Source organism: Python bivittatus, unplaced genomic scaffold (assembly GCF_059951505.1).
Source record: "Python bivittatus isolate LINGU-HERP-01145 unplaced genomic scaffold, Pbiv_v1 ctg000080_np1212, whole genome shotgun sequence".
Lineage (NCBI taxonomy): Eukaryota > Metazoa > Chordata > Lepidosauria > Squamata > Pythonidae > Python > Python bivittatus.
The window spans coordinates 64,895,056-64,967,144 of NW_028277035.1; the positions used below are offsets into that span (position 1 = coordinate 64,895,056).

The 72,089-nt window shown below is 39.7% G+C and overlaps 1 protein-coding gene across 2 annotated transcripts; it reads right to left on the reverse strand.

Moving 5' to 3' along the window:
* Nucleotides 1–1,538: 1,538 nt before the first annotated feature.
* SLC41A3 (solute carrier family 41 member 3) lies at nt 1,539–43,557 on the reverse strand. 2 transcript variants are annotated; one of them, XM_007425183.4, is made up of 11 exons: nt 43,101–43,557; nt 41,219–41,532; nt 24,882–24,989; nt 23,082–23,153; nt 21,518–21,662; nt 14,937–15,083; nt 9,806–9,950; nt 8,175–8,254; nt 5,482–5,616; nt 3,812–3,960; nt 1,539–3,060 (listed from the first exon to the last, which is right to left on the reverse strand). In XM_007425183.4, the coding sequence occupies exons 2-11, from the start codon at nt 41,522–41,524 to the stop codon at nt 2,875–2,877; spliced, it is 1,473 nt and encodes a 490-aa protein (XP_007425245.1). In that variant the 5' UTR covers nt 41,525–41,532; nt 43,101–43,557; the 3' UTR covers nt 1,539–2,874. The 2 variants fall into 2 exon arrangements, with proteins under 2 accessions (XP_007425245.1, XP_007425246.1); XM_007425184.4 differs by lacking the exons at nt 41,219–41,532; nt 43,101–43,557 and adding an exon at nt 34,235–34,997.
* Between the last annotated feature and the right edge of the window lie 28,532 nt (nt 43,558–72,089).

Sequence of the window (72,089 nt, forward strand, 5' to 3'; positions counted from 1 at the left end):
CTCTCCACGCCCTCCCCCCCTTGCAAAAAAGAAATATATAACACTGAAACCTTTTGGAGATATTTTCATTCAGATATTCTGTTATGGAGGTAATTTGGAGAAATTTAATTAAATGTTGACAAAAAGGAGTTATGGTAGGCATAAATGATGGTTAAGGTTCCCTAGAGTTCGGTAGCTTTCTCTTCCCCACCTGCCCATATGAATCCATAATCCAGTGCTATTGAGATCTATGGGTGCATGGTTCAGAATTCTGGGAACTGTAGTCCCAAAACTTCTGGAGAGCTCCAGGTAGGAAAGAGTCTCAAGTATGAGCAGAGCAGTTCAGATGTCTTCCAATTGTTTTGCTGTTCCTCTGCTGTCTTCCTAGAGCTACAACCCCATTCTAAATGTATTCTGTTTTAATGGCCACTTTCTTTTTTTACCAACCAGAGAACTGGTCCTACAGGGAGCTTATGAAGACACATCTTGGTTCTGGCTTCTCAGACTACAAGAACTCTTGTTTGGAAAAGGAAATGATGTTACTTAAACTGAAATAAAGTCAATGCACGCTTGAGATATAGATACCTGTTTACAGATTCTTCGATTATTCTCTCCCCCTGCCCCCACTTCACAATGCATTTTCATTCAGATCCTACAATATCCATTTTACAAATGTTTCAGTTCAGTAATTGCAAATTGAAGGTATCTCTTACATTTTGGAGACATCCATTAGAATCATAAAGCAAGCAAGCATTTATGAGGGTTGGCTGGTGTGGGTCTTCTGGGCTGTGAGGCCGTGTTCTGGAAGTTCTGTTTCCTAACGTTTCGCCAGCACCTGTGACCGGCATCTTCAGAGTGCAGGAGCATAGACAGGAGCAGTTCTCTCTGTGCCCCCGCCCCTCAGATCTCTATAAATACCCACAAAAGGGTCATATCACCCTGGGCACAGAGAGAACTGCTCCTGTCTGTGCTCCTGCACTCTGAAGATGCCGGTCACAGGTGCTGGCGAAACGTTAGGAAACAAAACTTCCAGAACACGGCCACACAGCCCGGAAGACTCACACCAGCCATCGTATCCCGGCCGTGAAAGCCTTCGACAATACATTTATGAGGGTTTCTTAGATATATTTTAGAGTGCCACTTGCATGTTTTCTTGCCCTCCTATTCCTACTTTCCTTTGTGAGTCAATGTGATGTAGTGATCCAGCTGCTAGGGAGACTGAGGTCCAAGTTCATCCTCAGCCATGGAAGATGTCCAAGTGACTTTGGACCACTCCCCCTCTCTCTCTCCACACAATCTATTTCTCAGGGTAGTTGGGACAAAACATGAGAGGCAGGAGAGGTATGGGCGTTATCTTGAGTTGCAAGAGGATGTTGGCCCTTTTTTTGGGGGGGGGGAAGGATCCGCTTTCTCAATTGCATTCAGTGCAGTTGTCTGCACCAGACTGGTTTTTATAATTCTTCTAACTTATAAAGGTGATAAATTGACCCACATCTTGCCTGCTGGATCTTAGAAGTTATTAGCCCTGGGCCACATAATGAAGCCATCCAAGCACTAAATATAATTATTTATATTTTATTTTGTATGTATACATTTCTATGACCCATAAAAACAATAATCTGACTTGAACATGTAAAATAAAACAAAAAAGGGGGAGAAAAAAAAAGAGGGAAATTTGATCAAGCCTGACACTAGTGCTGGAGGCACAGGGAAATTCAACCCTCATTTTTCTCTTGTAAAAGTTCCTTTGAGTAAAAGCTCAGTTGTCATTGAGCTCTATACCAGAGCTAAATGAGTTGACTTCCCTGCCTTTGAAACAGCTAAGAGATCACAGAAAGGTTTGTCCCTTACACAGGACTCATTAAGGCCTCTTCTTCCCAGCACACAGCTACTACGGACGCCAAACTTCATCCAGCAACTTCGTCTGCCTACCTCTAGGGGAGTCTTCAAAATTCGGCTTTTAAATTTAACCTGGTTATTATTTTCAGATCTTCCTGTACTAGCGTGCATACTTTGCAAGAAGCTTTGGCCGGAATGGTAGCATAGTGGGATGGGAAAGAACAGAAGCTTGTTGCCCTTCCATCACTGACTCTTGCTTTCCTCTACAACTTTTCTGTCCAAAACACATTTTTTGATTTCATACCTACATATAATCAGGTCATGAACAGTTTCAGTATTTAGTTTTTCCCCCAATTATATTCCTCTGTCAAAATATAAGCTCAATTCTGCAAAGAAAATCCACACGTGTACATGTGTACTCACACACACACACAGGTACCCCATCCCCAAACTGAATATTAGCATACAGACTAAAAAAATGTAATGCAAAGCAATAGTTCACTGAGTTGGTTACCGTTATGTATGAGGTGTTATGAAGCAGAATTTGAGCTATTTGACTGTAAGGCTTTGTTTCCCTCTTTATGTTTAGGGGTCGAGTGGGAACAGTCCTGGACATAATTCTCTCTCATTTTCTTCCTCTCTTTCTCTGTGGGAACATATAGCAGACAGAAAGCAAAATGCCTTCTTTGAAGCCTAGTGGAGGCAATGTGGCATCTCATCAGGGACACAAGCTCAGTCCCACTGAGAGCAGGGTTTAGCTTCCTGGTAGCATCAACAGACTGTTCAAACCAGGTGGTTGTAATAACACTCCTTTACCAACTGAAAAACTGATCAGAGAGCTTCACAGTTCTTTCCTTGCTGACACTTCAAAAGCTGTGACACATGATTATGCTACGTCATTGGTGGCTCTTTCCAACTTCCAGCTATGCAATGCTGAGATCAAAAGGGAGGAGATAGCCAACCCATTCCAGCTTAGGGACCTGGATGCCTTCTTTTCAGTACCCTGTTGAACCATTGTGAGACTGGCAGGCAGGTTGACACTACAGCAAAAAGACTTTAGTTCCCTAGTTTTGGCTTCAACCCATTGAGCAACCAAAGCAAGTAGAAGCAAAGAGCCAGGAAGCCAGTGCCCAGGAGATCTCCCATAGCAGTGAGGTAGGGGATGGAATAATTGTCAGGATCCAGACCCTTTCTCCACATTAGTCGCACCATGATGTCAGCCATGTAGAGCAGAATTCCCACCTGCAAGTGGGAAACAAAACAAGTACAGTAGTCACCAGCATGCAATGGTGTCATGGTATCTTAATACTGCCATCTATTCCAGCAGCTGCAGTAGCTGAAAGTGCATACATTCCCACAGCTGAGACAAATTCTCCCCTCTTCCCAGTTTCTTTCCCCAATTTACAAGGGTTAGTGTGTGTCTATCTCATTTTGTCAATTGGGATACATAGGCGAAAGTGGACAGTGAAAGCTACATCTTGGCTGCACCTCTTTTGTACACACCCATACTGTCCCCCAAGTTCTTGCTGCACCAGCAAGCAGAGCAGCAAGCAGACTAAGACTGGAGTCATGGCCTTCTGCCAGGGCATCAATAGTGTTGCCCTGAAGCCAAAGGAAGAGCAATCCTCATACAGTTTACAGGTCTGCTTGCTGAGTAATGGGAGGCGAGAACAGGGCCATCAGGCCAAAAGACACTGGAAGACAGTAGCTACTGTCAGGACTGCAAAGCACAGCCAGGATAAAATAACAAGAGAGTTGGGAAAATTTGGCAACCATGTTTTTCATTTTAAGGGAAAAGTCACTACAAAATTTAGGCACTGTTTTCCTTTGGGTGGGCATGGGTGTAAAATATACCCTCTGTGGATGAAATGTAGACAAAGTGTTTCATGTGGAAAAGTGGGACTTTGGGCTGATGTTAATTGGTAAAAACAAATATATGTTATGGCCATCTCCAAAGCCAAATCCCAAATTCTAAAGGTCAGTATCTGGTTACCTGCAGGAGAGCAGCTATCAGATAAAATGCCACAAAAGTGAAAGTGAGTGCCATGTGGCCTCCCTGAAGGAGATGAATAGTATAGAGGAACACCAGGTGTCCTGGGATCACTAGCAAGATCAGGACACGAGCTGATTTGGAGTTAATGCCTGTAAGAAAGAAGAGTAAAGACAGTAATTAAGGTCACACAGAAAATAAGACCTGAGTTCTTTGAAAGAACATGGTAGGTACTAGTACCCATTATATTTTAGTAGCCTAGGCAAAGGCTCAGAAGGATCCAAGATAATAATAATTGTGTGACCAACAATAATGTATATTTATTATATAAATTTATTATATAAATATAATAAACAGTGCTACAAGACAAACATAATAATAATATGGTTAATAACAACAACAATAAATAAATAAACAGAAGACTGTGATGGAACGGAATAGAATTAGAAACTGTGAAGGTGAAAAATGTATCTGAGAAATGGGACAAAGGGATGGAGAGAGCAGAATCAGAAGAGAATAATAGGTGAGAGTGAGAGGATGGGAGAACAGGGTGATGGTTAGGAGAGCTGTTAGAGAGAGATGAGTTAGGGGTTCTACCCTTACAATTTCCAGCCTCCTAGGGAAGGAAGATTTATTTTCAAAAATTCAAATGATCCCACATATATAATCTTACGTTCAAGTCATTCTATTTCAGTATCAGTTTGAAACTTGTTTAAGACTGATGGCTCTCTGTATGTTTTCCCAAATTATATTTGCTAATGTGCCTTATTATACAGCCTATTCAGCTTTAGACATTGTTGTATATACTTTCCCCTCATATGTACATACTGTATACATATGTAAATACATATGTATACAAACATATACATACACACATTCTTATATACAGTTTTTGACTGCAGCACTGCAAAGCAAAACTTAGAGAAGTCCAAGTGAACATTATTGTGAAATTTAAATTTGATGATAAATCTTCTAGATGCCACAGCATAATTAGCACGTGACCATAGCATAATACCGAACAATGGGCTCAACTACTGTAGAAATGACAGTGAGATATCCTAATACTTTTTATACATTTTAAAGCCCCCTAAATCTGACTAGGTTTGTAGCACTGTTCAAAGAGACAGTTAAGCTTTCTTCCTATGTCATTTTCTCAAAGAAAATTTATTTGCCCTAATTGGCAAAATATTAAATATTATCATATAGATCTCTCATTGTCACTTTTCCATTAGCCTTACTGTTATCCTTATTCCTCTAAACAATGCTGTGGGAAATTCAATCTGCAAATTCCATTCCAATGGCAAGGGTACTGATACAGGTATGTACTGGATTAGTTTGGTTTGGAAATACAAAATAGTTTCTCAGAGTAAAGTGAGGCTCCTCCATGGTGGAACATATCTAAATTGGCATCCTGATGAAATCTTGTGAGGGATTATGCAAGATACAGGAATATACAGTAGGCAAAGCAATTCACTGTGGCTTAAATGGAGAGCAACCTTTCAGAGGCTTCTGACCAGTCTGTGGGAAACAGAGTTGGGTTTTTTGGATCACTGAATGGGGGCCCAAGCACTTCATGTGGTTAATGGGTACATATTCCCACTACAGTGTTATCTGAGATTCTGGAGTCCAGTTATGAAAATAACATGGGACCTGTGGCTAAAATAGCTTCCTACCTGAAGTGAAGAAGGTGGTACATGGATTAGGCCAATGCTGCCTCATTTTGTGTGGCAGGACTCCAGGCATGCTCCAGAAGTGCAGAAATGTGGAGATGCGACTGGCTTGGATAGCCACCAAATTGCCACCAACACCTGCAGAGCCAACAGACAGAACACGACCGTTAACCCTCCACAAGAGAAAGAGAGAAGCCATGCCCAGAGTTCATGGAAAGTATGGGTGTGAGTCACTGTGGGAGCTCCTACAACAGGGGTGGGCAACCTTTTGATCTCCACGGCCCACAATTAACATTCTGTAGCCAAGGATTGGCTAGGGTGGGGAGTTGCTGAGGATATAAATCTGACAGAGAGAGAATTTTTTTCCACCTTGGGTTTTTGGAGGATTCAGAGGCTGTTCTTTGTTTTAGAGGCTCACACTGTATTTTCTCTGTGTCTCCTACCACACCATGGCAGGAAATCAAGCTACTAATTTTTGGTAACTAAAGGTAGAAATAGCTCAGGGGGGCCACTCAGTTCACTCTGAGTTCGGGTTCTGGAAGGAAGCTTCTAGTGAAACCATTTAAATACCATCATACTGTTATGTTGTCTTTTTCCCCTTAATGGATTTTGATAAGAATACACACACATGCACACATACATGCAACAGAGAAAGCAGAAGGCAATGTCATCTAAGCCCCACTTTAAAATGCCATTAATAAGGCAGGGGGGTTGTCCAATAAAAGCCTCGCCTGGAAGTGTCCTCAGTACAACTCAGTTGATATGGAAAAGGAGATGCATATTGGTATTATATATATAGTATATATAATATTGGTACTAGTCTATATTTGGCACTAGTCAATATGTTTTCAATGTCAGACTAAATTGGGAATTCAGTAGGCTCAGAGGTTTTTACTCCTTTTGAAATGGACAGGCTTTTTTCCCTGCCTCTTTCAAAGAGGTTAGAACAACTTTGCAAGGAATTTGGGGAGAGGATGTCAACTTCTTCCTTCTGTTGGGAAATGCAGGTGAGATAAAGATCTGTACCACTGAAAAACACTGACACCAGGGCCTCTTCTCTGCCTTCCACTATTTTCCAGAGAGAAAGATCTCAGAGCTCGGCTGTTTTCCTGCAAACATTTCGTTACCCGGCTAGGTAACATCTTCAGTGCTCACCTTCCCCATCCCAAATTCCATATGGAATTCTGCTCTTCCTGCATTCAGTCATTAATTCCCTGGCCTTCACAAACACTTTAAATCTGAAGCAAATATTGGCTCAGCACTAATAGTTTTACATCAGCATTCTGCAGCAATGAAGCTTCTGAATAGTTATCAAGAACAAGAACTAATTATTGTGTGAACTTACATCCCCATTATCTGCCCGTGCTTTCTCTCCCTCACGCAGAAACTGAAAGAAAGGTTTCTCTTCTTTTTTTTAGCCTGTACGGGTATAGCACGCTTCGTATCTCCTTTCTCCCTACACTATGTCTTGCAGCACACTGTATAACAGCCCTAATCCAAAATCGCAATTCAGAAGCAGAGGCCATTTTCATAATGTGACTTAAATGAGGAAGCCCCCGCCCCCAGCAAGATCTTCAGCATTTTAGAGGAGCACTCTGTTTCCTTCCACTGATGATGTGAAGAGTTGCCACATAACTTTGGCAATAGTAGGCCTCTCCTCCAGGAAGTATCTGGCACAGACCGTTTGCCGCAGTTCCAACACCTGCTTTCAATTCCATTTCTCAGAAATGAACTCAGCCAGAAGGCTCTTTCATTTTAACCAATTTCAAAGATAAACATAGGACACCGTAATCACATTGTTCTTCTGAAGTCACTGAACACAGCAGAGAGAAAATTGACTCCATCCATGCCAGGCAAATTTAGAAGACAAACTTATTATTTCCAAAGTAATTCAGGATGGCAAAATGGAGAAGCCACTTCCTTCATTCAGCTGATCAACAGGTTCCATGGAAACCTTACATTTATACATGTGGGATCTCCCATTCATTTTTATGACTCCTTAAAATGATCCTGCTCTGAGTTTAGATCACGCTTCTACCTCATTCTTTTATTTTCTTGTTATACACGGCCTTCTGTATGGAGATTGCAATGCAGCTTAAAATGGTGTCTAAATCTCAGCATGAAATGTGGCACAGCTTAACCATTACAAACTCCATACCCCATTATATGAATAAGTCCATTTCTTGGACCCATACATAAGTGTTATGAATGTACATAGCATTTGAAGAATGCAATATTCCAGTAAAAATCAATGTATTTGGGGCATAGGAGTTAGGCCAATGGTCTGTTTAGAGCAGTGTTTCTTCACCTTGGCAAGTTTAAGATGTGTGGATATCAACTCCCAGAATTCCCCAGCCAACACGCATGGTTCAGAGCAATGCAATTCTCCTATCCAGCAGAGTTTTATCATCTGTTGAATTTCGAATTATTTGAATAAAATGGAGATGTTCTAGTACAGAATTGCAACTCTTTTCCTCTTAAGCAGATAAGTTAAATTACTAAATTGAGAAGAATTTTAATTACTGAATGTACTAATATATCCCCAGACTGAAAACTGATAAATAATATGATGTATCTTTGTGAGAGAATCAGGGCTTATTTATCTTTCCTATCAAAATTTGGCACCCCAGTCTTACAGCAATAAAACAGAATCATTTCATTTTCAACCCTTTATTTATTTTTAAAAATCAGCTTACCATTAATCACTGGAGTGAAAACAGCAATCCCTTCAAAGTTTGGGTTTGTTATAGTTTTGTCCAAAATTAGTCCGCCAAGACTGTTTCAAAACACACACCCATTCATTAGTTTAGTTTACTAACAGTCTAAGTATGAATCACTATCATCTGCTCAAGCACATATATGATTACAGGTCATTATCATTAACTAGTAACATAGTCTCAAGTAGGAATTCAAACCTTACTGAAGTCAGGGAGATAAGAAATTTTAGTAACAGAACAAGAGTTTCAAACGTGCCCACAGAAAAGAAAGCGTTAAAGGAAAAGGAATACCAAATGAAGAGATTTAATGTTAAGACTAAGTATAGATAGGTTTGATTAGATCTAAATTCTCTCTGTTTCAATAGATACAGTAATCAATCACATGCCAATGGAAAGCCAGTGTAGGACATGAACACAGGAGCACCTCCCATTCAGGTTTCTCAGCAACTGACAGTGGGAAATGTTCTCCCCCCAATTATTATTATAGCCCCAAATAAAAACATTGCAGGATGAAAGCCTCTTTATTGAAGATTATGAATTATAATCTACCATGCTGGTCCAATGTGGGTTGGTAGATAGATTTTTTTTAAAAAAATTAAATTTTATTTTCCAGTCTAGGGATGAAAGTGAGTGACCAGCCCAAAGTTACCCAGCTGGCTATTCATATGTTTTACTTATTTGGGGGATCATCACCACTCAGAGTTTCAAAATTATTTTCTAGAAACTAAACCATGTTATGAAGCTGATGTTTTTAAATAATATGTTAGTTGAACAAACTGAAGGAAATTAAAAGCTTGAACATTTTTTACTACACCAATTTCAAGATGATAAGAACTGTAACCTTCTAAACGTAAACCTTCCTTTTTTATTTCAAATACCACAGAAAAACCACCTACAGTGGTACCTCGTTTCACGAACGCTTCTGTTCACGAACAATTCGCTTCACAAACAGCTCCGGTCACAAAATTTTGCCTCCGTTTGCAAACGCTGGATCGGCTGACAAACAGGATCCGCGGCCATTTTCCCTCCCATGACACGTGGTCGCGGCTTCCTGTAGGGAGGGGGACTCTCCCTCCAAGCAGTAACCACCTCTCCACCTGCCTTCCTGTCCTCCACGCCAGAAGTCGCATCGAGCAAGGTTAGCGTTCTCTCTCGTCGTACTGTACTTTGTGTCATATTTTTGCGGTTTAAAAAAAACAACAACATATGGTTCAGAATGGATTAACCGTAATTACATTGAACCTTATGGGGAAATTTGATTCGGGACGCGATCAAAAATCGGGTCGCGACCAAATTCGGAGGGGTCAGAACGGATTAACTGTATTTACATTGAACCTTATGGGAAAATTTGATTCGGTTCACGACCAATTCGGTTCGCGACCAGAGTCGCGGAATGAATTAAGTTTGTGAACCGAGGTACCACTGTACTTTGGCTTCTCAAGGATTCAAATCCAGATGTTTATTAGTAAAGAAGATGTCACTAATATATCCCAGATACACAGAAAGAGACTATACCTGACAAAAGTCTAGAAATTAGCAAAACAGATTATACTGGTTTTTCCAGTTAGCACACAGCAATGGAGCAAAGCTACTTCTCTAATGATGATTACCTGCTGATGGCCATAGCAATTATGACTGGCTGCCATCCAGCCTTCAATACTTCAGCAATGGGTGGACTCTGCCGAGCAATAGCAATCCACAAAGGAATCAAAACAATGAAAATTGCACAGATCATGGGTGATAGGTATCTTACATCTGTCAAGAAAAAGAAGATCCCAGATTTACATCTGCATTTTCAATTCTGAGGCATTAAATTTTATTGTAGGAAAAAAAACATTCAATGGTTTTCAAGTGAAAACACAGTTGCAGTGACAGACACCCAAGTCCTGTTGCTCTCGGAATTATATTTGATGGGTATCCTTTTTCAATCACCTGTTATAATAAACCAACAGAACTAGCTAATATGGGAAATAACTAGAAAATAACTGGACACGAGAATGAAAAATGTTAAACATCAGTAATAAGAATGCCCATCTACCAGGAGAGAAGTGCCTGAAAGAATGTAAAATAATAGTTTAAATATTTATGCCTTAACTTTTCATCCAAAGAACCTACAAGGTGAACTAAAATTCAGTAATATAAAAGATACCATAACTGTAATATACTGTAACTGTATATTGCAGCACCAGCTGCAATAAACAGTGGCATCAAACAAGGTCATAATGGCAAAAATTCATCAACAGCCATTCAAAATCCATAGGTTCATGTGGAAGGTGGCTCCTTAGGTCTATTTCACTGGGAGTTTAGCATGAATACCTTTACTTGAATTAAGGTTAAAATGTTACATTTTTATGTAAACATCACCCCAAAGTGTCATTCATCTTTGAATCGGAGCTGGGAAAATTGAGTTTGTGAACACAGAATTTAATTACCTAAAGGTGGGAAATTAGAAAATCTTAATCAAATGGTATATGTTTTTGTGGGATAATTTAGCAAGCTCATTATTGTTTCTAAGCAGCAATTTTGTCATGGAAGGACCTAGCCTCTTAAGAGTGGATGAATAATCTGTAAAGACAAAACTTACTATAATTCCAACCCCACATAAAACCCATAAAATTGAGGGAGAGACACGGAGATCAAAATATTGACAGCAAATAGATCCTGCCACAATATTCTACAGAGCTTAGGTCTGGACTTTGACCTTAATCTTTCAGAGTATTTTGTTCTTCATTCATTCTTTCACAGACTTGGTTTTATGTTTGGGGTAACTGTCCGTTGCAACAACTCATTTGTGAGTTAGTTTATGCTAAACAGTCTCATACTCTCCTGTAGAATTCCCTGTTACAAAGCAGAATTCAGGTTTTCTTCAATGATGACAAGTTGTCCAAGTGCTAAAGCAGCAAAGCTTCAACCCATAATGGCTGGTCTGAGGCTCTTACTGTGGAATGCAGTTTCTGTCACACATAATGACATCCACATAGCCTGAAAAGTCCCACTATTGATCCATCTATCCATACAATATGTCCTCAGATGTCTGAAGAGTCGTCTATCTGCTTTTGAGCAAATTTGGGATAAGCATCCTTAGGGAGCAGTGGCTTGCCCACTGCTGTTCTCCTGGGACTCCCATTTTATCAACTGCTTTTCTGATGGTGGAGTCATGGACAATAATTTTAGCCAAGACAAGAGAGGCTTACAGATTCCCAGATGTGGTTCTCGGGTTCTTTATGACTCCCTGGGCAATGTTATGCTCTACTCTTGGGAACGACTATGACAGAATGGCCACTCTTGAAAAGATTCACTTTTGTCCCCAATTTCAAACATATGTCTCTGACTATTGACCTGTGGGACCCCAGAGTTTTAGAAATGGTTTTGTAGTCTTTTCCAATGGGGATGGGGATTGGTGACTTTTTTTTACAGAGATCTTTGAACATTTCTGTTGAGCAGGGAATGATGTGCTGATGAGAACTTCACTGTTCAAATCAGCCCTGATTCTTTAATGAAGTATTCACAAAACTGGCCTTGGTTGCCTTACTGAACTAGAGGAGCAATTATTTTTTCACACTGGCACATCACATGTTGAATGACTTCGCTTATCAAACAAGTAAAACATGCACCAAAGGTTGGTGTTATTTATTCACTTAGACTTTCTTTACATACCAATAGGATTACATCAAGTTCTGATAACTTTCAATGGGAAAGATATGCAAAAATCCTGAAAACATGAAAGGGTGCAGATACGTTTTTACACATTGCATCAAATACTGTGTCATTCCTATTCTTAATATCTTAATTAATTCCTGTGGATTAATTCAGCAATCTTATTATTTGAATTATAGAGTTAAAAATGGGGCAAGTCCAAGAAGAAGACCTGAAAACCAGCCAACTATTTAAAAATATTATATTTTTATATAATATTTATATTTTTTAATAAAGAGATTTAAATATATGTACAAGCTTTTAAACAGAACAAGGTTTATTGCAATACTATTACTGAATGGCCATGGCCTAGTTTTATGGGGTCCTGATGATCTGCTGGCAACTGTTGCTGGCATCTTTGGAGGCAGAGTGAGTTGCTTTGTAACATAGTTCTCAGCAGTTCACAGGCAACAAAACAGGGACTGAATGGCTCTTGTATTTGTAACTGGCAAGCTCTGATTGGTTCATGTCATGGAAGTCCAAGAAAGATGGTTCCTGATTGGTTCCTTGTCTAGGTAGACTTCACTGCCAGCGAAATGTCAGGACACCATAAAATTAGACCATGGCCATTCAGCCCGAAAATTCATCACTGCTTGATGGATGCTCACCATGAAAGCCTACAGCAGTATACTACTGAGATAATTATCAGAAGAAGGGGATGATTATAAAAAAACTTCTTAAGATTTTTCTTGGTAGGTTTTCCCATTCAATTGGTAACAGAAGTCAACTTCTATTTTAATACGTTCAAAATCTCATGATGGATTTATATAGTATTTACTGTCACAGAATTAGACCATTGGTGCCCTTGAGCTGTTTTGGATTTCAATTGCCATAAAGATTATGAAAACTGAAGTACAACAGCTTTGGAGAGGAAAGGCCATGTGCATCTACCCATCATTATGGCAGCTGAAATCCATTTCTTTTAGAATTTCTACTGGCTACAGACTAATTTGTGAGTTATCAGTTGAGATTTAAGTTGCCATGTTTCTTTTTTCTTTGAAGTGACTTCATTCCATCTAGCCCAGCTTCACATTCTCCCTTCTAAAAAATCTCAGACCAGTATTGAAATTACCTAACTATTCTGCCTAGAATAAGATAATAATAAAAGCATAGAGATGTATTTCAAGTTTCTACTTAATGACTGCCCTGAACTACCTCAAGGCAAAGGATCCTTCCATAATTTGAAACGGAATATTCCATAGCTGAATAACTTTCACCTGCAAGAAGCTATCCCCCACAGTTTTCTTCCATTGGTTAAATTACTGTAGTCTGCCCTCTCATCTAGAGATAGCCAGTTAATCTGAGCGATAAACAGAATAATCATTACAATCTTAGCCTGTTTCCCCATAAATGGGCTGCAAGAAATTAATTTATCAGTTCCCTTTAGTTAGTATCAGTCCCTTTACCATTTTCTCCCTTTCTGAAGTAGTATAGCGTTGGAATTATCTTTAAAAGGGCAGGAGACTTTATAAAAGAGGGACACAAGAATGCTGGGCCAGAAGAAAACAAACATGAGTCAGAAGCAGAAGGAAGGAAGCTTCAGAAACCCCTTCAAGCAATCAGAAGCATGCCAAACTTTTGATATGCTAGTAATCTTTCTTATAAGATTCTCCATCTGCTCTTTGTAATTCGCCCAAAGCAGGGCTCGTTGCAACACAATCTTCAGTTAATGAGTGAGAAGAAGAATTCTTGAAATGTGCTTTCATTTCTCTGCAAAAGATGCTGTTAAAGCCTAAAGCCAGTAGGATGAAATCACAAAATTGCATTAATCACAAAGCAAGGTACCTAGAAAAGAAATATAGTTTCCTCTGGGGAGAGCAGGATATAATTCTATAAGATACAATATCAGGTAACAGAAGCTTGCTGTTTGATACTGAGGAAGCGGGTGGAAGTGCTGGATATCTCTACTTGTTTTATGAGTGGAGGTGGGAAGTGAGAAAATGCTTGAGAAACCCAAACAAACTCTCTGCTTTTGGTAGCAGGATTATTTACATACTTTTCAAATCCCTCTTCTATTATTAGAGATACAGAACACATACATAACACGTTGCATCTTTCAACATTTTAATATTTTGCAGAATATGTATCCCAAGAGCATTTTGGGGTAGGGGACAAGATTGTCTCCAAAAGTAATGTTTAGAACAACTCATGAGGTAGGCCTGGCTAAGAGAAATAACCTGTCCCATGTTATCCAGTGAGTTTTATGGATGTGTTTTCTGGGTCACGTCTTGTTACACATCAGCTCTTTGAGTTCTGAAGTGCATAAGTGTTGTACTAGAGGTGCATCATGGTGTCCCCTCCTTTTACTAAGATATGGCATATTTACTGAAAGAAAGAACAGGATCTAATAGCCACAAGTAACCCACATGATCTGCTCTCATTTTTAAATGATAACTTGGCCTGCTGTTGTTACACTCTTCTAAAGAAAAAAAAATCTTTAACAGACTGAAAATAAAATACAAGCCTACAACTCAGCCAGCCTTCAAAATACTTTCTAGGTCATTCCAAAACTATCTACCTGTGCCTCTACCACTTCATAATAAGAAACTTTCATGTTTCATATAAAGGAAGGATGGCATAGGGCTGATTTATATATAAAGTGCCCTGCCATAAAGATAGAATAAATAAAGGCGAAGAGAAGGCAGAATTTGGACATGTTTTAAGTTCTTTCTCTGACACTTTAAATCTGCCAAAATATTATTTTCTATATAGTTTATACTGGCCCAGAAATGTATTCTTACTAAGACAGGATTAGATAATTTCCAGGATACTTGGAGACCAAGAATTTTGATGCTTTTTATTTGTTATTTCTAACAGTCAAACAACTTTAATTCCTCTGCATTGGTTACTTGCCTTTTAATGCCTTTTAATAAATGAACTAAGGTCTTCAGTGAGTTTTTCACAGACAGAAGGTTGTCCACTATTGCATTCCATAATCAGCCTAGCAAGACATCTCCCACTGATAGGGGTGGCTATTCCGAAATAGACTTTTTTGTAATGTATTGAACTTGCTGCCGAGTTCCTAGGCTTCTCTCATTAACATACCTATGTATCTGAAGAGAGTACTGCTAATTCCAGCCAGCAGTGAAAGAGTAATCAAATCTCCAAGGCTTGCAGCTATGGGGGTGGCAACATTATCTGGGTTTATCCCAACCTTTCTTGCTCCAATGATCACACCAATCATCACCAGACCTAGGAAAGAGATACAACAGAGATTTAGAAAGTTTCCAATAGTTCTACAAAATATCAGACATTCAGAACACCCCAGGACTGCTTCTCTGTGCTCTCCCAGAGCCCACAGAGCTAGAAGCATCAGGCTGATATGCCAGGGTTTTGTAAGCATGGCTAGCGTGGAGAGATGAGAAAATAGTATCAGATTTGTTAGCATTTGGGATACAGTAAAGAGAACCAGAAGGAACTGGAAAGAAATAGATCAAAAAATAAAAAAAGAGCACCAAAAGGTCATTATGATAATTGGAAAGTATCAGCAAGGACTGTAAATAATTCTGCGTAATTTTTAAAATATCCACCCCCATTTTTCACATTGCAAAACTTAAAAGCTGAGCAAAATGAGTACATTAACTACAGGGTTGGGGGGTCAGGGGAAGAGAGTCTCCACAACTGCATAGCCATGCCATGGAAAGAGGATCCTTTGCTGAATTATAGCTTCCAGGAGTCCTCTCCATGAACCATGCTGGCTAGGCCACTGGGAACTGCAATTCAATAACATCTGAAGGGCCACCACTTCCCATCCTTAATAGATCCTGGCTTCTACCACACACATACATTGTTTCATACATTCCCTTTTATTCTCTATACTTCTCAGCTCTTTCTTTTTGACTATCTCATTAACTTCATCAAAGCATGACTGGGTTAGTTTTTGATTTCCTTTAGATCCATTCACTCTTTCTTCAGATATCTGATTCTAATTCATTATCTCTATATGATCAAATGTACTTCATGTGTACCTATCACTCATTTCTGTACTCAATCCGCATTCATTTAGCACCCATTCATTCTTGATCCTTTCTCATTTTACTACACGTACGTCTTTAGTACAACGTGCCTTCCCCTTGCATGCAGCTTACTTTTATGGTACGTTACATCTCCAACTCTCAATTCTGTATTATAAAGCAGGCAGCACACTCACATACTCAGGCATTTTTGGTTCCGCCCCCCCCACCAATGTGCATTCCTAACCACAGACCACTTACTGCCCACTATCTTTCTACCAACATTTGCTTTTTTACAAATTTCTCCATCCATTTCCCCATCTTTAATAAACATTCTACCAATGTACATAAATTCATCTACTTGCACTAAGTTTTTCCATTTATGTACAGTTTGCAATGGTTCATTCTGCTTTCCTTGTCAAACGGAACTACCACGTTCTTTGATAAATTAATTTTCAGATCCGTATTTCTTATTGTATCATTTGCTGCAAAGCATCTGAATTCTAAGTTTACACACAGCATTGTCTCCCTACTAAAGTACAGCTATGTTCATCCCCCAACTGACATACTTCAACCATCATCATTAGCTTTCCTTATACATTAATTTATGTTGATGTTGTCATGGTCCTTCAAGTCAGCCTTGACTCCTGATGACTACATGGACAGGTCCATGCAGTGTTCTTGGCAACATTTTCGAAAGTGGTTTGCCAATATCTTCTTTTTATGATTGAGAGAGAGTGACTGGCCCAAAGTCATCCAACTGGCTTTGTGCCTAAAGGAGGACTAAAACTTAGGTTTCCCCTGCCTTAGTCCAGCACCTTTAACTACAAACTGGCTCTCTTACATTAATCCATAGATACATTAAATAACCAAAGGGGTAGCATACATCCTTGTCATACTCCCTGCTCAATGTTGACTCATTTGCTGATAATTCCATTTATTCTTATTCATGCTTTACTTCATTTGTTGCTCTTACTGCATTCAGCATCCAACATTCACCTTCATGCTTGCTCAAAAATTCCATAATTCAAGCCTAATCACTTTATCATATGCTTTCTCTAAATCAACAAATGCACAATAAACTTTATCTCATTCAAACATTTCTCAGTGACCTGCTGAAGAGCAACAATCTGATCTGTACACATCCCATCTGGCATAAAGCTGTACTGCACTCCCCAAAATTGGTTCCCTGTCACCTCTTTGTCTTGCTAGCACAGAAAGAAGTGGGCCTTCATCTTAAAAGAATGGGCTGTTGCTCCATTCTTTCTTTGGATTTACACATCAGCCTTTCTCATGTGAAATATAGCAGCTTATTCCTCTTCTTTTTAAAAAAGTCTTATGCTGCTCTCTTGTGGAAGACCTGTACACTTCTTGGAGCAACACACTTTTATTATTAAACCATATTTCAGGAATAAGGCCTCATAATCCCGACAGGATAGAAAAATGAAGGTGAAAGAAAAACATCAGTAACAAGAATTGTATAAATCTAAGACTAGGACAGTTTTGTCTAAGCAGAAGAAGTGATCCCAGGAGAAACAGCAGAAGGTAGTATACAAGATTTGAGTAAAGAGTAAATAAATTGAAAGTGAGACTGCTTTCCTAAAAATCCCTTAATGGCACAAAGCCATTAAGCTGAAGCTGCCTGCAAGCACGCAAGGGAGTCATTCTGTGAGAAAATGATTAATTTTGTATGATACTAGTGTTTTCAGAAGATACAGAAGAATGGAAGATGGTAGCTCCTACCTCTATGGAACTGATTCAGAATTTATACCTGTCAGTGATGGTGTTGCTACCATTTGTGTACAACCAAACATGTATCTCAGAAGTGAGTGTCCATTCAGCTGAGGGTTACTTTACTTAAACAATGTCATTTTTTTGGATCCTGGGGGTGTGGCAGCACCTTCCTTATGGAACAGCATCCCTCTGGGGATCAGGATGGCCCCAACCCTCTTTGTCTTTTGTAAGGCATTAAAGACCTAGCTACTTCCCCAGGTTATTTGGGCCCTATGATTAGGCAAGCTCTGCTGGTTAATTCTGCTTAATGTTGTTCTTTCTGAGTTGGATTGTGTTTGTGGCCTTGGCATTATGGTTTTTGTTAAATTGTTATTGCTGTTTTGAACCTTTGTACACTCCCTAGAGTTACTTTGGGGAGATGAGCAGCCTTATAAATGGTTTAAATAAATAATAAAGAATAAAACTCAGATAGATTGCTGGGGAATTTATTTATATATACGTGTCCTGAAGCAAAAGAGGTCAGACTAGTCCCAACTCTATTGGATCTTTACAGGCCTTGAAGATGTGGCAACATCACTGGGCACGAGTTTGGAATGTATGGCAGAGCCCGTGAGATGCTAATGTTGGATTTTGATTTTTTTTATAGTTTTATTCCAGCTGCTGATTATGTATGTGTTATGCTGTTGTTACATTGTATTTTTTTAGGTTGTATTTGTTGTTAGCCACCCAGAGCCACAATATAGCTAGTCCTCGACTTACGGCCATAACTGGGATTTGAATTTCTGTTACTAAGCAATGCGGTCATAAATGTCATGTGACCGCATCATTTAGTGACTGCAATCCCAGCACTCCCTGTTGCAACCGTTACGTGAATTCCACTGGTTGTTAGCCCAATCCAAGCCATTCCAGCCTCAGTAAAGTAAGGGACTGCCTCCAACTCCTCCCCCATCTCCCCCCCATCTCTGCCCTTTGGCCGCTCTCCACCCTGCCTGATGGATGAACTGTACAGCTCTGGGGCTGCTTGCCACACCCTGGGAAGCGCAGCTGCCCCAGTGCAGTCCCAGCCACAGTTGCCCTCGCCACCCTGCACTCTGAGACCCCTGCCTTCCTGTGCTCCGCCGCCCCAGCTGACCTTTGCTGTCTTCTTGCTCCCGCCACTGATGAGGCATGCCTGGCCTGGCTCTTCACGAGGCAGCTGCTGGCCACGTGAAGCCATCTTCCCCAGGTCTCATGAGGAAACCACCCAGCACAACCTGGAGAAGAAAGCCTTATGTGGCCAGCAGCTGCCTCATGAAGGGCCAGGCTGGGCACACCGTGTCAGCAACAGGAGCAAGAAGACAGCAAAGGTGAGCTGGGGTGGTGGAGTGCAGGGCGGCAGTGGGCCAAAAGGGCATAGATGGGCGGGAGATAGGCAGTCAAGGGAAGTTGAAGCGCTCCTGCGGTCATAAGTGTGGGTGGGCTGTCAAGTGAATTTTGATCACGTGACCATGGGGGTATTACAACAGCTGTAACTTTGGGCACTGGTCGTTAAGTCCCTTCATGCAGCACTGTTGTAACTCTGAACGGTCACTGAACAAATGGTTGTATGTCAAGGACTACCTGTAATGAGATGGGCAGCCATATAAACCGAAATAAATAAATAGATGAAAACATGTTATAGGGACCTGTCCCTGTAACTTTCTTGGCAGCTGTACAGAAGTGGTCCACCGTGGTATCCTATTTTTTCACGACGTTTTAACAATATTACATATATTGGAATATGCACATTATCAATTCCAGGAAATGTTCTATCCATGTCCCCCCTATCTGTATATATCAACAAAGCTTTATCAGAAGCAGTGACTTGTTTTTAGCTCTGCTGCTACACCAGCTCCTATCCTACCTTTACAGCATGGCCACTATTTCTGGTAAAAACCATACGAAGTGGTGTACAGTTACAAAGTGAGGATGGCAAGAAAGGCTTTAGCTTTGGGACTGTTTCTGTAGGGTTTTCGGGGGGTTTTTTGTTTGTTTGTTTGCAAATCTCTAGTTCAGTCATGGAAGTGTTGAGAATGGATTTAGACTTTTTGCCTAGCATAGGATATGATTTTACCCATGTGCCAGACTTTTAAATATTATTTATTCATTTATTGCAGAGCTTATAGGCTGTTCCAATCAGAACTGACTCTAAGCAGCACACAATTCCCCTCTCCTTAAGTTGGGCTAAAATCATACAAATATACATCATATAACATAATCAGTCAGATTGCTGAGTGTTTTCTTAAGGAGAAAAAGGCAAAAGGGCCTGCCCTGCTCTACAAACACAGTCCTCAGTCCTGGTTTCTTTGATGTTCAGAATTGTGTTGTAACTGTAAACCACATGAGTGTTGAAGATGAGGGATCTAGCAGAGATGGCAAAATTAAGTTGTTTGCTTAGAGAAAGATCAACTACTACATTTATTAGCAACTGGAAACCCCTTAGGGGCTTTTTCCTGAAAAAAGAAAAAAAAGAACTGATGATTTGATGATTAGAAAGGGTAGATTATGGAAAAAAGGAATCTTTGATGTACTGTAACCTCAGAGAGAGAGGGTAAAATATAAATGTACTTATAACTGCTGTTAAGAAGACCAGAAACCACTTCTTTATTATTCTTTCTTTTTTTCTTTTTCCTTCTTTTCTACTTCTTTTTCTATATTTTTCACTTTTCTATTTCTTTTCTCCATTCCTCTTATCTTTAACTTAACATTTTTATTGTTTTTACTCTGTGGAAAACCTTTAATAAAAAATTATGTGCAAATCGCATGAGTGGTAGCATGATACGCACATTGCAAATAGGTAACAAAAGGGATTGGCAGCCCGACTTGTCCTGCACGGTTGGAGGTGTGAACACTGCCTCCTCCGGTTGACGAGACCTTACTCTGTACGAAAGGCTCAACACCTTTCCAATCAGGCATTCTAATTAACTTTTATTCCTAATGCTTTCCATTCACTTGGCACTTATACTGTACCTCATCATCTCCTCTAAAACCCATTCCTACAATCAAAATATTAGATAGGTGTGATTCTATGTTTCGGAACAGTTAATGATATAAATATTGAAAGATACATTTTCAATGAGTAGCAGATACTGGCCCAAAGATCCTGGAAGACAAGGACCCAAGATTTCGAAAACTATTATACTATTAAATTAAATCCAGCTTTTTGCCCACAGTTGGCTCCCAAAGTAGCTTAAAACTCAGACCACTGAATGGGCTGCAGCTCATGTTTTGCACACAGAGGACTCCAGATTCAGTCACTGGCAATTGGGCTGAGAAAGACTGCTCTCAAACCCTGAAGAACCACAGCCTGAGAAAGCAGATCAGGAAGGTGCAGATTTTCTGAGCCACGGATCGCACTTGGCATTTGAATGGCATACGGAGCCCGCGCTGCTTAAAACTGTAGGGAGGGCTAGGAGAAAAACTAACATTCATTTAAACTTAATCAAAATTAAGTAGCGTTAATATTGAAAATATTTAATTATTTTTCCCTGCTATCACACTGAATATTGAAACTGAGGTCATTTGGAACTGTGCCTATGGCTTTGGGGGGCTGCATCTCAAGAGGTGTACCTGTGAGTATGCCAGCCGGATCAGTGGTCTGGCCCACTAGCAGGGCAACGTCCTGTGTCTTTCTATCACTCAGCCACACGAGGCAGTTTCCTAGAAATAGGTTGCAGGTTAAGGTACATGGCAAGGCACCTCTGCACTCCTGTTTGTTAATGACACAGTCCAGGTGCCTTCCCAAGGGAAGGGTCCAGATTGGCTACAAATAGTTATGGAATGACCAGTTATGGAATGATACAAACTGTTTGTACAAGGAGCAGAAATAAAATTTCAAAAGCAGGGGCAGTTAGAAATAATGGTATTCCAGGAATCAGGAGAGTTTAAAAAAAAACCAACCAACCAAAAACGACAACTCACCAAGGAAGAGGGCAGCTACGAATGCTGTTGTCAGGCTGCTGGCACACAGCACAGCTGCTTGGTTCAGCTCCAAATGCCCCTTAGAGAGTGCGCCTAGAAGGACTGCTGCCACAGCTGCCAGAAGACCTACCACGGTGGCCTGTACCTGTTAAGCAGAAACAATGGAGAACAGAACATCTCAAGAGACTGTAGTGTGAGGCCAGCTCACAAGCGTTCCTGCAGGTCTCTCTTCTAGGTGACGTGGGCATCAACTGCGGGTGACTTGTTAATGTGTGAATTCTCCCCAACAGCATCATCCCAAGCATGATTAAGCTTTTCAAGCAGAGAAAGGCAATATGTGTTTTTGTCCTTCACTTTATCTTTGCCAGTTACTCTTTTCATTGTACAGAGTTACTTTTCAGACAGACTTATGAAAGTAAGTTCATGTGTGAAATAGCCAATCTGTAACACATGAAATGAATTTCACCCTCCACAGGCTTCTCTTGAACAGATACCTTAGGCAGTTATTTTTAGTCAGCTGACAAATGTTTCCTTAAGGAACAAAAAGATTAAAAACTTCATTTAAGAAGGTTGTGTGGAACTAAGTGTCTGGAATGGAACAAGGACTTATTTGCATATAATATAACTGGACCTTTAAACTTATTATAGGTAGCTCAGGTGTCGCTAAACTGTAACTTGTAGCAATTCACTTCCAGGATTCTGGGAGTTGTACTTCAGGAATATTTCGTGGGAAAGCACAGATTTCCCTATCCACGATCTAATCAATTAAATCCTGTAATTTACAAAATAATTAAATACTCACACTAATAAATCAATAAACTTTTTTTGCTAATGTCAATATTTTATACTTCATGACATCTTTTTTGGGCTTGATTAAACGGGCACCGATTTAGAAGAAATGAAATCCAAAATTCTAACTCTGTGTAATCAAAATTTTACTGAATTGCTAGAGGAACCTAGATATCTCTGGTAAAACTGGGGACAATTCACAAATGTATATGCAAACATGAATGTTTCAAACCATACTGAAAAGTAATGGCATATGAGTCATATGACCCATTTTTTAAACTATTAACCTTAATTGGGCTTCCGGGTGACATGAGATAAGTTGCAAAATGATAGGGATTATTATTTTCTTGGATAGTGAAGGGAATCTTCTGTGTAGGCCTGTCCAATGTCTTATAATACCTAACACACCTGTAGTTGTAGGCATCTGGTGCTTCCAGACTGATAGCTCCTAATGCCACCAGTCCAAAGGTAATATGTAATTATTCTGTCTTTCCCTCTCATCTTAATTTCTGTATAAGAAAAAAAGTAGGGGAAAAAAAATACTTGGAAACAGAAATGTTATAAAAGCTGTGATGCCTGGACCTTTCCCCTAAAACGTGTGAATAAATAGTAGCCTCATTAGGAAATGACAATCGTCAAGACTTCGTATAAGAACAGGACTCCCACTTCTGAAATGATACAATTAATAAATAGCTATAATAAATGTACACCAGCTCAGTTATCCAGGGGTTGTAATTGACTAGTAGGTCTCCATCCAAAATTTAGATTTGCTTACCTGAATCAAGGCCAAATTGCAGATAACCATTTTCCATTTTTCCTGTGTATTATCCATCCGGCCAGTATTAGCCTGAAAGACACAGGAGACACAGTTTAAATCTTACCCAGGGGAGGGAAGGCAGAGCACCTGCCACAATAAGACTGCACCCAACCTTTGGCAGGATTCTGCCAGGGCACCACTATCAGTCTCTTTCATTTTCATTTTTATTTATGAAAAACTTCTACAGCTACACCTGCGGGGAATGGATTTCTTTTTCCTTCCAACTGGCAATGGACCAGTATAAAAATAGATTTTCAAGGACTGTGGCCCAGTTTGGAATACACTTGGGTGCACACACTCAGGTGTTACAACTGCAAAGGGTCTGAATTCCATACTCATCTCCAAGGCCGGTGCCTCTGGAGTCTCGCAGCAGCTCGTAGAAGGAGTAACCTGATATAGATAGTAAACCACCACATTCTACCCAAATATATAAATGTTTCAAATCTCTGAAAAAGAGGGAGGAACATTGGCAAAAATAAAGAACTGGGAATGCTGAACATAAAAAAGCCATCTTTTTAGCTGAAGTATAGTAGGCTGGCCCCAATCTTGCTGGCCTTCCAGAAGGGTCTGAAGACCTGGCATCGCCCTCTGGCCTGGGGATCGGAGAATGGTGTGAAGCCCATAAAATGGCTGTACTGTTCTTGAATGGCTGTGCTCTCCCAGGGATTATACTCTATGCCTTTAATGGTTCAATTGTTTTTAACGTTTGTATTGTTTGTATGGCCGTTTTATTTTTTTATTTTTTTGGTTCTGTTTATGTTTTAATTGTAAGCCGCCCAGAGTCACAAATGTGAGATGGGCAGCTATATAAATTGAATAAACAAACAAACAAACAAATAAATAAATAAAGGGAATTACAATCAGACAAAATATGGCAACCCTTCTACATACTTCTAGAGACCAATCTACTAACAAGAAGAATATTTTTAACACTTCGGGTCAGCCTAAATGCTTGGTGAACCAGGGTGTCATAAATTCAAGATGCCAGGCTTAATACAGAGGCACGCATAGCAGCACATGCAATACTAGCTCAACTGTCCTAAGTGAACACAGCACAGGCTATCTTGGGACGGATTGTTAATAACCCTTCCGTCTCACAACCATGGATGGCAAATACTACATCTAGCATTTTGTTACATTATGTAGGGCACATAAAGACTTTACTGCAGAGATCACATTTATAATAGTGAGGAACTTCACTCCTGTCTCTCTGTAGATCCAGATCAAGGGCTTGTGGCTTTACCTCTAAAGTGGCTCCCTCAAGCCACACCAACATTAAGAACTGCAGCAAGAGGTGATAATAATATTATGGCTTTTTTCCACAGAGAAACAAATTTATTAATTAGGTGAAGCATGTGTATTAAAGACCTATTTCCTGCAGCTGAAATCTTGGATGACACTAAGGAGAATGGGGAGAGTGGTGTGGAATATGGGCACATTTATGTTTTGACTGTCCTCTGTCTCTCCCTGGGTGCTTTGCTTAAATATATTGCTGGACCCCCAAAATATAATTCTTTTCAAATAAGTGGTACTGTAGGGAAATAAGAAATACAGATGTAACAGAAATGTTGTGCATGACCACTATGGAAAGTAAAACATACATGTCCAACCTGTATAAGCATGATAAGAACTACCGAGCCACGTATTACTATGCAAATCCATTTTTCACTACTGGATAGTTGACTACATGTCAATACTTTTCTTGCCAAACAAGAGCTCTGAATCCTTCTCTGTATATTAAAAACAGAGGACACTTACAGCTGTAGAAAGTCTAGACGCCAAGGTCATTTCAAGGTTGCCTTTCAAACCAACCAGGGCTGGAATCAGAATAAATATTTCTGTGATTGTCATAAATACTTTCCAGTGCTGAAAGGGAGAGAAGAAGGCATTAATCCATTGGGATACTAATTGTAACATGCACATTCATACAAGCTTTGAACTACTGTGCTGCATACATTTCCCAGCAGCTTTGAATTGTATGCTGCTTTTCAATGTAGAGAGATCTTCCATCAATACAATCTTTGGAACTGCCTACTAAATATCTAAGTAACTGTTAATAAAGAAAACTGAAATAAGCCAGCATTCTTGTGACAGTCCTATAAAAATATGTAACAAAACTTGGCTCAGTCACTTGAAGCCAAATTCATGATGAAAAAAAGGTAGATGAAAGGCTGGATAAGATAGGTAACTCTGTAAAAAAAAAGTCTGGAAACATAAAACAAATGTTTGGAGGTATAAAACAAGTTACAGATAGGATAGAAATTTTAGAGAGTAAATCAGAAGTTAGGGATATAGAAATGGAGAGAGAGATAGACAGTGTAGTTTTGTTGGAACTTAGAGAGAACGAATTCTGTTTAAGGTTTAGAGATATTCCAGAGAGCCCTGATGAAGATATTAAAAGAAAAATTATATGAGCATTGACACATTTTTTAGACTGGGAAGAGGAGGATACTGAGGCTGAGACTGACAAGATGTATCATATAAATTCACATTTTGCAAGGATAAGAAATGTTCCAAGGGATGTTTTGGTGCATTTTGTGAAGAAAAAACAGGGGATCAAGTTTTGCAACAGCATTTCAATACAAGATTGAAGACTGATAATGTAGATATAATTATCTTTAAAAAAATCCCTATCAGAATTTTATGTAAGAGAAAGGAATATTCATTTTTGACAGAGATACTAAAATAGAATAAGATTTCATCCTGTTGGGATAAATTAGAGAGTGTGATTTTCACTTTTAAATAGAACAGATTCTGACTGAAATCTGTTCAAAAGGCCAGAGAATTTTTGGAAAAATTTAATTTGCAAGAGGTTCAAATGGAAGTTGTCAAGAAGATTGCTCCAAAACCACAACAGATGCAAAAAGACTCTGGAAAAGATGACTATGAATTAGGTGCTACAGGCATTGATTTTTCTAAATTATTGGCCTAATTATGGATTACAAATGCTTAATGTGGAATCTAAATGGAGCAAATGCTCCTCAAAAAATAAAAAAAAAGTTTCATTATATAAAAAAATTAAAACAAGATAGAATTTGCCTACAAGAGACTCATATTAGAAAAAAGGATATAAAATATTTGATTTGCAAAAATTTGAGAGAAGAATTTATTTCAGCTGGACCTAAAAAAATAAATGGAGTGGCTTTACATGTTAACCCCCAACTAAAATCAGAACTTGTATTGACTAATGAGCATGGCAGATTTGTTGGGGTAGAAGTCAAATTACATGGGATTAAGACCATGGTCTTGGGAATTTGTGCCCCAAATGAGGATAAAGGAATTTTTTTTATAAATGATTTATGGAACAACTGACAAGTCTTTTTTATGAGAATTGGTGTTTGAAGGGAGATTGGAATGGAGTGGTTTCTCCACAATTAGATAGAACATCAGAGATGTTAAAATTACTCAAGGTAAACTACCAAAGGCTTTTTTTTTATTTGATGGACAATTTAGCCCTAGTAGATGTATGGAGACAGAAAAATAATAATTCCAGAGACTATACTTATTTTTCAGAAAGACATAGATCTTTTTCAAGAATAGATATGATTTGGACCTCAAAAAATTTGGCTACTAAGATTTCTAAAGTTGAGATTTTACCAAAGGCCTTTTCTGACTATAATCCTGTGTGCTTGATTTTTAAAAGGAAACCTACTTATTTCAGATGGAGATTAAATGAAATGTTATTACAAAAAGAGTTGATAGTGGAAGGCTGCAAAAAGAAATTAATAGAATTATTTGAAAACAATTTAAATAAAGGTACTGGTATAAGAATGGTTTGGGACACAAGTAAAGCTTTTATTAGAGGTTATTTTATACAACATAATACTGAATTTAAAAAGAGGACTCAAGAGAAAACACAGGCTATTTTGGATGAGATAAAAAGAAAAGAGGAAGAATTAAAGAAATTGCCAGGAAAGCAAGCATTTCACATCAAATTATACTTTTACGGCAACAGTTATCTATGTTAACAATAAGAGAAATGGAAACTATGCTAAGCAAAAGAATTTTGAATATGCGAACAAACCAGGGATGGTTATCAAAATTAAGAAAAGACAAAGAAAATATAATTTTGAAACTTCAAGAGGGAGATACTGCATTAACGGATAGCGGCTATACAAAAAAACATTTTATCAATATTATTCTAACTTATATAAAGGACATGATATTCTCTTGGAAAAAATAGATGATTACTCAAAAAAACAAAATTTACCAAGGCTTACAGAAAACCAAAGACAGACTATGAATGGACCTATAACAATAAGGGAAGTTTCCGAAGCTATAAAAAAGATTAAACCAGGAAAAGTACCAGGACCAGACAGACTGCCAGGTTCTTAGTATAAATGTTTTGAGGATAAATTTTTACAACCCCTCCAAAATATGATGAATTCTATAATACAGGGAGGGAAGATGCCAGAGACTTGAAAGAGGATAATATAGCATTAATACCTAAAGAGGGGCAAGATCTAAGGTTAAGAAGAAATTATAGACTAATATCATTATTGAATAATGAGTATAAGTTGTTTGCAACAATTTTAGCAGACAGATTGAAAATAATTCTGCACTAATTTATTTATGAAGATTAGTATGGATTTTTACCTAAAAGACAATTAAAAGCGTGTCACAATGGTGTTGGATATTATAGAATATTTGGAACAGCATAATGAAAAACACACATTAATTTTCTTAGATGTAGAGAAAGCTTTTGACAATTTAAATTGGCCCTTTTTATTTTAAAATTTGGAACATATGAACTTTTCAGAGAACTTTATAAAATGGGTAAAATCTATTTATACTTCGTGGACAGCACAAATTATTGTTAATGGTGATCTAACAAAACCTTGTGAGTTACAAAAAGGAACAAGACAAGATAGCCCATTATCTCTTCTGTTTATTTTGGTTCTCAAGGTTTTGAATAGAGATACAAGGCAAGATGAGAGGATAATGGGTGTAAAAATTAAAAATGAGACAAGTTGAGAGCTTTTGCAGATGATCTGGTACTGGTTTTGGAAGATCCCTTAAAGACAACTGAACTACTAATGAGAAAATTAAAATAATTTGGTAGGTTAGCTGGTTTTAAGTTTAATAAACAGAAGACAAAGATGCTAACAAAAAATATGAAGACACAAGATCAAACAGAATTGATGGACAAAATGGGTTTCAAGATTGAGAAAAAAGTAAAATATTTGAGTGTTACTTTGACAAATATGAACTGTATGTTATTTCAAAATAATTATGTTAAGACATGGAATGAAGTTTAAACAGTTATGTTAATATGGGACAAATTACAATTGTCATTGTTGGGGAGAATTTCTGTGATTAAGATGAATGTTTTGCCTAGAAAGTTATTTTTGTTTCAGACAATGCCTGTTTTGACAAATGATGTATCAATGAAACAGTGGCAGAAAGATATAACTAAATTTATCTGCCAGGGGAAAAAAACCATGAATCAAATTGAAGGTGTTACAAGATGCTAAAGAAAGAGGAGGTTTGCGCTTACCTGACCTGAAACTATACTTTGCAGTTGTTCCTTAGTTTGGTTGAAAGAGTGGGTAATGCTGAGAAATAGAGATTATTGGAGCTAGAAGGACACAATTTGAGATTTGGGTAGCATGGTTATTTATGATATGATAAAATTAAAGTAAATTTTGACTTTAAAAATCATTTTGTTAGATGGGCCATATTGAGAATACGGAATAGATATAAATCCAGATTGTGTCTGAAAATACCTCTGCGGCTGTCACCACAAGAAGCATATTATAGAAGAGAATGATAACTGAACATAACTAGCATTTATCACCTTTAAAGCCCTACATGGCATGGGTCCAGGTTACCTGAGGGACCATCTCACCCCATTACATCGACCCATCCCACCCAGTCCAGCAGAGAAGGCATGTTGCTGATCCCATTGGTGAGAGAATGTCGACTGGTGGGTCCTAGGAGGAGAGCCTTCTCTGCCATTGCCCCCACCTATGGAATACTCTCCCCCCAAAGGTGAGGCAGGCCCCTACCCTCCCAATTTTTTGGAGGGAATTGAAAACTTGGTTCTGCCAACTTGCATGGGGCGAGGAAAGATACAACTGACCCCGGGGATGGCTGGTGCCTTGACAATGCACCCTGAGTTTATTAACACCTAATTAATATCAGCCTCTTGGAAGTATCATATAGGAAGTTTATTTTCTAGCATATTTTAATTAATTGATTCATATTTATCTATTTTAATTAATGTTTTTTCTGTTTTTACTGTAAACTACCCAGAGCCACTCTGTAGTGAGATGAGTGGTGACAAATTTGAAATATTAAATAAATAAATAAATAAATAAATAAATAAATAAATAAATAAATAAATGATTAACTTATGGTAATACGTTAGAATTTCCCCAAAGCGAATTCAAAATGAAATCAAGAGATGACTTGACGTTAGAAGGATATACATGTCAATGGTTTTCCTATGTACAATTATTAGACAGATTTAAAGTAGATAAAAGGACTTTTGGTTTTGAATATTCTAAGACTGAATTTGAAACAGAATTATGTACAAATTATGAACATGTTATTGCTAAAATGTATAAACTTTTATTTAGATTTGAAACAGAAGAACAAGTGAAAGCATGTGTGATAAAATGGGACAAAAATTTTGGTTATGACTTCAAATGGAACAATGGGAAAATATGTGGATGAAAGGACTGAAATTTACATTATGTTATAATCTTAAGGAAAATTTTTATAAGATGACGTATAGTTGGTATTTGTCACCGGAAAAATTGTCTAAATGGTATGAAGGTACTTCGAATATATGTTGGAAATGTGAACAAGAGGGGACTTTTTATCATGCTTGGTGGACATGTAAAAAAGCTAAAAAAATTTGGATCCAAATACATACATTAATTCAGAAGATTTTAAAGATTAATATACAATTGAAGCCAGAGATGTTTCTTTTGGGACTGACTGACAAAGAGTTGAAAAAACTCAGGGTACTTTGTTTATAGGCATGATAACAACAGCGAGACTTTTATATGCACAATGGTGGAAGGACCCACAATGTTCCCACAATGGAAGAGTGGTTCATGAAGATGATGGAGTTTGCTGAGATGGCTAAATTGACAGCTTTGATCAGAAAAAAGACAATGATTAAGATCAATGCTGACTGGAAACCCCTTCTGGACTTTTTGCACAAAACAGAAAAAAAGTGATATGATATATGGGTTTGATTATTAGAAAAAATATTAGATGATAGAAAAAATGAAAGTTATGTTGTAACCCTAGTGTAAGAGTTCAATTTAAATCTATATCTATAGCTGTTGTAAAAGAAAATCGGAAGTAATTTCCTTATACTTCTTTTTTCTTTCTTTCTTTTCTTTCAGCACTTTTGGCTTTGTTCTCTTTTTTCTTGTTTAAAAATTTAATAAGGTCTGTCTATCTATCTATCTATCTATCTATCTATCTATCTATCTATCTATCTATCTATCTATCTATCTATCTATCTATGGCAAACTGTATTTTATTGAACCAAACATTTATTAGTCTCATGGAAACTTATTGCTTCCAACTACATCATTCAACCTTCTTCCACTTATCCACACTATTTGAGAACTTTTCAAAACCATGAAAAAGGCCATTACATGCTATATTTTCACTTTATAGATCCAAAAAAGCAACCACAATCACAAAAGAAGCCAAAGCCAAGCCAAGCCCTCTCTTTCTTCTGAAGTCTCCAACTAAGGCTCTGATGGTCAGCTGACTTAACCCTTAAAAATCATACTTTATACGTTGGGCAGAAGGTCATTGACCACTGTAGGAGATGCTGTCCTGGAGACAGTCCCTGTACCTTGTGCAAGTGTAAACTGGATCAGTCCAGGCAGTCTGGAGGAATATGGGGTTAAAACTCTCCCTGAATTATTTTTCAGCAATAGGTGATCTCTAACACTAATGTACCTATCCTGCAGTGCCAAAGACAAGTTTGCTTCTTAAAATATTAATGATGTTTTAAAGAAATGAAACCACATAGTCTTTCATAGCATGGAAAAAACAAAAATCAGGTCCTGGTAGAAAATATGAAGCAAACTAAGAAGGAAGCCAATCTACTGTTCAAAAGAGGAAATTTGTCACACAGACACCCCCCCACACACACATACATTTAAATTCTTAATCAAGTTGGTGGGATGTGGGCAACAGTATGATGGTTTGCAAGGTAGGTTCTAGATTAGGGAAGCTTGCACAAAATAATGTGAGCATGCTCGGAGTACAACTGGATTTTAGTTGCCCTTGTGACAAACTGGTCCAAATATGCCAAAACAGGCTGTTTCTGTTAGATAATTCTGCACGTTGCATAGGTTCAACTAGGCTTACGGCCTAATCTATCATCTATCTTACTAAAAAGCATTATGAGAAAGTTTTGTTTGGCCCAAGCCATGATGGCTGGCAGGAATCAGTATTTATGGGCTGTAACCCTGCGGCTATGTATAAGGCTGCTTACCCCCAAACAGCATAGTGTGATGGGTATGTATATATGTGTGCAATCTGATCCAGAATCATTCCTTTTGGCTGGAAAGAGTTGTCAGGAATCTTTACCCTTGTGGATTCTGACTAGCAAATCATCTATTCATGGGGAACATCAAAAATGCTGAAAGAAGCAGAGTTGGGACAATTTAATAAGCCAATACTAGAAAACTTTTGAGGATAAAATGAAGAGGCATGCCAACATATTCTAGTGCAAAAGGATAATGTGTTGGTATTCTAGTTAATCAGCTCCTACTTCTGAATTGTTTGTTTGTTTTACTGTATTTATATAGCTACCCACCTCACATAAAGTGACTCTTAATCATGGTATAAGTGTTAGGAAAGATGGGCTGCATCTTACTGAAACTGAGAAAAGTAGCTTTGTAAATCTGCTTGCTAAACTTCTAAACAAGACTACAAAGATGTTTTACGGTAACAGCAACTTTGCTAATAGCAAAAGAAGTCTAAATATAAATATGTGACTTCCCAACTTTTTAAGAAGATGACATCTAGAGTATATAGGCAGTAACAGAAAAATCAGGTAATCCCAATACATTAATTCGGAGAATGTAAATACCTTAATCATGTTGACATACAGCTGTTCTTTAATGGATTAGGGTGGCAAATAAAGGCAAGTATTCTGAATGAACAATAGCACTAGCAATTTGATAGACTTTGCAGTGACCTCTGCAATTGTTTAAAATTGGAGTCAAAACCTTCCTCTCTTGTCTCCACCTTTTGATTTCATCCTTCACTTGATACTATTTAGTTTATAAAGTGTGACATATATAGGTTGCCCTTTGTAAAGTGGATACTGTACAAATAGCACAGCAAGAGTTCTATATGTGGCTTATACTGTTTTATGCTCACTTATAACGGCTGAAATTTGTTCATATGCTTGGAGCAATAAGCCAGTTCTTTAATTTTATGATCTATTTGGTGGCCAATCCTGCATGACAAAGTTATTTTAGACTGAAGAACACAAAGTACAAGAGTGTGAGGCATATGATTATAACTGACTTGAAAGTAAAGAGGAAAAACATAGTAGAAAGTGTAGTTTGTGATGATAAGAGATTAGTGTAAGCCTTTTTCCATTCCTTATATGTAATGCATTAACGGGCTGTTTCCTTTTCTGTTCTATTCCTCTAAACCAGAGAAGCTCCTCAACTGGCAGAGAATTTCTACAGAATTATCATTACTACAGTATTCCAAAAACAAACACAATAAACATGTTATTGGCTGCCATTCCCATGCATTTTAAATATACAAGTAAACCTGAAATTACAGTACTGCCACTTCACTTTTCAATCTGTTTTGCTTATTATCAACCAAGCAGGGAAATATATGTTGCTAAAAATACTGTAATGGCACAATCCTATGAAGTAAATTCCACTGAAATCAATGAGGTTTTCCCCTAAGTATTTAGGCATAGTGTTCTGTGAAGGAGTAATAATTTCTTGGCTGAGTTCACATAACATGCTAAACCCTAGTATAGGTTAACAAAATATAGGTTACAGCTTGATTCTTATGCCCAGAAAAATAAATCATATTAGGTTTTAATATGTTAATCTGATTCACACAACATGCTAAGACAGAGGCTGGACCTCCATAACCTGATGAACCATAAACTATCCAACTCTGACTTAACTTAGTCTAATGTTCTGCATACAAATCCTGTCCTTGTATAAGTGCAGCTATACACACACCTGGAGGGTTGCTATAAATCCTATGAAACAGAGCAATCACAGATAAGAGTTCTATTTATTTAGAGGACTCTTGATATATGAAGGGAAATATTTGGGGCAGTGACAGTCATTCAGCCCTAGACTAGGAAGTCAAAAACCATCTATCCACTAACCCACTGGATCAGCATAGTAGATTATGCCCCATAAACTAACTTCAGTGAGGAGGCTTTAAACTTGCAATGGATTGATTCAGGCTGATAATAATTACACCCCACCCCACCCCGATCTTTCAAATAGCCCCATGAGGACAAGAGAAGTATATTCCCTAGGAATAATAGAAAGTTCCAGTTCGCAGGATGTCAGTTGAGAAGGAAACAAAATAAAACAAGAATGAAAGGAAAAGAGTGGGTAGAATTGGCCTAAGAGCTGAGGGTACCCTGTAAGGAAGGATCTAATTAGGACCAGGGGTTGCTTGTATTCCAGCTTTTCCACAATAATCTCTGCTGGGGTTTTCTATGTAGATTCTAGGCAACGTGAATAGCTTCCTTGTCACAACCCCCCCTCCCCCCGCAATCCTGGGAACACAATACTCTTATGATATTGCATGTGGCTTTTCTCAGTAATTTAAACTTTCCCAAACATATCCTGGCTTGTGACTGATGAGAATGTTCTGGGATCGATTCAATCCTAATATTTCTGCTCCAGGATGCTTAGAAAGAACAATAGGTGTTGACAATTAATAAGGGCCTTTCATCCAACTCAGCCTGTCCACCAGACGCTCTGAAAAGCTCTGACATCCTCACAGAAGACACTTTTCCCACAGGCAGGTAGCACAAATACTGCACCTAGCTATCAGTTAGCCATATTAAAAATAGATACTCGTGGTCAGTCTACCCCTCATTACCAAGGTAGTTGAAAGAACATACATACATGAACAATATCCATCACCACACCGGCAGCTACCAGGCCTAAACCTCCCAAGATATATGGCCCGAAGACTTGTGATGCAATGGAGAAGCATGTTTCTGGAAGGAATCCACCGGGTGATCTGAGAAACTTACAGGTAAAACCTCTTAGTTTCTTCCCCCGGAAGCACAGCTCCAATTTCAGCTTGGTGATCACCATGATTGAATGCATTAACCCATACTAAAGAAGCAGAGATCAAAAGGAAATCCAGAAATTGGAGGTAGTCTTCAATCTCAGCTGCACATGCCAGTTTCAAGGTACCCTTAGAGTACAGTTGTACCACCACGCGTCTCAAAATCTGATGTCCTTTTCTTCTTCCACAAAAGAACAAAGTTACATTCCAAAATGCATTCAGATTAGCTGAGCTCAGCTTTTACCATGCTTTGGGACAATTTCCTTCTTCATATTATACTCCAGAAATGAAATAAGTTATTTATAGATAACTACATATAAAACTATTCCTTCAGCTATCACGACCTGGCTGGAAACCAGAAAAACCAGCTTAAGCTATGACGCTGAGGAGTTACCAGCATGAAGAGTGGCAGGTTGGGCTGGAATTGCTTAAAATACTTCGGTTGCTTATGTCCTTTCTCCTCTACTTACAAAGACGGTAATTGAAAAGATAAGCTTGCATGCCTGAAACGTCACAGCGCCATCAAGCTCATTCTGCGTGATGCTGAACCTTCCTTACTGTTCGAAGACAAGGAAGAAAGAGGGCTGAATTCAGTTTTCTGTTGTTTTCTTTTTTTGCTTCCTCAAGGTGAAGAAAGGTCATTAGGAACATGAGCTTAATTCTAACTGCAGCTACAAAGATTACAGAACAGCTCAGTGGGAAAAGCTAGGGAGAAAATCTAATAGGCTGTACTAGCTAAAAGGCACTTTTATCCTTTCTTTTCTTCTGATTCCCCAGCTTTGCTTTGGGTACACAAGTTCAGAAAATAGGTAGTCTGTATCTCTAAATGACTAACTTTCAGAAATCCTGAGTGAATGCCAATGAGGTTCAAAAGCTAGCACCCTTACCTGCTGTCATCACTTCAAATTCAGCTACTATGCAAAGGCCTGATAACAGGCTCTGCAGAACTTATTTAAGGTCGTTCTATTCTCTTCCAGGACCTTCCCTGCAGCATTATACTTTCTGCCCTAAAAGTCTGCGATATGCTATGTAGCACTTTTCTTAAAAAAAAAGAAAACAGCACCATCCATGGTAGGTTAACAATGGATGGGTAAGACCATTCAGCACACAAGCATTAAAATAAAATAAAAAAAAACAGAAAACAAAAAACAGTGGAACTCTTCCAGCTTTGTCTCTTCACAAAACTGGAGGGGAAATTCCAGCCCAGATTATTTTAATTTACTCAGTTATCTAAACATTTACATTTGAGATTTTCCTGCTTTGATCAATTCTCTTAAAAGCAAAATCTTTGGACGTATTCTTTCTAGTGAATGAAGAGTTTGGTGACAGGGGAATGGGCTGTCGTGGACTATACAGTAATTCTTTGGATGTTCTCTGCTTGCTCAAGGCCAGTAAGTAAATCTCCTTCACAGCCCTATGTTGGCATGAAAAGGGTACAACAATAAATGACAAAATCTAAATGCTTGGTTAATTAAAACAAACCAGAAGTATCCAGAATTACAGTCAGTTTTTCCTTTAAATGATGTTTGACATCTGACGGCGCTACCCTGGAATTTGGATGAGCAGAAGTTTCCGGAGATAAAACTTTATCTCTGCCTCTTTGTCTAATTTTTTCACATGCCCTTTCTCCAAACAGCTTAGAATGAAATACATCCTGGCAATTTTGTGAGGTAATTTAAACTGAAAGTCCATGATGAATACAGAGTCATCTTGGGTGCTGCAGAGCTAAAGAGGGATTTAAACCCAGTCTTTGCAGTCAGCCTCTAACCCCACCTCAACATTATCTGCACCACACCAATCAATCAATTCGATAATAGCCTGGTTACTAGAAATAAAACCAGCAATCTTCCTGCAGCATGCTGGTGGGTCTAAAAAAAGCTTTCTCTGATAACATGTTGAGGTTAAACCAAGAACTCTGTTTGCTTAGCTGCTTTCTTTCCTGCACTAAAGAGATACGGAGGAGGTTGAAGAAAGCCGGGCTTAAATTTGTAAGTCCTGTGGCCAGCATTAAATTGAGGAAGAAACTTGGAAAATCACCTTCAGACATTAGCTTTTTGCACAGGAACAGAAAATAAAATAACTGCAGTCTTCCTGTTCCTACAGACAACCACACTCCAAAATCTAGTGTTTGTTGCCCTCGTTTCCTTTAACCATGGAAGGTTCCCCTATGGTTGCACAAACCCACCCACACAGAAAGCCCAGCACACAAATGGGGACACAGTGGATGTTCAGATCAGGAGGATGAGGGAGGGGAACTGGCAGTTGGAGCTCAGAATTCTTTCTGGGGTCGGGGGAGGACAATGAACCTCATCTTTCATGAGCCAATGAGTTGGAGGGAGGAGGGTATGGCCTTGAAAGATAGGAGGTAGAGCTGTTACCAAGGCAACAGTCAGATAAGAGGGGCTTGAGCCCAGGGCAAGAAAATATCTTGATAAAATATCTCAGACAAGCCCCTCCCGAGTTCACATGAAGATAAAGTGAGGGAGTGGGGAAGCACATTCAGGCTTGCAAGATACTGTTACTATAGCTAAAAGTAGTCCTGACCTATACGGCATTGGTTTCTTAGTCTGGTCTACTTTGTAGGGCTGACACAATGGATGGGGCCTGGCAGTGTTGCTTCCCCACACTATGTTGCTTTCCTTGGGAAAGAGGAGTATAATGGGCTGTGAGAATAACCTTTTGAAAAGGAGAATGATCCGCAGCCAAGGCATCGATCAGATAAGAGAAATCTGAGCCCAAAGCAGGAATGCAATTTGAGAAAGCATCTTAGACTTGACCCTCCCTAGCTCTCTATCCTGAGATAGAGGGGAGGCACATTCAGAGTTGCAAGATTCTGTTACTGTAGTTTTAGTATCCATGATTTTGGTGTTCAGGTCTGGTCTACCTCGAAAGGCTGACACAATGGATGGGGCCCAGCTGCTCTTCCTCAGACTATGTTGCTTTCCTTGGGGATGGGGGGTGGGGGGGACCCTTCCACTTCTGGTTAGTGCTTGCCTTCAGCTGCATATCTACAGTAAACATTTAAACAGGAAGACATTTTGCAGGAACGCTTCCAAAATACCATGATTATAGCTAGAATTCCCAGTTTCTCTCCCTCATGATTCTTATCAGCCACCTAATCCCATTTTCATCCTGATCACTGTAGCCCTGCCAGTGAACAGAGATTTGGTAGTGCTCAAGCATGAAGCAATCTGGTTGCTTTGCTCTCTACTATTTCTCTTTGTCAGAGACTGAGACATAGGCAGTTGTTAAAGCTGGATGCCAAAAAAGGAAGCAAGTCCAGCTTTTATGTACATCCAGATATCTTGGGTGAATGGATTTATTGTTCCTTACTATATTCCAAACATTAAGTAAGCACCACTACAGGCAGTCCTCGCTTAACAACCCTAACTGGGACCAGCAACTCTGCCACTAAGCGAAGCAGTTGCTAAGTGGGAAATCACGTGACTATGACTGTGCTTTCCGGCTAGAAAGAGACAAGACTACAGTACTCGCTTTCACTCCTTCGTCTTTTGTTTGCCTCCTAACCACTCCCCTGCCCTTTGGAAAGCTTGAACGCCTGCTTTCTGTCTTGTACATGCTGAAAGCAATGGGATCACACCAGCAGCTCGGGGCTGGGAGCTGCAGGTGCGCTACACAGCTTACTCTTTTGAAATTCCTTTCTCTCCAGTCTCTCTGCTCTGCAAATGGGGGGGGGGGGGGAGAAAAAAAGCAAGCCCTTTCTGTAGGCAATCTCTCCTTTGCCTGACTCTTTCCCACTACTGGCACTATCGCATTGCTTTCGATGTGTGGAAGAGCAAACAGCTTACTCTCTTGAAATCCCTCTCCAATCTCTCTGCTCTGTGGGGGAATGCGGGAAGGGTCAGCCAAAGGAAAGATTGCCTACAGAAATTGCTTGCGTTTTTTCTCCCCCTCCCCCTTGCAGAACGGAGATATTGGAGAAAAAGACATTTCAAGAGAGTACTGTAAGCTATTTGCATAGCACGTCCGCAGTTCCCAGCCATGGGCTGCCTTGCGATCGTAGAACAAACAGCTTACTTTCTTGCAATCCTTTTCTTTCCAATCTCTCTGCTGTGCAAGGGGGGGGGGGAGAAAAAAACACAAGTCAGGCACAGGAGTACACATATTGCCTGTAATGTGACCAAGGGATGCTATGAAGGTCGTAAATGGGCTGTAAAGTTATTTTTTTCAGCACCTTAGTAACTTCTCACCTATTACATTGTTTCCTATGGACTTTTTTTCTAATTTGAAAAATGAACTTTCATTAAATTAATCATAATAGTTAATCAGAGTATAAGTGAAATTGGGCAATGCTAGTCAAATCTAAAATCAGTCTTATAATTAATACTGTTTCAGATAATGATATCTACAGACATGGTTTTTTAGATATGCTAAAACTAACCAGTTAACATTTTTTAATTCCATTTTTTCCATTTATAATCCATTAGGATTATAATCTTAAAAACATTTAAAGAATAAATACCTCTGAGATATGTAAATATTCATGGGATTATGCTCTAAAAATTTAAATAAAATAAAGGAAAACTTAATAATGAGCTGCTAGATCTTAAAAGATTTAGAGCAACAAAATTAATTCCAATAAAGTTTTAAGTATGAATATAATATGTAAATCACATTAAGTATATGACTGATTATTTCTTCCAGATATTTAAACTTCACTATTTCTGACTACTGTCTTTTTCTCATTGAATGTATGCAAATCATTCTAGGAGGCTTTATAGCTAAAATAAAAGTTAAAAATATTTCAGTGAATAAATATTCAAAAAACACTATTCAAGTATTACCTGCTATGATATATGTTTATAGTATTGTTTATGAAATATATGCCACAGAATATTGCTGCTTCAGACATCTATCCATTCAAGACAGGGAAATGTTTTCCAATTTAAAACTGTTGGGTAACCCACATATTCCTGCTTAAAACTTTTGTTTGAAAATTGACTGGAGGCCAATGGAGTTATTTCAGCACAGGATGATGTATTTACAATGACTTTTTCTCAGCTAATAGCTCAGCAGCTTGAGAACAGTCTTTCAGCTACTTTCACCTTTAGGCCAATTCATGAGATAACTTTTTATATGGTATCTATTTGATTTTTATGACATTACTAGCCACATCTTCTCCAAGCCTCAAGCAAAAAGAGAAGGGTGAACCTAGGCTGAAAAAAGTTGCTCACCTCTGCTCTGAAATCTGATTATTTATATATCCACACCGCCTACGTTCTTTAGGCAGAACATTCTTTAAGGCTAGGCCCTCTCTTCTTGTACTGTATTAAATGTCATGCCCAATGATGGTACAATGTAAATAAATGATAACTTAATCAGCTTGATAAAGTAGAAAAACCAACTGGGAAATAAGTTGGGTTTGCCAACAGAAAACCAATATACTTCTGGAATATTGAGCATAAACCTCCTCTAGGTAATTGGCTAAATCAATCTAACTGGTAGCACTGAAATCTTTAGCAGGAGAGCCCTTGTAGTGTGGAGAGAATAGAATGCGCACAGAATCCCACACCAGCCTCCAAGTATTCAGGGGGGAACTAAACTCACATTGGCTCAATTGGGTACAGAACATTCTGAAATGGGCAAGATCTTGCAGAACCAAATTCATTTTCTTCATGTGGAACAGAAACATGAAATTAACGCTAGGGAGAAATATGAACTCTAGCCCAGAGAAAGCTGTCAGAACAGGCAAAAGGGATTTTAATGTCATCCTATCAGAAAGACAAGGGGCAACCTGACCTCTTACCTCACTAGTTAAATAAATCAGATAATGACAGCAAGGATTTCACTGCTGAAAAAGTAACCTATTAATATAAACTTAATCAAATGCTTGTTTAAATGTAAAAACAAAAGCCTGTTTTTATTTTATACAGTTTATCTACATTTCACTCCAATGACACTCCAAGTGGTGTACAATAGTAAAAAATAGGAATAACAGTGCAAGATTAATACAATGATATTTAATAAAGTTTACTTGTCTCTAATTTCATGCTTTCTTTCAATTAAATCTTTAAAGCTATATTTGTTGCAGCAAGATTAACTTTTCAGTTGATTTGTTTAAAATTATGCCTACTTCAAAGCCTGCAGTACATCTTAGAGCTTTTGCACAGAAGACAGCTTGCAATATAAGATTTAAAAAATACATATAAAACCAAAGAAATCAGTGGGAACTAGTGAAGAAAGATATGGAGAAGCATAAGAATATTATATATAAAAAAAAAACAGCCACAACCCTAGGAAAAGATAGAACTTTGACTTGGATCACATGTAATTGAACACGATACTAAGACTGAGAGTTAGAACCCTTCTTGGTCGAGAAGGTGGAAGTGGCTACAGAAAAGCCACCCCCAACCTAAAGCTCTTTAGACACACTGGATTGTTACTTTCATAATGCTGGCTGAAGGATTATGGAAATTGTAGTGCAACCCATCTGGAAGGCACCAGGTTAGGGAAGGCAGCTGTAAAGGTACTTGCACCATACAACTGCATGCAGATTTACTGTACTAAGTTCAATGAACCTTATGGTGAAGTGCACATAGAACATACTCTTATAGTTCTTAAGCACATCTATAATCCTTTAGATTTAAATTTCAGTGAACTTTGGAGGCCCAGTCCCCAGTGTGCATGCACAGCATACAGCCAGATGCAACCCAGAGCAGGGAAGCAAAATCAGACGAGCTGTTATTGTTTACCTGCCACTGGACCGCATGTATGTAAAAAAGAAACATGGTCACACTTCTTCCTAGGTGACCAAATGCAGCAAAGCAGATGCACAGAAGCCCTGTTCATCTTACCTGAACATAATCCAAGACCATTCCTGCCAAGACCATGCCCATGCCTGCCAGAAGGTAAGGCAGGAGCACCTGGAGGCCAATAGCCACAGCTGACTCCTCCTGAAGCTTTGCCATGGCTACTTTTGCCTCGGGAGGCTGCTTCTGAGGCAGGAGCAAAGGGCCATCCTCTGTGGCCTGGCTGCCAAGTTTGCTCTCTTTATGTTTACTCTTGCTCTTTGCTTTGTGCCTTGATCGCTCTCCATTCCTGGTTCGACCTTCCTTCCGGCGCTGCCGCGTTTCTTCGCCTTTCATGTTGATTTTTCCCATTCAGGAGTCTTTTGGGAATGGGTGAGATGAAGTCCAGGACAGTCAATCAATCAATTGGTCAATAAAAAAGGAGGAAGAAATGATAAGACAGAATAATAATATTTCATCATAATATTTAGAAAGAGCATCCTGGTATTCTTTTTCTTTTGCAAACCACCACTTCTTTTCCAAACTATGCCAGGTCCTGCAGTTCTTCCCATGGATACACGTTTCACCAAAGATCTACACAATCTGCTCTCACATGGGTCTCCATCACATGGATGAAAATGTTAAAAAAAAATCTGCCCACTTATTGCCATAACGGCAACTGAAGAGTTCCTTCCAAGGGCCTCTGGGCTTTCCAAAGAAGCAGTGGCCTGTTCCCCTGCTAATTAATAAAAGTGAGGCATGTATCACATAAACTACGCAGCCCACCAAAATCCATAAATCTGAGTTTCTAAAGCTATTTATGCCCAGCCTGTGGGATGGATGAATTTCAGTGAAATGAATGCACCTGTGAGAATCAAAGCTATTTCTTGGGTACCAGATTCATATCATATATCTCCAATTTATTTATTCAGCCTCTCAAGTTAATGCCCTTCACCTATGTTGGATCATAATTCCCATGCTGTCTGGGGATAGTTGGAGTTGTATTCAATCCAGCTAGAGGGCAATATACTGGGAAATCAGCATCTATTCACCTCTAAGATCCTCCTTTTTTCTTCTTCCATAAAATACAGCTTCAACTTTGAAAGTATCTTTCTCAGTAACTGGCTGCCTATTTCTATAGGTCCTACTGCACCATTTCTATAACTTTGTCATGCCTGTTGCCGATAGCCAATAGCATCCCCTTGTTGCACTTTTCACTGCTGTTTTCTGAATAATATTTTTGTATATCCAGAGTGACATTCAAACACAGCTGGGACCTTCTGGAAGAGGGAAATCCGTTCTATTCTGTGCCACTTTAAAGTTGTGGAAAACCAGCAAGTTTGCTGGAGTGAACAGATACTACGTGGTACACCCCCAAGCAGTCAAAGATTTGATGCAAGTATTTTGTTATGAATCCATTCCAGGCTGCCGACTAAATCAAAAAGTCTATCAAACTTGTGTATATGTGGTAACCAAGACTAAATAGCTTAATGGAATTCCTTCAGTACTGGTGCTAGACTTCTGATTTGGGATCAAGACCATCAGATTTGTAAGACTGATTAATCTCTTCATGTTGGAAGGGTTCGATTGCTTGTCCAACTCCAGCTCATCCATCACAGTGAGTGACAGCAACAGGTACAAGGAATTGCACGGGATGAAGTATAGGTGACAGGACTATCTCTCCCCTTTCAATTAGCTCCTAGCCTCAGTTTCCCCGATGATAATAAAAAACACAGAAAGCACTACATAAATAATGATCACAAGAAAAGAGTTATAACCCTGATCTTGCAATGTCGTCATGCTAGAAAACACACCCGGATCGAGATGAATGCAAAGGACAGGAGGACTCAAAATGGAGCAATCAAGTTTCGGGAACGGTCTACTCTCAAGGGACCTTTCCGCAAATCCTGGGAGGGGAGGCGCGCCCACCGCGATCCTGGCCACTTACCCGGCTCCTTTGTCTTTTCTCGCCAGAGTCTACCGCCCCCTGCGGCCCAAAGAAGGCACAGCGCGCATCTGGAGCTCAAGCAAATGAGGACAAGCAGCGCGCAAATGGCAAGGCGTGGCCTCGCCCACATCTGGAACGGCGCGTTCTCTGGCGCCCTGGATCTCGCCGGGTCTGGAGCCGCCGGGAGGCCGCTCGGTTTTGCGAGGCAGCCGCGCGGCCACGGCGAGCGGAAAAGGAAGCGCCGCGCCAGGAGGGGAGGGAGAAAGCAAGGGGATCGGGGACGCTGGCGGGCAGGGGCGGCGGGGCGGAGGGAGAGCCGCTGCTCGGCCAGCCCAGAGTGGCGACCCCTTGTGCGCTCACAGGGGGCAGCCGGCCCGTAACCTGTTGGGGAAGTGGCCGAGGTTTGCAGAGCCGCCGCGGCCTCCTTCCCGGAGCGTTACCATCGCCGCTCCGCTTGCGAGGCAGTCGGTTTGATTTGCTGGCATATCCAGGAAGTGGAGATAATCTGTGGTTATGGGGGAGGAGAAGACTCTGCCCGTGCTGATAGGCAGCGCGTGGTAGTTCACGTCGCCTTCCCCAACCTGGTGCCCTCTGGGTGCATTTGACTAGGGCTACCACATCTGGGCTGGACATCTGGAAGATTATTAATCGTAGCAGATTCTGTGCTGCCTTCTAGTGGCCCTTCGAAGTTTTGGTACACCGACTTTTGACTTAAACTCGGGATGGTGATGGAGTTGGGAAGGTTGCCTCGCAAGCTGTTTTTATTTTTTCCGGATGGAAGCCATATAGGATACCGGCATACCTGGTTTTATTCATTTCGCTATATTGCGCTTTGCAGGTACTGCATTTTTTTACAGATTGAAGGTTTGTGGCAACCCTGCATCAAGCAAATCTGTCAACACCTTTTTTCTGACAGCATTTGCTCGCTTCGTGTTTCTGTGTCGCATTTTGGTAATTCTCGCAATGTTTCAACCTTTTTCATTATTATTATATTGAAATTAGGCTAATTAATAACCTTACAATGGCCTCTAAGTGTTCAAGTGAAAGGAAGAGTCGCGCGTCTCTCACTTAAATCAAGCTTTTGATTTAAAAGCTTGAACTTATTAAGCTTAGTGAGAAAGGTATGTTGAAAGCCGAGATAGGCCGAAAGCTAGGCCTCTTGCGCCAAACAGCCAGCCAAGCTGTAGATGCAAAGGAAAAGTTCTTGAAGGAAATTAAAAGTGCTACTCAAGGAACATACAAATGATGAGAAAGCGAAACAGCCTTATTGTTGATATGGAGAAAGTTTTAGTGGTCTGAAAAGAAGATCAAACCAGCCACATCACTCCCTTAAGCCAAAGCCTACTCCAGAGCAAGGCCCTAACTCTCTTCAAATCTATGAAGGCTGAGAGAGGTGAAGAAGCTGCAGAAGAAAAGTTTGAAACTAGCAGAGGTTAGTTCATGAGTTTAAGGAAAGAAGCCATCTCCATAACATAAAAGTGCAAGGTGAAGCAACAAGTGCTGATGTAGAACCTGCAGCAAGTTATCCAGAAGATCTAGCTAAGATAATTGATGAAGGTGGCAACACTAAACAATAGATTTTCAATGTAGATAAAACAGCCTTATATTGAAAGAAGATGCCATCTAGGACTTTCATAGCTAGAGAGGAGGTCAGTGCCTGGCTTCAAAGCTTCGTTAGGGGCTAATGCAGCTGGTGACTTTAAGTTGAAGCCAATGATCATTTACCATTCCGAAAATCCTAGGGTCCTTAAGAATTATGCAAAATGTACTCTGCCTGTGCTCAGTAAATGGAACAACAAAGCCTGGATGACAGCACATCTGTTTACAACTTGGTTTACTGAATATTTTAAGCCCACTGTTGAGACCTACTGCTCAGAAAAAAAGATTCCTTACAAAATATTACTGCTTATTGACAATGCATTTGGTCACCCAAGAGCTCTGATGGGGATGTACAATGAGATTAATGTTTTCATGCCTGCTAACACACCATGCATTCTTCAGCCCATGAAACAAGGAGTAATTTCAACTTTCAAGTTTTATTATTTAAGAAATACATTTCATAAGGCTATAGCTGCCATAGATAGTGATTCCTCTGATGGATCTGGGTAAAGTAAATTGAAAACCTGGAAAGGATTCACCATTCTAGATGCCATTAAGAACATTCATGATTCATGGGAGGAGGTCAACATATCAACATTAACAGGAGTTTGGAAGAAGTTGATTCCAACCCTCATGGATAACTTTGAGGGGTTCAAGACTTCACTGGGGGTTGCTGAAGGCTGGGGTAGCTGTGGCAGTTTCTTAAAATAAAATGACAATGAAGTTTGCCGCAATTGACTCTTTCACAAAAGATTTCTCTGTAGCGTGAGATGCTGTTTGATTGCATTTTACCTACAGTAGAACTTCTTTCAAAATTGGAGTCAATCCTTTTAAACCCTGTCGCTGCTTTATCAGCTAAGTCTGTGTAATATTCTAAATCCTTTGTTGTCATTTCAACAGTGTTCACAGCATTTTCACCAGGAATAGATTCCATCTTAAGAAACCGCTTTCTTTGCTCATCCATAAGAAGCAGCTCCTCATCTGTTAAAGTTTCATCATGAGATAGCAGCAATTCAGTCACATCTTCAGGCTCCACTTCTAGTTCTCTTGCTATTTCCACATCTTGCTTCTGTGCAAATCTATTGGAGACCATTGGCATTGGAGGCCAAGTGACATCACACATACCATGACCCCATAACATCATATACATGATGTGAACCGTGTACTGTATGTCATTCTCATCATGGCATGACTGATGCAGAATACATGATTCACATCATTTCAGAGATGACCCTATGATGTGAGTGGGGTCCTTCTGGTTTTTACTAGATACCAATGATAGTGACATATGTGAGACATTGTCATTGGGTGTTTTGACAGATCGCTTTAAAGTTAAAAGTTCCTAAATTCTCACAAACAGAATTGCATTCTTTCAGTTATACATTATTATCCTGAGTCATGAGCAGAGTGGCCAGGACAACATGCACCTCATGCTTAAGAAGGAAGCTTTAATGAATGCTAAAATAACATCATTGCTGTGTTATTATTTTTAGCCCAGGTATCAAGCAACAGTAGTTATTGGTAATCGGTAATTGTTTCTAGCAAGGTAAAACAATTGTATAGATGATCAGGTAATGATTTTATCTCTACTGTATAGTCATCCCAAGGGTTAGGGTTCCTTTGAGAGCTGTGACTTGGAGATGCTTAGAGCTGTGACTTGGGTCCCTCAGAGGCTTGGCATATTTCCCCTTGGGCAAGATAAGGAGTGCATGGAACTGGCTTCACAGGGAATCAGGGCACCAGTTAATGTGTGAGTGGAAAGTGTGTGAGAGAGCACTAGAGGGAAAATGGTACAAGATGATATGTTTGGGTCAAGGGAATAGGCCCCATCTGCAATTGATGTGCAGCCCCTGAAGTGTTTGTCCAGAGCCAGTGCTGACCACAGACTGAGAAGGGTCCCCCTGCACAGCTTGCATCCTACTTAGGGAGTTCATGACTTGTTTCAGGCCAGGCCATCTGTATCCACCGAACAACACAGAATCTCAAATCAAGTATTTGACACACAGTTAATTATACCATGTAGTATCCCGCAGCTTATATGTAAGGAGCCATTATAACAATTATGTATGCCTGAAAGCCTATTTCTTTCCTACACTAGCTTGACTGCTGTTTTTTCTGGTTCTGCGGACTATGTTTTCCTTACTGAGCAGGGATTCAGTCACCATTCAGAGGCTGGCTTATGCACATGGTGACAACATTGCCAGCCCAATAAATTAGTAACAACCAAATTAAATGATGTTTGCCACAATTGTATTGCTATAAAGAATTTTGGTAATGATATCAATGATCCGTCAAAGATGGCATATCACAGCAGTCACTTAAAAGGGCCAGATTCTGCTTTAATACAAAATTCAGTATCTCCCACGTACTTTGTACCCCCACAGTGCTTCCCTCTGACACTGGGGGTGGATAAGCTGAGCAGCAGTGATAGACTGTTTTAAAAGCCAAACTTTTAAAATGCCCATAAAACACTGAAAATCATTGTACAACATTTAAGATATCAATCACCTGGGAAGCCAGGGCATTCATTCACATCAGAAGGTGTTGGGCCCTTGGTTGTCACCTGAAAATAGTGGGTACTGATCCTGGGCCTACCCAACTTCATTCTTTCCTTCCTTTTTAAAATCCTGCTTCTTCAGCATTTTCAAAACCAAAAATACACATTTCCTAAACCAGAAGGTAGCCATATAATGCTTCATTAACTTTTTTTTCCCTGCTAATGCTCTGGATTGGTCATTTCAGAATCAATCAATCTCTCTCTCTCTCTCCCCCTCTCCCTCTCTCTCCCTCTCTCCCTCCCTCTCTCTCTCGGCAGCATTTTGTGGAAGTGGCTTGCCATTGCTTTCTTCCCAGGGCTGAGAGGGAGTGATTGGCCCAAGGCCACCAGCTGGTTTCATGCCTAAGGCAGGACTAGAACTCATGGTCACCCAGTTTCTAGCCTGTTGACTTAAGCACTACACCAGACTGGCTTTCTAGTCCATAATCTATTTTGGCTAAAATAATCATAATTTGCAAGCATGGCTTCACCTTGTCTAATATATCAACAAAGATTAATGTAAGTTGGTTTGAAACCCACCTGTAGAAATGGTAACTTCTTTGGTTGATCTTAAACCTAAGCCCGTTTTTTTTAGAAAGAAATGGAAACTGATGAGAGTGAATTTGAAATTCTGAAATTCTGATGAGTTGTATTACTTCACACAACAGCTGCAACTAAACCAATAGCCTGCAATATAACTGTTTCTTGCTATAAACATGCTTCAATCCACAAGCAGTGCTTGTAACCTCAAAGGGACACGTCATCTGGCAGAAATGCTCCATCTGGGGAAAAATCCTCCTGGTGAAAATATATTGCTTAATAGCTATAGTAATAGTTGTTTCCTTTCCTTCTAGGACACACTGTGTGTTTGAAGGATGATGGGATATTGCATCTTATATTAAAATTATATTGAAAGAGAACTGTTGTAGAAAAATGTCTAAGTAAGTTCTACATAAAAGTTACTTAAAATCTCAGCATTCAAAATTCTGTCATACTTTACAGAGAAAGAATTCCTTAATCAATAGTCTGAGTGAATGAGTGAATATATACCAGTAAACAGGAGCATAATTTCTACCACAAAATGAGAACCTAAACTAGTTACATCACCTTTGTATATTAACAGGACATGCTTGTTCTGTTATCACCTCCTGGTCCTGAGTGGGGCATGCCATTATCTGATGTACATGCTAGCACAAACATGTTTGTGCATTTGTATGTAATATAATTGCAACATCGAAGCACAAGAAACACTCCATCAGCCATACGCATGCAACATGAATAGGAATCATGCGATCACATTTCAGACTGAAGAAATGTTACCTCCAATCCTCAGCTAGAATGACCGCCTGTGCTAAAAGACAGCCAGTTCAGAAAATGCAGTGAATAGGTAAATGGTGCTTCATGGGATCCCATGAAAGATTATTGCTTGAAAGCCAGCTTCCCCCACCCCGCTCCCCAAGATGCAGTATCTTGGAGGTGATAGTAACTGAAAACTGCAGCTGCTGCGTTCCAGCACTGGGCTTTTTTCATGACATCATTTGTAACTCAGACAGGCTTCACTTCCAATCCACTTGGCATGCGTATGCATCATTCCAAGGGATCTCTCTCCCTCTCTCTCTCTCTCTCTCTCTCTCTCTCCCCCTCTCCCTCTCCCTCTCCCTCTCCCTCTCTCTCCCTCTCTCCCTCTCTCTCTGATCTGCGGCAGGACAAGTCCCTCCTTCCCCATATGAAGGAACTGAGGGACCCAAAGTTGCCCACAGCTCCGTCTTGCTTGTGTGAGCTGTAAGGAGAGCAAGCTTGGCTGAGTTAGGACTGGGATGATGGTGGGGAGTTATCCTAGTTAAAAATAGCGTCGTCTCACCAAGGCAGTTTTTAGAGCGCTTATGCTATCAGTTTTCAGCTAGTTGAGCTCCAAGAAATCAAATGGGGAATACCTTGAGGAATGAATGAGAAGACAGCTTTGCTCTGTGCACCAATACTTTGGCACTTGAAACACTTCAATATCAATCATTTTGAACAACAGCATATTTTATTGATTACTCATCTGGCCACATCAAAAAACTATAAAACAAATACAGAGAAAATGGTAGGACATATTCATAATAAATCATCTGTCAACCTGTAGTCAACCCCAATCTGTTCTAGGTAGTCTATCCTCTTCGAAATGTCCTTAATCATTGTGGAGACTTTTCGGCCTTTTTAAGCCACCCATGCTTCAGCTGCAGATGACTTGGCTTCATTTGTTGTGCTTGCATCACATAATTAGGCTTAGCAAATTACCTAGCAAAACAGCCAGAATTGCTTTCCAGCTTTGACACTCTGAAGATTGTAATGCTTCTTTATTTCTGCTTTCTGCCAGACCAAGAGCCTGTGAATTCCATGGACAAGAGATATCAAGGGGATTAATGGCCTTCTCTTTGGTAGTAGAGGGAACTATTTTTATTTCCCCAAAATTCTGAAGCCAGTGATTCTTACCACTAAGAAATGCAAGCAGTCTACAGTTTCTACGCTGAAATGAACTTTGAGCTGTTTAATATAGATCCATCACTCCATTTCTTACAGGATAAAGTAATGTTATGCAGATAGAAAAAGAGTGAGATGTGTGGGCAAAAGATATTAAAGGCAGGAAATAAGAGAAAAGAAAAGGAATATAATTAAATCTAGTCAATTCCAACACCATTCACTACCTCTCTATAATTTCCATTCTTCCAAACCATCCTTGCTTCTTCACATTTCCCAAATTTATACCCAGCCTTTTGCTCTTTAAATTGTCACCTTTTTCAAATTTCATAAATTCCATGTAACCACAACCTTCTCAATCCGCCTCTTCCTTGACTATTTACTCTTTCTTCATGTATTTGTTTTGCAATTTTATCCCCATTCACCCTCCCCATATTCATACATGCATACATACATACACTGAAGTGATATGACTTTCCACTCACAGAGTGACTCTGGGTGAATCAACAGGGATTTTCAACAGGGAAAAACTTCACAAAGGCAGGTGCTGTGATAGAGCAAGCAAGTCTTCTGCATCCCATTAGGTAACACTGCTTAATTGATGGGATCCAGAGTATGCCAATCCTGTTGTATCTTGTAGGAAGGGCAAAGATAATTGGAGAGAGTCTTTCAAATATTCAGGCCCTGTACCATGTAAGGTTTTATAGGGGACAACCAGCACCCTGAATTGTACCTAGAAGCTCCCATCTGCTGTTTGAATAGGAGATAGGAGTTTAGGAGGACTCCCAAATTTTGTACCACATTTGTCTGGGAAAGTGCACCCCATTCAAGAACTAATAATGGAAGGTCTCCAGAACTGGCCACCAAATTTACACCTATTCAGTCTTGCCAGGGCTGAGCTTAAATCTGTTTTCATCCAGACCCTCACAACCTCCAGATGCTGACAGAACCTTGACAACATCATTTGGTTGACCTGGAGTTGAGATATATAACTGGGTACCATCAGCTAGTCTAATTTTTTCATATTGTCATTCACTTTTGTATTCAAGTCATGTTGATTTATTATCCCTTCATTCTTGACTCTACCTCTTGTTTTGCCATACACATTTCTTAAATACAGCATTCCACTGCATTCAGCATTTATGTTTTATGTTTGTCCTGACACCTCCCATTTTCACTTGGCCACTTTGTCTTTCCTTTTGTTTCTGATGCACTCAAAAAGACTTTTTGATTGTTCTGAGCATTTATCACAAATCTCAGCTCATTCTGAGCCTTGGCCTTTGTGTTCCAATCTCTAAAATTTTTGACAACTGTCTTGTCCTATACACGCCCTTATTTCTTTTCAGCACTTTAGAAAGCTCTGTATGTATCCAGACTGGTCTTTTTGGATGTCTCCTATTTTTTCTTTCTAGTAGGAATTATTTGAGCCTTCAGTGTCTTGTTTTGACTGTCCATATGAGTTCATCAGGATCTGCTTTTCTGAAATCCAATATACAACCCTGTCTCTTCTCTATTCCTCCTTCCCCTTAATATAATTAATTAAAAAATAACATAGTCACATTCTCCCAAGTCACCGTCACACTTCTTCAAACAATTCCTGCCTGCTAGGGATTAGGTCCGGGATAGCAGACCCTCTTGTTTCTTCTTCCACCTTCTAACAAATGAAGTCAGCAAGAATGGGCAGGAATTTGTTGGACATCTGACTCTTGGCATCTCAGCAGATATCACCATAGTTGTAATCTCCCATTGTCACTCTTGTGTGCCTTTTTTGAAATTTTAGTCACATCTAAAAGACCGAATCCACATTCTCTGATTTTCTAGGCAATGTATAATATACTCCCTCAACAATATCACTTCACTGTTGTTATCTTTCTTTTATTCTTTGCCTAAACATTCTCAACCATTCACGGTTTTCTGTGCCATGTTTTTTTTTTTTAAGTACAGCATCACTTCTCCTTCCCTTTCGGCTGAATCTATTCATTTTGAATAAGTTGTAACCTCCCAGAGCTATGCTACAACATCTTTGTGCTGGAAGTGTAAAAAGGGTAAGGAGACGCTTAGTCATATGATTTGGGCATGTCCCACTATTGCTCTTTTCTGATTTAACATCCATAAGTTTGTTAGTAAGATTTTATTAAGATCAAAGTGATTAAAATACATGAATGTACTTTATTCCAAATATCTGAAATTTATTTCTATATGAAGAACTATGGATACAGCTGAAAACATTACTTGGATGAATGATATGGGCTCACTTTCCATCTGTGTACTGTGTACTGACTCTCTGTTTATATAAAGGAAAGATTGATCATTATTGTGTCATGTGGTCAGAGCTTAATAATGTATTTAAAAATTGGGCTGAGTGACTTTATATATAATATATTTTCTGTTGTTTCTCTATTTTGCTTGTTTTTTTGTGTGTTTTCATTCCTTTGTTTTTAAAAAATATTTATAGATATTAAAACATAATTTATTAAAGTTCCAACATTTTTTCACAATTGCTAAGTTGGATATTACCCATCCTACCTCTTTGCATTTGACTTTTGTTTCCTAAGTGAAGAACTTTACAATTGTCTCTGTTAAATTTCATCTTGTTATTTTCAGCTCATTTCTTTGATTTATCAAAATTTCCTTGAATTTCATTTCTGTCTTCTACAGCATGAGCTATTCCATTCAATTTTATATCATATAAAAATTTAATAAGTATTTTCTGCACCATTTCATCCAAGTCATTCTTTACTCCAATATGTTGAGGAACCATCAATGGACAATCTTTGAGCGCAATTTTCAAGCATGCTGTGTTATGTTATTCATGTCATACTACTCAACCCATTCTTAACTGGCTTGCTAATGAGAATATCAAGGGGGTACTTTTTCACATACATTGCTGAAATCAAGATATAGCTGCAGCATTCACACACATTACTAAGGAAGTTATTTGATTTTAAAAATCAAATAGGATAGTTTTGCCAGGTTTACTGTTGCTCTACCAGATGTACCTATTCCAGATACAATTTCCCATTAGCTGTTTTGAGCCAGAGCAGGCCATTTTCCCAGGATCAGGTACAGAATAGTAATTATATGCTGCCATTTCCCATGCCTTCTCACAAAGGAAATTACCAAGGATTTACTAAAAAGGAATATAGAAGCAAGCTTTGTAAATGGATTGACTATGATAAGCAGAGTTATATTTTCTTGGCTACAGCAATCAAATCAAATTCCATTTGTTGCTGCTGCTGCTGTTGCTGCTTAAATATGTAGCCATTATAACACTTGAAAGCCACCACACATGGGAACAATTTGAGACCATGCAGACTTAATTCTTGGAAAAAAGTATAAATAAGACATTTCCACAAAATTAGTAGCAGGAAATGCAGACCATTTTGTTTTGAGTGTGCATCTCCTCAGTCGTCATCTGTTAAAACTTAAATGAGTGCTCCAGGATTGGGGTATTTCAAAGATTGTGAGATCCTGAAAAGGAGCAGGATCTAGAAAAGAGAAAGTATGTGTATGTGTGTATACACACACACACACACACACACACCATTCTTCAGCATATTCTATTTGCAATGTACACTAGAGCAACATTTCCCAATCTGCTTCCCCCAGATACACTGCCCACAGCTCCTACAGCTGGATGAGAATGATAGCTGTATCAGATGGAGGAAGGCTAGATTTTAGGTTGGCTGGTTCCTTAATTTACCCACAAAGTTTGTTTGAGCTCAAAAGTATATTTTATTGGCTCCTCCTGTAAGCCTCCCTAGAACAGAAGAATAGGGAATTAATCATTGTGGTTTCGTTTTTCATTTCAATTACATTTAGCAGAAGTAAGTAATCTTCTGGGATTTTTCATTTTCTTAATTTCAGTGCATTCAAGCTAAGGAAAGCAGGGAGAATAAATGTGGTTAAAGTGTAAGTAGAAAGAAAGCATAACATTTGAAGAATTATGTTGGTAACAAGAGCCTTGCAGACCAGTGCTTGCATGAGAAAGATAAACTTGACTTAGTTTTTTTTTAATATAATTTTTATTAAAAACGTTAAAGAGAAAGATAAAAACGAACAGAAACTCTTTCTATTTTCTTTCGTTTTTTTATTCTGCACTTTTGGCTTTGCCTTTTTTTTCTTTTTCTATTTTTCCCTCTTATATTAGTTTCAGAAAGATAAACTTGATTTAGGAAGCAGCATTATAATACGAAAGACATCTGGTCTAACTATACTTTAGAGATGGCATGGTGTTTTCTGCATTACCAGAAAAAGGCGGCAAAAATGCAGCATCTCTTTGTCACATATTTTGCCCCTAAGGGCCAATAGGTTTATAGGATGCCAAAAGCTGATTGCCCATGTAGAACAAAACCAGGACAATTTGGAAAGGCTCACTTTGGCTTTCAGGTCAGAAACCGGAAGACAAAAGTGTCAGCAGCAGTAGAGAAAGAGTTGAAAGGAAGTGAGATGGAGTTCCTTTCATGGTTCTAGGAAGATACCCAGTGGGCAGAGATCCCAGAGAAGGCCGTGAATTGCTTAGGTGGGCCACCTCCCTTGCATATGACACATCTCGATATAGCATCTCCCAAAAGTATGAATCTCTGAGAGGAGCACCTGAAATTTTGAGGAAAAAGAAAAGACTTTTTTTATATAAATAATCTGTTCATAAGCAGCCTAAATCTCATCCAGTGCAACAATATAGCAAAAGCATCCTTAAGGCTCATCTTTCGTTTACATCTTATTGCATATAAGCACTGTCATTTTCTTTCCTGAAACTGAAGGAAGGGAACTGAGGTGGAAGGTGCATTGCAAATATTTGTATGGGAATGAATGCTATATCAATGCTGGGGAGGGAATAATTCAAGGTTATGTGAAGTCCCCTTGGTTATATATTTGTGGATAAATCTGTCAGGAATACCTGTGGGGGCATTAGGAACTTTGGTTGGGAATATGAATGAGTGTATCCTTTTACATGGAGATCCTGCATTGTTGGTGAAGAATCCAAATGGATTGCAGTGAATGTCAATCAACTGATTGATGAAACAAGAATTATATAGATCTGAGCATTCATTTACCGATGGCCAATATAGTTGTATTTGACAGTGAAACTAGAGTGAACAAAAGCAAGGTATGACAGAAAACTAGAGCAATTCAGATACCATGGTAAAATGTATACTAAAGAAGAAAAATTGTATGGAGAAATTTTTAAAGTGTGCCAATGGTGACAGCAAAATTGCTAGTAATATGCTGTCTGTTGCAAGGAATGAATATGAAGAAATGAAAATGGCTTAGTACTAGAGCAGTGTTTCTCAACCTTGGCAACTTGAAGATGTGTGGACTTTGACTCCCAGAATTCCCCAGCCAGCATTGTATTAGAGTGTGCTGCCCACTTTCTTATAGGTACGTGAGAATTGGATGTCCCAGGAAAATCAAAAAGGTGCATTAAATACAATGGGAAAGGGATACTTACAAAGTGTTTGTGGTGAAATAAGACAGGATAAGGTGAAGAATGAATGAGTCATTGATGCATGTAGATTGGATTCAGAAGTGAGTAACCAGTAAGAAAGAAGTACACTGACATCATTTGAAGAGAATGAATAAGGATCTAGTCATAGTGGGGAGTGTGAATGAGTCAAGAGCAGGGTTTCTCAAAGTTGCCAAGGTTGAGGAACCCTGGTCAAGAGGAAGGGAATGCAAGAGAAACTCTTTGTGGTTTGATTAAGTTGATGAGATCCTGAAAAAGAGAGAGGTGAGAATTTTAAAGTTTATTGCTTAACCTTGTGGAGTCCTTGGGGTTCTTTGAGCTTGGTTGTTTTTTTTCAAACATTTCATTGCCCGGCTAGGTAACATCTTCAGTGCTAGTGCTTTGGCTTAACCCCAAATGGAGTAGCCTGCTGGGCATGCATGACTGTATGTAAATTCAACCAGAATTAACTTTTCAGGGGGTGCAGGAATCTTCAGTCTGCCTGTAGATGGCAGCAGTAGAATACGAAACCCAGTCCTAATCCTCTGAAAGAAAGGACACGTGCAGAGCTAAGGGGAAAAGCCAACCCTTGTATGTGAAACTACAGTTTTCCCATACAGCTTGCATGGATTTTAACGGGACTTCTTTCCACATCCTGGTCGAATGGGATTCAAGCTTCTGACATTCAGATGAACAGCCAGATTTCCTGATTTATGGTGCACTGGCTCAGCTCCTCAGCATATCTGGGTCCCATTCTTTCAAACACTGACTACACCCTTGCTTGCTTGGAATGATCAGAGACTCACGTGATGATGCTGTGTTACAGAGCAGCATTGCACTATTTTCTCCCTGCCTCTGTTTATTTCCAGTTATTCCAGTTGTGTTTTGCTCACCCTAGAGCAGTGGCCCTCCAAAGGTTGCTAGGCTGTCAGCATCTCTTGGTATCACCAGCTGGGCTGACCAGAGCTCCTGCAATTTGTAGTGCAGTGAGTGAGTAATAGTTATGTGAGTTCAGTCTTGTGGATTGATAGCACTGAAAGGTTCAACATCCCCCAAATGCTGGTTACTGAAGCCCATCTTAGAACAGAGAAGTATCTTTGTTTTAAAATGACTAAGTAAAAATCCTGCGGTTGATTGATTCGGGCTGGATAGGTGGATGGATGGAGAGATAGATAGGCCAATCGACTAAGCATGGGGAATGTGAATAATAAATTCCTTAATTAAGAAATCATAAAACAAGTGTCATTTGTAAGAATGAATACACAATATGATCTTCAATTAAAAAATAGATGACATAACCAAAATAAATAGATGTATATTTTTTATACATCTGTGCAGTGTGCATGGAAGGGTGTTGAAATATATTGCTCTTAGCATTCCCAGTCAGAATTGGGCTACAACTATGATAACCAGGTGATGGGAATTGCAGTCCAAACTATCTGTCTGGCATCATTTCTTTCCCCGATATATAGGTAAGATGCTTTTTGTTTGGGGATGATGATGATGTTGATAATGATGATGATCTTGCTTCGATTCTGACTTCTTTTTCTTATTTCAATCTTTTAATGTATTATTTGTTGTCTAGAGTCATTTAAGTGAGTGAGGCAGCTTATTAATTGAGCAAATAAATGAATAAAGGAAATGAATTGGGTTGGGGAAGGCTTTTCTGGGCCTTCGTTATAGTAACATGCAATAGAATTGGGATGCTCCATCCTTTGCTGCTGCTATCAGAATGTTCTAGACTCTAGAAGGTGCTCCCTTGTCCACTCCCAACAACAGCAGCAGTGAACCCCACAGGAGACCCAACCACCCTGCATGTAATCTCATGGAAGAAGTTGGTTCAGCCATGTGATTTTAAAGTAAACCTCCTTGTTAGTATTTTGGGTCTTCCAGCTCATAGACTTTAATGACAGCCCCGTGTGATCTTATCTGGTAGTAGTTGTGCAAATGGTACAAAAATTAAGGAAAACCACTCTGAGATTATGTGGTCTGTGTCAGATCTATTTTTTTCCCCCTCCTTTCTCTGTATGTCCACAAGTGTGCGTACTTTAAAATATTCTAAGAACAATTAAAAATTGCAGCAAAGAAAATGCTCTTACAAATGTGTTGATTGATGTTTGCTTTTCCTGGGAAGGGCTCTTGTGACAATGAGAATTTAAGGTTGCTGGCCAATGATAACAGCAAGAAGAAAAATGAGCATCCAGAGCACACAGGGGTGGACTCGTGAGATAAGCAATGTGACCAGAAAGCATATGATCTTGGTGTGGTCAAGACTGTGTTTGTCACACAGCTCTCTCTGTTAAGGAAGGGGAAAGCATGGTGTTAAAGGAGTTCTGCAAACCCCTCCAGGCTGGTGGGCAATCCTCCAGCCTACGGGTTAGCCTTGCTGCTCATGAATCAGCCTCTTTTGCAAAATTCCCTCCCCAGCTTGTTTACTTGGAAACTAAGTGCTTAAGGAACAGGGTACTTTCCATGCATAACAATGACCCCTGTTTTAGATGGTCTGGTCTCCCTTTGCTCCCACTCATATTTACCAAGGGAGGCATATGTGCGCAAGGATGCCTGTCTTTGCAAGAAACTTCCAGGAAACTGGCCCAAAGAACATGAGAGTTCTTTTCATTTTGAGAGTGAGCTGACATTTGATGGTGCCAACATTTTAACTCACACACACAAATATGCCTGTTTTATCCAGGTCTAGATAGGTCTTCTTACTTTTGTTTAAGTGAGGAGAGTTCTAATTAATACAACAATAAAGTCTTGTCTAGTATTCTCATTATTACAGCCGGGTAAGGATTTAATGGTCTAGTGGGAAATACTGTGCTGAATTTTGGAGGCCCTGATGCTCCTTCTGCTGAGTGGGGACCTGGGCTTCTGACCTTAAGGTCCTGCCTGCTCTGATAGCATTCTGTGGCCCACCATAGCCAGCTGGTGACCAAATGCAAGCCTACAAAAAGCTAATGAAGACAAAAAAAATTATCCTCTTGTTTCATCTTACTACCCTCATGGGCAGTTATAGTATATTATACTATTTTATTTATTTATTTATTTATTGGCCCCTTTCAAGCACAATTCCATGAGGTTTTCTTGGCAACATTTGTATAAGTGGTTTGCTTTGCCTTCCCTGAAGGTCTTTGTGCCTAAGGCAGGACTAGATCTCACAATTTTCTAGCCTAGTGTCTAACTACTACACCAAACTGTCTCTGATAGCATACTACAGGATGCTCTAATCATACTAAGAGCCAGTTTGGTATATAGATAGTCCGCAGTTTAAGAACGAGTTCTGTTCCAAAGGTCTGTCCTTAAGTCAAATGTATATGTAAGCCAGAACAGTATTGTTGTATAATACTGTATAAGCAGTATTGTGTAATTAACGTGAACCTTTGTATATTTAACTTGAATTTTGCTACAGTAGGCTCCATTCTCAACTATGGGTTGTCCCCAAAACAGGTGTTCTTAACCCAGGGACTACCTGTAATGGTTAACATTTGCTTGGAAAAAAATGAATTTCTCCACATGCACAAGACCAAAATACACCATTGGAAACTAGTCTGCGTAATATGATTTCGTTTTCCACATCTAAATACGAGCATACACAATACCCTTCTCTGATTTAGCTCTTCTCCTGCATGATTTGCTTGCTGGATTAGAATATAGAAAGGGAACTATCATTACGCCCTTCCCCTGGCAAAGAGTAGACAAAAGGGTAAAATCAGTTCATCGTGGTATTCACAGGCATTGTATACCATTTGGAAGTCAATCATGCAGGTCATTCTTGGGGTTGTAATTGATTTGAATTGAAAAATATTAAAATTTGTTAACTCAATCTGTTAAATTCAGACAGCCTTTGAGCCAATTAATTTAGAATTCCAGTGTCTTTTCTGGATGTAACTAAAAAGTGGTATTAGTGGAAATAATTAACTGGAGAAGTCTTTAAAAGTGCTAATATTTCTGGGGAAAATACCAGTATTCTTTGTTGTTTGTGCATCATTACTATGCATGATTTGCTTTTGATCATAACAATACTGTCTCTGATAACTGAAACGTGCATGCAATTCTACACGTCATGTGTACTTAGAAGTTAGTCAATCATTTAAACAAAGCCATTTAATATGCTTCCATTTAATAATGGGTGCCAGCAGCCATCAGTGAATCAATGTATTGTAACAATGTACAAAATAGCACTTGGTGGCAGTTCTGTTCTCACTGATATCTGTTAAATAGAACATTAAGAAAATGTTCTGTTCTCATCATATTGCTGCTGATTACATAGAAGAACCAACAACTGTAAGATTGGTTCCCAAAGCCACACTATTCATGGTCTGGAAGTGGCCTTTCACCTCCTTGCCAAGGCCCTTGGCAGCAACCCACTTGAAATGCTGCCTGCCATCTCTTCTCTCCTGATTCACATTAGATTGTTCTCCCTGGGATGGCTACTTTCCAATATGCTGGAGAGAGTTTTTTGAAGTGTTGTTTCCATTTGCACTTGGTAATAGCTTCTTGTAATCATGCGTACATTTTTGTCCTCAGGGATGACTGGAAATCACCTTCTCATGGTATTTATTACGTCAGAGAATCTTTGACATAGGTATGAGATGGGTATCCCTGCATTTAAGACCTGTAGTTAAGGGAACTAAAGACACAGCACCTCCCACCCACCGCCCTTGCTCATTGCATTGGATTTAATGCCTGCTATGACTTCAGGAGTGGCCATTTCATGTCTTCTTTTTTTTTCCACACATTTCTTCTAAGTTAATTACTTCCCCTTTGCAAAGTTTCTCTTCTCAATACTCCATGATGGGAATGCCCATGCCCTCTCTCTTTTACAGTAAGTAAGTGTGTAGCGTAAAAAACAATGATAACTTTAAACCTTTTTTTTTTAATGACTTTAAGTCCTTTTTCTGTCTTTATGGGAAGACAGAAGTAATTATGATTATAATCCTGCAACTTTGTACACAATTCCTTTAGTGTCAGTTTTTCTGGCATGCTGTAGATACAGATGGTTCAATAGTAATATGATTGATTTGCCATCAAAGTTACCACTGAAAAATCCAAATGAACTTCAGTGATAAAAGTCTGGAAAACGTGCAAGGCATTGTTTACCTCTGAATCATAGAATATAGTTTCAAGGTGTTGCATGGATACAGCTTAACAACAGTGTTGATCAGTTGCTTCCTACTCTTCATGATCTGACTGACATTTCTCCAGGGTTGTCTGTTCAATAACTGCTTCTCTGAGTGACTGTAAGCTTATGCTTGTTATAAGTGATAGCATCTAGCAATCTTCTCTTCTGTTGGCCTCTTTTTGCATTGCCTTCCATTTTTTTCATTCTTTAGGGTTTTATCAAGTGACTTTTCCTTTTTCATTTTAGGTTCAAAATAGTTAGCTTCAGCCTCATTATCAGTGCTTCGAGTGAAGAGTCTGGTTTTAATTCTCTAATATTGAGGAATTATTTGTTCTTCTTGCAGTCCAAGAAGAATAATTTTCTTCAGCACATCGAAGGAAGCAATTTTTCTTGGTTCAACCTTTCTGATGTCAGACTGTTGCTTCCTGGTCATACAAATTCTTCAGTCGGCAGATGAGGTGGCATGGTACACCCATGTTTTTAATCCAAAAAGTGTGCTTTACATAGTTGAAAGCTTTAGTATGCTGTAAACAATAAAGCAAAAAATAGATGTCTTTTTAAAACTCCCTTGCCTTTTCCATTATCCATCAGATGTTAGCCATGTGATTTTAGGTGGCCCCACTTCTTCTGAATCCAGCTTGTACATCTGGCAGTTCTAGTTGTATGTGTTGCTGAAATCCAGATTGCAAAATCTTGAACATTATTTATTATTAAATTTATACTGCCAACTACTAAGGTCTCTTAGCAATTTATATTTCATTTTTACTTTATTTTATTATAGTGATACAAATATAATTGAAAACAGCCATTACATGCAACTATTTATTTATTCAATAGGCTTATATGCTGCTCTAATCATTTCAGACTCTGGACCCCTTTCCCAGTCATAACCTATTTAGTAAATACAGTTAAAAATATACATACAATAAACATCAATTATACTTCCCTGCCAAGGAGCAGTACAAGAACTTTGTATGAATAATACCCCAAACTACAAGAGGGAACAACATTCTTAACATATCCATCCCCAAGGCCTGTTGGAAAAGCTAGGTTTTAATGGCCTTTCTAAAATCAGCAAGTTTAGGGCCATGTGACTCTCAAGTGGGCTGCTGTTCCAAAGAAGGGGGAAATGATTAAAACAGCTCACCTCTGAAATCTTTGCAGATGACATTCCCGACAGAAGGAACCCTGAGTGAGCCCCTTCCGCTGATCTTATCAGATGGGCAGAACCAATTGGGAGCAATTATCATGAATGAGTAAAACCCTGTTTTAAAAGGTGTCTTTCAGTGCCTTTTCAAATACAAACCAAGAGGTTAGGTCCCTTATCAGAAAGAGCTGGGACATCAACAAAGAAGGTTTGACCTCATGTTTATATGGACACATGTACAGCAACTGTAGATGAATCTCCTGAGATAACTTCATTGAGTGATGGGATCATACAGACGGTGTACCTCCTTTTGTTGCATTTCTTGGAGAATGCTGTAGTAGCATTGCCATCTCCAGTGGATCATATTTTAACCTGATCTCTCTTCTGAACTTCCTATCGTGAGTGACCCTTCTGGGAGTGTATACTCCTATAATAACATTCAGGGTGTTATTAGGATGTGCAAGGCCTTCACCACTTCCAGGTAATGGTCCAAGAAGTCAAAATGTTGTTGAAATGCAATCTGCAAAATTACCATGTACATGTTATGTGTTAATTCTGCCCACAGTGACATATATACTTGGATGCCTGCCATTCAGTTACCAAGGACAATTGATGAAGAAAACCCTCATTTGTGCAAAGAGATATCCTTCAGTAATTTGAGGATTGGGAGGAAAGGACAAGCTGTCCGTGCATCCTAGTCTGTAAAGAATAGTTCTCAATTTGAAGGGACTTCAGAGGACTGTTCTCTTTTTGGAGGTGTTCATTATTTGAAATACTATTCTTTTCCTGTCCAACAAAAGTCCTGAAGTAGTCCACAAACTGTTAGTATTTTTACAGCAGACTTGGTAGGGCAACCATTCATTATCTTTACCACTGTAATGAGTTACAGTACATATCTATTTAGATTAGGGTAGACCAGCCTGTAGTCTGTGGGCCACATACAGCCTATTCTATTTTGGTGGCCCCAAAAATTGCACCATCAAAAGCCAGTGAAAACCCATTGAAGCATGCTTTCCCACTGATTGTCAAGGAAAAACAAAATAGTAAGCCATTACATAGGTTTGACACACCAACCCCCCATCCCCCTCTAACCTCCCACTTATCCTGATTTTGTAGACTATGGTGCTTGGCTGACCCCAAAATATCATGACAACAACAATAATGAAATGTATCATACAAACATTGAGGGTAGCAGAGGGATGTGACAAGAGGCAAAAACCAGCAAGGATGTTTCTGTTCCCCCTGCTTGCATGTTTGGAATTCTGTGAGGTAAAATACCTCCACAGACCTACAAAAGAAACTCAGACAATTCCAGATGTTTGATTATTGTTTTCTTCCCTAGGTGAGGGGCCATCTGGGGAGTTAACTTGAAGCAGCCAAAGTTATTGTTGTCTCTGAAAAGCAGCCTCAGGAACTGTGATTGGGAATAACCTTGGAGGGTGACTATCTAAACCATTCTGTCCCTGACTTTGATGGTTCAGAATTAATTCCTCACTTTCTGGTGCTTTCTCATGGATTGGGAAAAAAATGGTTTAGGGAAGGAGGCTGACTCTGAACAGAAAGGGGGGGGGGAAGCCAAAGGTTTGGCTTCTCCTTCCCCAAATTCTCTGCTCAACCTGCCAGAGACACGGCTTCTTTTCATTTTAAGACTAAGATGTTGGCGAAGCTGTTTAGATGTTTCCTGTTTATTAACCTAAACAAGAAGAATAAAATTCCCATCCAGCGCCTCCTGATATACAGAGGCTTCTACTTGAAAGGAAACTGATCTAGACAGTTGATTCCCTCAAGCATAATTGTATTAAAATGTTTTCCTTAATGGCTCAGAAAGGGAGAATTCCAAGAGAATCTCTCCTCATTCCCTGTAAAGCAACTATTTTCTTCCCCATTTGGCTGATCTGTATAATCATGTACCATTTTGCACAGACGTCATTTGCAGTTTTATGATGCTCCATAAACTTCCATTCAAGTGCTTGCTTGTGCATTCCCCAGCTCCCCAAAAAAGGCACTTGATCAACAATGTGAAGAACAGGCTTGAGGTTGAAATAAAGTTATCCTACAAAGGTAGTTGCTTGCTTCTTCATGAGCTAGAAGCAAAAAGGAGACTAGTAAAAGAAAGTCATACAAATCTGTGATCCGTTACATTTGTTTGGAAGATAGAATACATGTGAGTTATTTATTAATAAATAGACTTTGTTTTAAGTTTTAATCCTAAAAACGTCTTGTCAGTGATATACATAGTTAAGGAGGAAATGATTAATATGCAACAAATAAAATTACAGTAACTTGAAACCATGAACATAAAACATATCAGAAGAAGGTGGAAAGCTGGAGGAAGAAAAAATGTTCCCATGCAGCATTCACACTGTCAGCTGTTGTCCAACTGCCTCTCTCATAGGGATGCACTGTGGGAAATTTCTTTCTTTTTTTTTCCTCTGCATCACCAGATCTGTTCTAGCCCATTGTCCAACTCTTTCTTTTTCCAGCTTCTTCCTCTGAACTAAAATTGGTCCATTTCTGTTCTGTTTTTCAAGATTGATCCTGCTGATCGACATGTGGACACAGTCCTGAGTCCCTTTACAGGTAGTCCTCGACTTACGACCATTCATTCAGTGACTATTCAAAATTACGATGGCACTGAAAAAAGTGACTTACAACTGGTCCTTGAAGTTACAGCTGTTGCAGTGCCCCCACAGTCATGTGATCAAAATTTGGGCACTTGGCAGCCCACCCACACAACCACAGGGGTGCTTCAGCTCCACCCACTCATCTATCTCCCCCCCATCTCTGCTCTTTTGTCTGCCCTGCACCCTGCCTTGCCATCCCATCTGACCTTGCCTTCTTCTTGCTCCCACTGCTGACGAGGCATGCTCAGCCTGGCCCTTTGCTCCAAGAAGGCCTTTTGTGTGAAGCCAGCAAAATAAGCCCCTTTGCAAGTGGTTCCTCCAGTGAAGGATTCCTACATGCGGCTCCCTGAACTCTGGCCCTTTCCCACTGGGCAGCAGCCAATGGGGAAAGCAGAAAGCAGTTTCACCCAATGGGAAAGGGCCAGGGTTTGGTTCAGGGAGCCCCATGTAGGAATTGTTTGCTGAAGAAACTGCTTGCAAAGGGGTTTGCTTTTGCCGGCTCCACACAAAGGGGTTGTTGTTGTTGTTGTTGTTGTTGTTGTTACCCCTTTGCGCAAAGCTGGCAAAAGCAAGCCCCTTTCTGAAAGTCTAGGGAGCCACGTGTAGGAAAAGTTTGCCAGAGAAGCTGGGTTCCAAAAGGAGACAGCAAAGGCAGCAAGGTGCTTCTGCTTCAGCTGCAGGGGCTGGGTGCAAAAGGCGAAAGGTTGGTGCAGGGAAGAGAAGGCAGCTGGATGAACAAATGCTTCCTGGGATGGCTGGGCTGGGGGCGGCTGCAGCTTCAGGCTGTGCTGTGACTCAGGGGCTTCTTGCAGCCCCAAAGCCATATGGTTCTGGGGCTGCTTGCCACCCCACAAAGCAGGGTGTAGGTTGGTCAAAAGGACAGAGATGGGAGGGAGATAGGTGGGGGGCAGTTGGAGGCAGTCCCTTACCTTACTGAGGCTTGGGGCTGGGAGGGACCAAGCCTGGAATTGCTTGGACTGGTCCTCAGTTAATGACCAGTGAAATTCGCTTAACGATGGCAAAGGAATTGCTAGTCGCTAAGCGATGTGGTCGTTAAGTGATGAGGTCACATGACATCTCACTTTACAACTGCATCACTTAGTGATGGAAATTCTGGTCCCAATTGTGGTCGTAAGTCAAGGACTACTTGTACATAATTTCATGCCTATATTGCGTTGAGTCACAAAGGAAAGGAGAAAGGAGAAAGGAGAAAGGAGAAAGGAGAAAGGAGAAAGGAGAAAGGAGAAAGGAGAAAGGAGAAAGGAGAAAGGAGAAAGGAGAAAGGTGAGGTGAGGTGAGGTGAGGTGAGGTGAGGTGAGAGGAGAGGAGAGGAGAGGAGAGGAGAGGAGAGGAGAGGAGAGGAGAGGAGAGGAGAGGAGAGGAGAGGAGAGGAGAGGAAAGGAAAGGAAAGGAAAGGAAAGGAAAGGAAAGGAAAGGAAAGGAAAGGAAAGGAAAGGAAAGGAAAGGATTCTTAGGTCAGAAAGCCCATATTTGGATTTTGAGGGTTATTTCCATAAATTTCAGAGTTTCTAGGAATTCTGTCTGCCATAATAAACCATCACAGTCATAAGATTGCTATGTTTCCTTTCTTTGGGTCAATCCAGAATATGGAAAATATGGTCCCAGACTAGTTTACATAATCATATGATTGAGGAACAATACTGGAATTTATCCAGGTGGTAATTGTTGATGGCCGGCAAAATGAAAAAGCAGAATTCCCCCATTCACTTTATCTTCTGTTAGTGCAATTTTCATATTTACATGTAGATGTTAGCACATGCAAATGTCATGAAAATAAATGTCCTCTTTTGTGCCCCTCCCCATCTTTTTTGATGATGCATACGTCACCTCATTTGAGATTACTGTCTTACTGTGACAGAGGGGAGCAACTTTTTCCTCTTTTTCCAAGGCTCACCCTGGGCCTTTGAGTGGGGTACTGTGAGTGGTACCCTAAACAGCAGATGGAAGCAGGGCAAAAAAATTGATGGAAACCAACAGGGTGAACTAAAGACTTCTTGGAAGAGGTGAATTTTGATAAATTATTGAAATGAAATAAAGGAAGTGAACTTACAGAGGAATTTGAAAGGCAATTCTAAGTATGAGAGACAGCAAGGAGAAAAGAGCAAGGTCTTCCAAAGAAATAAGAGATATTTGGAAGAACGTGACCAAGAAAACATCACAGTTAGTAATATATCTGGATGTCAGAGCAGAAGGAAAGTTTGTGTGTGCACCTTGAATATATATTGAGGGGTTGGGTTCACCCATCATGCTAATACATAATGGTATTTTTCTGGGTTTTGCTCAGTGCAATGTTTAAAACCAGTTATTGTAAGCTGCACTCCATTTCTCAAATTTTACTCATTGTCACCTCTCATAACCTTTCAGTCAGATTCTTCCAAACACTTTCTCAGACACGCTTAACAAAGGAATCTCCTGAACTTTTTGTATTCTTCCAATCATCAGTCATGGCATGAGTCCTTCATTCAACAACTTGCACAGCTACTCTATAAGAAAACCCCATCATATTTTCACAATTCTCTATCTAGACCTAGAGCCTTATCATTGTTTAACATTCTCACAGCATGCATTTCATCCCACTGTTCAAGTCTGTTTAGATCTTTTTGAATCTTCTCTTTTTCATCTAAAGTGAGAGCCATTCATCCTGGTTCAGTGTCACTGCAAATTTAATAATCATTCACACAACCACTTCATCCAGGTGGGTCATTAATAAAGATGTCAAACAGTGCAGGGCACAGATATTGTCCTGTAGCTCTCCACTTGTTACTTCCCTCCAAGCTGGGATGGAGCCATTTATGGGAACTGTCATTCAGTCAATTATGAATCCATCTAACTATTGTATTCTCTAGCTATATTTTATCACTTTATTAATGGGGATATTGTAATAACTTTTGTGTGTGTGATCTAAGCTAAAAAGAGGATATGATTAATACAGGAAAGTTGTTTTAATGCATGAAGTTCTTTCATAGATTTGGAGAAGACTTTGGTATCTGAAGTCAAGACCCTTATTATCAGGCCAAGGCATGCACACAGGCAGCAGCTGAAACAGGGGTTCTAGATTTCTTTGCACATTCACAGCAAGTTGCTTCAGTCTTCCCGCTCCTCTGCCTCTAGATTTATTTTAGTGTAAAGTCTAGAAGGGAATCTTCAGGAAGATAGCAAAAAGTGTCCACTTCTACAACTGGACATCAGTGGATCTGAGATGAAGAAACACAATAACGCCATGGTCAGAGAGAAGGCTCTTGCTTTCAGTGGGAGTGAATGGAAACTGCTGCTTTGTCTGCTGAAAAGTCTGCAGCTGCAGTTTGGGAGCAAGAGGCATGCAGGTTGTCCGCATTCCATACTTGTGGCATGTGCCTTGCTGGGGCTGTTTGGAGCCGCAGGCATCTGAGTTAGTGGGAGGCTGTTACAGCCTGTAATCAGGGTTGTCTTAATACACTGCAATGATAGTGATACTAAATGATCCATTATAATTTCTCAGAGGCTGAACTGTACAAAGACAATAATGGAAGAAATCTTTTGCAGGCTGATTCCTCTCTTGGAAACTCTGGGTTTGCACTTCCAGGGGCAATGTTCTTTGCCTACCTCTTACTTTTGAGATGGGATAAATCTATTTTTAGTTACTGACTTGAGTTCTTATAAATCAGCTTTCCCCAAGTTGGACGTACTAGTCAATACAGTCCTCATAATCCTTATATAAATACTAGGGGCATATGGATGAGGTTTTGAAAAAGCTGTTTTGGATTTGAAGATAGGCCTTGAATTTTGTCCCTCTAAGTAGGCCAGACCAGAAAATCAACTCCACCATAAGACCAGAACTACACTTTACTGAGAATTTTGCAAATCTGATTGCCCTGTCCTTCCTCCCTTACTTAGAGTACTCAAATGAATCAGGGAGGCATTTGTCTGAGCCACTTCTGAATATTATCTTGTTTCCCAGGGCTTAAAAAATGCTTCAGCCCCCTTTCCAAGGGAATGGTTCTTGCATATTTCTGCCAAGGTCACCTCCTTTACTCTCTACAAATCCATATGGATTCGAATATATGCCAGAGCTTCATATTACATGCTCTCTAGTAAAGTTTGGCAGGACACTCATAAAATATGGATGAGGTGAACACTCACTTTCAATTTTTGGGGTTAAAATGTTTCTTTGAAAGCCTGCAAGAAAAGCTGCATATTTTCATATGCTAGCAGATTCCATGAATTAGCTACCAGTCAGTGCCATGATTCATTCTGTTCTGATGGATCATCTCATTTGGATGACAATGGATTTTCCAACATGGTTTTCTTTGATGTTGCTCACCCGAAGCTCACTGGTTCAGCCAGTCACCCTCTTTTCGCTCAACCTACCTCACAAGGTTTTTATTGGGGAAATTTCAGTAACTAGGAACAGAGTCGGCCCCTGCTTTGTGCAAGCAACTCAATTAAGGCACCCTCAGCAGATCCTTCAGTCTTGATTTGAAGACCCCCACCAAAGGGGAGCCCATCCCCTCTCTGCCTAGCTGATTCCACTGCTGAGTTTTCTTACCTTTTAGAAGGATTTTCTAGCGTTCATTCAGAATCTGTCTTCCTGCAACCTAAAGCTATTACTGTGCATCTGGGCAGAACACAAGATTTTAGGACAGGTTTTGCTGAATTAAACCCATCTTCTAAGTTGTCTGTTGCATCACCCTATCTTTGATCAAGTTACACCACAGAATGGGATTGTTCATGAAGCCCTATGGTCTCTGAAAACCTTAGATGCCACCCCAGAGCCTCTCTACAAGCCAACACCAGATTGTAATTGTTATTGTAACAGAAAGGGTTAATTATTAAACATACAATAATGATGCAGGCTAGGCAATGCTTCAGATCCAGCCTCCTGAAGGTCCTCCAGGGCACATGGGAATGCAAACGTAGCATCTCTGTAACAGCAGGATCTTCTTCTTCCAGGATTGGGGGGCAGCAGCAGAAAAAGTACAGCTGCTTTAAGAGTGCTGCAGACTGATGCTACTTTCTTAGTCCTGAATACTCCAAAGCACTTTTTGTGGGACAAAGCCTAGTAATGATTTAATTGACTGATTATGTTCCATCAAGTTGGTGTTGGCTCTTAGCAACCACATAGATAGACAATCTGTCCCTAACCTGGTCTTTCAGTTCTTCCAATGGTGCACCCATTGCCACTGCAGCTGAGTCCATCCAGCTTGCTGCTGGTTGTCCTCTTCTTCTCTTTCCTTTCACCTTTCCCAGCATTAGAGTCTTTTTCAGAGGTCTTCACATAAGGTATCCAAAGTAGGATAATTTTGAGCCTGGTCATTTATGCCTACCATGAGAACTCTGGGTTGATTTGTTCAATGATCCATTTGTTTGTTTTCTTGGCTGAATGATTTAATTACATTCATTTAATAGAATGCAACTAGATTTAACTGTAAATTTAATCAGATTTAGCTTTTGTCAAGGCCATGCCTACTTCTGCCCAATATCCCATCTTTTTATGTTTTTTGAACATAAAAATTCTGTACGTCATACTAAGTCATATTAGTCCAATGTCAACTCTAGCCTACAATTTTCCACAGTGAGTGGAGGCAGCTCTCCAGCTTCTTTCCCACCTCCTCCCCTTTTCTACTGGAAATAACTGGGGATTGGACTGAGGACTTTGCATGCACCAAGCACGTGCACTGCCCCTGAGCTACTGTCCCTCCATGGTAAAAGAGGCCACAGGAGATGCATAGAGCTACAGACCCTAGTCCTGAATGGCAAGCTTGCATTTTGCTAAGGATCCTTGGGTATGGATGGGTGGATGGGGGAAAGCAGGAGAAGTTTGCTGCTAGTGCCAAGGCAGCCAGCCTCTTGTGGGTTGAGAAAAAGCCCAAATGCAAAATCCATAGCTGTGGTCACCCCCAACATCACTGAAGTGCAGAAGGATGTACAGCTCTGCAGCTGGAGCATAACACTGCTTCTCAGCTGCCAGGCCAATTTTCAGCTAGTTCCTCAGCTCTCCGATCATGATGCTGATAACTGAACAGTTAGCAAAGCTACTGTTAGTGTAATTATGATCCACAAGGAACAGGCTGTGCTTGGCTGCAGCAGAGGCAAGAGGAGTACACATTTGGTTTATAAATGGCAAAGATGGTATGTCAGCTATGTCTGAGCTCATAGGCAAACCCTCAGAGGCAAAGGATGATTAATCATTGTTTCTATGATAATTTTAGGCTCTTTGAGAAAGGGAAACCAGAGTGCCAGGAGAGCACAGCCATCATGCAGCACAATTGTCTTAGGAAGGAAGACTGGCACAAACACAGTATTTGCCTGAAATAAGAATGCCAAGGCCAGTCTGTGGCCATTTATTTATTTCCTGGCATTTTTATCCCATTGACAAAGACTCTCAGGCTAAGTATAAAATCTATAAAACTATAAAACTGCCCCACTCTGAAAGAAAAACTTGGCAGCAATGTGCTATTTCCTTCATTCCTCAACAATTCAAAGGAAGAGTTGCTCAGACTTCACTGCCCTCCAAAAAAATGACAAAGAGGCTACCGTTTGGACCTCTGAGGGGAAGGTATTTGACAGTACAGGGGCATATCCAAATAACCCTATACCCTAGCCCTCCCTCCTCTGATCTCATAATGGGGGGGGGCACTCTCAACGTCCATGTATGGGGTAACAAATTAGATGAGTGAGTTGTACCTGAAGTAGGCACCGAGCCATAAAACCAGCACTTCAAGTGGACTCAGAGGCCTCTTGGGAGCCAAAGCAGTGCCTGCAAATCAGCATTAAATAGCCCTGGCAGCTCTCACCCACCAGTAGTCGGCCTGCTGCATTGTGCCCTGTTTGTACTTCTTGGTGGTCTTCACAGGCAGAAGTTGATTTGGGAGGTGATTTGGGATGGGGAACTGTGGGCGGGTGTAGAAAGCCACAGAGATGACTTTGGAGAAGCTATACAGAAACGGTTACAGTAACATGTATGCAAACATGCTTTAAGCCCAGGAAGCAAAGAAAACATTAGGAAGGAACTCAGACTGGCTCTGAAACCCCACACCCTCCCAGCCCCACACTCCTTCAAAGGGAAGACTGGAGACCAGGCAATAGTTGTCAATAGTTGAAGAGGGAGGGCCTCTTCAAGTTGGGATCCCCCACTGCCTCCTTCAAAGCAGAGGACATAATGCCCTTGCAAAACCCCCATCACCTCTTCCATGTGGAGTCCAGGCCAAAGTAAATTAGAGTGATTTTATCTGCAAAATGTGGCCCAAGATCTTACGGAGGCTTCTGGGGAGATCTTCCAGTTCCCCAAAAGGGAGCAAGTGACCCTAAATGAAGCCACTTATTGAGGTGGCTGTTATTGTTGTTCTTGGTAGCAGTAACTTTTGAAGTACCAGCTGCTGGGGAGCAACAGTGGAAAGAGATTCTACTGCCCTGCTTATGAGCTTCTCTTGGCCAAGAGCGACACAAAATGGTAAACTAAATGGGCCATTGGCCTGGTCTGGCAGGGTCCTTATGTTCTTATCTTCATCATGACGTGACTCTCAATTCTGTATGTATGGAATACATTATGTGAAGGAAATCACTGTATGTCCCAATAGATGATCATCAGCTTCTTGAGGTGAAGTATAATGTGCCACAGTCCTTTGCACATCATCCCCTACCTTGCAGCATATTTCACCTTTTACCGCAGAGGAATTTTTCTAATTGTACAGGATCTCAAAGGCAATTCCCATTCGTGCACTTAGTTGTGGGAGTTAGTATTTGTTTAGGATGAAGTTGCAGCAGCGGTGAATTGTACCATATTTGCATTGTTGTCTGCTTCTGTTTAAATTGCAGCACTTCTGTTTTCACTGATGTTATGGGGACATTCTGTTTACATAGCTTAGGGTTTGGAGAAAAGAGCATTTTGTCTCCTGCCAAATCAACCCCACAAAGAAACAGCCATCACTCATCTGCAACATCCTGAGTGAAGGGAGATCATCAAGAATGTAAGAATTATATTTCAAGGAAATTACCCAAAAGATGTGGAAAGAGCAAGAAAAAGAGAGTAAGAAGTTGGTATGTTTAATAATAACA

What these genes read in the sequence shown, in the direction of transcription:
- SLC41A3 (XM_007425183.4), bottom strand. Translation starts at nt 41,524, where the DNA reads ATGGGAAAAATCAACATGAAAGGCGAAGAAACGCGGCAGCGCCGGAAG. An exon ending in CGTAGCTGCCCTCTTCCTTG is followed by an intron (nt 15,084 to 21,517) that starts GTGAGTTGTCGT and finishes TCTCTTTCCTAG; the next exon opens with GTCTGGTGATGATTGGTGTG. An exon ending in TACTCTCTTCAGATACATAG is followed by an intron (nt 9,951 to 14,936) that starts GTATGTTAATGA and finishes TTTTCTTGACAG; the next exon opens with ATGTAAGATACCTATCACCC.